Source organism: Calidris pugnax, unplaced genomic scaffold (genome assembly GCF_001431845.1).
Source record: "Calidris pugnax isolate Ruff unplaced genomic scaffold, ASM143184v1 scaffold70, whole genome shotgun sequence".
In the NCBI taxonomy this organism is placed as follows: Eukaryota; Metazoa; Chordata; class Aves; order Charadriiformes; family Scolopacidae; genus Calidris; species Calidris pugnax.
In genome coordinates, this window is record NW_015090862.1 from 15,380,472 (window position 1) to 15,452,345 (window position 71,874).

At 39.5% G+C, this 71,874-nt stretch overlaps 1 long non-coding RNA gene across 1 annotated transcript; it reads right to left on the reverse strand.

Annotated features, from left to right (window-relative positions):
• Positions 1-43,848: 43,848 nt before the first annotated feature.
• LOC106889414 lies at positions 43,849-60,715 on the reverse strand. Its single transcript, XR_001412304.1, has 3 exons — positions 60,545-60,715; positions 45,226-45,420; positions 43,849-44,253 (listed from the first exon to the last, which is right to left on the reverse strand). It is a non-coding gene; the product is annotated as an uncharacterized LOC106889414 (long non-coding RNA).
• Between the last annotated feature and the right edge of the window lie 11,159 nt (positions 60,716-71,874).

A 71,874-nucleotide genomic window follows, 5' to 3' on the forward strand; every position in this document is an offset into this window, starting at 1 on the left:
AGAAAACAAATCCTGGACGATACACAGCGTTTCTAGCTATGTATTTGTGATTTGCTGGGCTGGAAGGAATAGTTAAGGCAGATGTGTGTTACACGGATGTGAATATGACCCCACTAGTCCCCACTATTAAAACCCATCTAACCTCTAGGCGGGGAAGAGTGAGTCCAATTTGATACAATTCCTGCTAGAGTCAGTGGGGATGGGCCAGGTCTTTGGAGAATCTATACACTCCTGGATGCCCATGGCACACACAAGGACAGAGCCAGCAGAGGACAGAAGCAGCTCCATCACTTCAGAGAAATCCAGCATCGTGGTCACAAGGGCCATAATGTCGAGCACAAAGTGGAGTAACTCAGGATGGACAACTGCATAAGGCTGAGGCATCTGCAATCCAAGAGAGAAGCATCAGTGTGGATGAGGTAGGTCTCAACCTGCTGGTTTCCAAGTAAAGTTCTCCACTATCCAACTAAAGCAGCTGCAGTAAAATATGAAGTTTAGTACTTGCCACATTAATATTTGCAAAAAGCAGGTTTAAACTCCTTGGAAAACAGTACTAACAGCATTCCCACCTCTCACTTGTACATTCAGCATCTGAATCTGGAGACCAAGTCCAGAGAGAGTGACTGGGAGCAGGACAGAGTCCCTGCCAGGTCCTGGGTGCACATAGCCTTCTCTGTGCAAGCACGGCTGGGTCAGAAAGCATTGAGGCAGTCAGCATGAAGGAAACATCTCCTAGTTATCAGCTGCCAGCAGGACCTCAGCATGTTGGAGGAGGGTATAACAAAAAAAGGACCTGCACCCAGAGGAGCTCTTAATAAGCAAGTGCAAATCCAGATTAAATAGACTGATGGAGCTGCGTAGAGGTAGCACACTACCTTAACTCATTGGCTGTTTACTCAAAAGTTATTTTGCTGTGCAAACGAGCATCAGGAAGACCACCTATTGATCCACTTTCTTCCCTCTAGACACTTACAATCTATCAAGCATGGAGAGCAAGAGAGCAAGAGAGAGAGAATGAATCCACACTGTGGCACGGCAGAAGTTGCTTCATCTGCCTGCCAGAGAGAAAGTCTTCTTTCTGCCTGGCTCAGCAAGGGACTCTTCCCTGCATTTGGGCAACACATCTGAATAAATCCTCTTCTCCCTATTGAGTCATCAGAAGGGGTAAGAGCCTGCTCCAGCCTCCCTGCTTGGATTTAACCTCAACGGGTTAACTTCATAAAACTGCAGCTCTTTATTCCAGCCCGCGATTTCCCATCATACTTTAGGACCAGCGAACCGTCCCTTCATTGATGGCACCTTTTGGCTTCACAATAGAAGCCAATTTGTTAGAATTCTTCACAGGTCAGGGGCTGCGTGAAGATGTGGAGGGCGCAGCAGTGGCCGCTGGAAAATGAAGTTGTATTCGCTTGGCAAATTATACGTCTGCTGCACTTTATGGGCCTTGATTTCCTTTCCCCTCTCTCTCCCTCTCCCTTCCCACCCCCCTCCCTTCAGCCCCTCCCTTATCCTCTCTTTCTTTTTTTTAAATCGGAGAAGCGTGTATGTGAGCTATCGTCACATATCCAGTTAATGTAGGTTAATAGATTGATTCCAGTGACACGGATCATAATGAACAGTAAATTGTTTTATCTCTTAAGTCTTATTTGGTCAGCCAGGAAAACATATGAGGTAATATGGCTTGGACTAAATGGACCGTATAATAGATCTCCCTCTAAAGAATAAGGACAGGGGTGACAGCGCCTCTTATGATTAATGAAAATAATAATAGTCCTGAAATTGAAATTTTTCTAATTTTTTTTCCTTCTTCTCTCTTGGCTGCCACCAAAAACTTCAGCCAGCAGATGATTTGTGCACAATAACCACCTCTGACTTCTTCCTCAACTCCTAATACAAGTTTAGGGAGTGCTGGGGAGGGAGAGTGGAAGAGGGATGGATGGTTGCCTACGTTTCTCAGAGCTCGGCTCAGCTGTGGAGTAGCATATAAATACAAACTGTTTGCTTTTAACCCTGGGTTTCAAGCTTTCAGTTGCTTGCAGCTTGCCCAAATACAGGATTTCCAAATGGGTCCAAAGGATCTGAGGCTGGAACATCCATATCATTAAGGTGCTTTGGAAATACTGGAATAATGTCTTAAACCTTCAGACACATCTGCTTGTTTATTTATGCAGGAGCCCCTTCCTTTATTGCTTGTGTGCAGCATTCAGAACAATTTGTCATTATTAATGAATATTTACACTTGTTCAGTGTCAGTGCTGCTTGCCGTTATAAATGTATAAGAAGGTTAGTTCCCCAGCTGAAGGTCTGGGTGGAATAAGGCCTTTTACAGACCAGTTAAGTCAAGTTTTTTCTTAGGGGTTTCACCAAAGTGCTTCTATTTGGCTCAAGAGAGCTTTCAAATACGACTTATGAGCATTTATCTTGAACAGCATCAGATGACCTGGCAGACAACATGACATCTTTGTCACTTACGGATACATAATCTTTATCTAATGACTGTTAATAAGAATGGGAAGAACAAATCCAAATGAGATCAGTAAGGTATGTGCACAAGTACCAAACACTGCAACACAGCATGACCAGAAGAGTCATTCAATGGTAGTGGAGAACACTTGTGCATGTGTGTGTAATTCCCTTGTCTCTTCTAGTAAAGCCATAGATGAACACTAATACAGCACTGAATATAAATTTAATCCTCAGTCCTTTCTCCATCAAATTCATATAAAGTAAAACAAGAGTGAGGATCTAGAGAATTGTCCCATGGAGCACCTTCCTATATGAGCATGGCAATATGAATCAGTGTACATATGGCCAGTTACAGACCTGGATTTTGCACCCCTCACTACTTTTTATGGTGCTTATCTTTATTTCTTTCCCTTTTTTAAAAAACTTAATTCCTTTTAAGACCATAACAAACAAGAGTAAATGCCTTGTCCCTTTTATTCCTCTTTTATCTTTGTGCTTTATGACTTCTTTGTTGTATCTGCTTTCATTCTTATAGGATCAATAAAAGGTTTGTAACATTGCAAAGTTTTTTAAACCAGAAATTGCACTTCAGTAGTGGGATAATAGGGATTGTTTTCTTATGCTTCTGCAGAGAAGAAATATTTGCATCCTTCCCTCTCCCCCCTGCTTTTTTTTTTGTTCTTCCAATATCTAATCTCAATATCTGCAGTCATGCTTTTGAGTTTTACACTGGCTGTCAGCAGGCAATCAGTTCAGACGTTCAACTCCTTTGGATTAACATCAAGCTCTGCAGTTTGGGTATATTAGCAGCAGGGTCAATCACAGCAGCAGGAAGCAGCCTGTGCAATAAAAAAAAAAAAAAAAAAAAAAAAAAAAAAAAAAAGAAAACCCCTAAAATTTTAGGGTTATATAGAAACGAAGTCTGCAACATACTGCAACAAGGGGTGTACTAAATTCTTTGCATAGATACAATAGGAAAGACCACCCAAAGTGCTACACAGTAATCTGTGTGTGTTTGTGTGTATGATTCTCAACCTTTTTTACTCTGGAAATGGTCTATGAAAACAATCGATGTTGTTAGTTCCCCGTTCTCTGAGTGCTGGGGGTGTGTGTGGATGAGACTGCCAAATGCATGGATTGTTTTAGTGCTGGACAAGTACTCTTATTGCCCTCTTTCCTAAACACCTGCCATATGACCAAAGTGTGGGTACCACCATCAATGGCCCACGTGCAGTTACGTGACATGGTTTGCCATCTGAAGAAGGACACGGAGCTGGAGGTGAGGTGGAGGGAATGGGATGTAAAAACAAAATTCTGGTTACTTGGCAGAAAAAAAAAAAAAAAAAAAAAAAAAAAAAGAGAAGAATAAAAGGAACCCTCTGAACTTCAAGAGTCTGGAAAACCCAAACTGAGACTAAACTTCATAAATATCCCTAATCTCTGGTTTAGAAGCCAGGATTGTTTATGATTCATGGCATTTGATGACATTTAACAGCATGCAACCCATTACAGCCCTTAAGTCATTACACAACACGGCAGAAAATGTCATCAGGTGCCACAACAACAAGGCAGGTTATTGGAGGGGCAGGGTTCAGTTCAGATTAGTTCAGGCTTCTGACGGATGCTAGCCTAGTTCCAGACTGAACCCAAATTCTGCTTGTCAGGCTTATCTCTCTAACATATCATCCTTGCTTCTCTTTATGTTGTACAACTTACTACCTCACAGCTCAAATTCAAATTCCCAGCTTCTGGTGGAGCACTGAAAAAAATAACAATTATTCTTATCCATGGATTGTATTATTTGTTTTTCTAAGAAGAGATGGTGTTAGTCTGGACCACACCTGAATACACAGAGATTTACTTATACCTGACATTATGTCTTAGTGACTTGGCACATCAAGATGCTTCTGTTGGTCCCCACTGGCAAAGCAGGTCTAAGAAGATTACAGCATCCAGTGATGAAATCAAAGTGTTAGGTATTGGTAAGGGACCCCTAAGAGTTAGTGAGCTGCAGCAACATGTGTGAATAATGTGCTTCATAGCCATGTTTCAGGGCAGTACAATTAACCTTAATAAGGTTACCAGCATCTGGAAACAAATGGGGCATTAAAAATCTGTATTAAATATTTAGCTGGAGATCTTCTCATAGCGAGTGGAGTGTCACAGGCTAAGTCCTGATCTTCTGCTTCAGGGGAGAATTTCCTTCAAGGTAAGGAAAGTTTACACAGATTCCTAGGAATAAACTGCAATAGGTAGAAAAGGAAAGAATCTTCATGGTGCTGTGCTGACTTGAAGAACCAACTTCAGAAAAGATTTGTATTTCTTTAATTTGAACTTGAATGACAAGATGCGATGACTTCCAAGTGCAAAGTCCACACCACCCAGAAAGCTGAGAAGTTTCCATACCTTTCTCTGTACCTTTAATGCCTAAACCTTAGCAATCTTTCAAATCAGAACAGAAATTTCAGAAAGTGCAGTCTGAGGATCCTGGTTTCCAAATGTTGCTGGTAGCTTCATTGCTGATGTTAAAAGCAAGCGAAGCATCCACAGAAGGGCAGGAGCATGAATATTAAGGGTCAGTAGATGGTGACCACAGGAGACAATGAATCTTTGCAGCCTGAGAAAACTTTGGCTGTTAGATGTCATTTTGTGTTTCTATTTGATTTATCTGAACCAATTTAGACTCCTTGTAACTAATTACAACCTAGCTATCTTTTAGATGCTTTTAAGTGGCCTAAAGTTACATACAGTAAGACACAAAGGCAACATTTTAATCTGTTGACATTGTGTCTTGTCTGGTCAAAAATACAGCAGTACATACAATTAGCTTATTTTTCTTGGAGAAGTCATGGGGCATAGATATTTGATTCCATGTATATATCATGCATAATAATAATATATATGTATCGTGTGCATGTGAATATCCCTTCCATTTAATAGTGAGAAGAGGTGGGTATATATACACATTTACACATAACACAGCACTGCATTATTTTGTCTCTTATTGAAGAAAAAAGATATTAAAAAATCCAATGACTGATTTTGCTTCTTGGACCAAGTCAAATATTTTCTTGTCAGTATGCTCATAACTTCAGACTGCAGAGGTCATGGCCTTGACTTTCTCCTTCAGATGGTTTGTGAGTGGAATGTCCTTGAGATTAAGGTTCCCTTTGTTTTCCTTGGGAGGGGCTTTGCTTACACTGGCAAGCAGCTGAGACTTGCCAAGGTCCTCCAGACTCTGTTTATTAGATTTTTATCTTCTTATCAGAGTCTTCCTCCTTAAATCATGTCAGCATTTTACCACTCTTCAGGGATTCCTGGTGTTTTATTGTCTCTGAACTGCTTGGGGGGTGGGTGTGAAGGAAGATATCCTAGCAAAAATAACATTTATATAATGGCAGAGATGGGAAAGATTCAACTGTCTCCTTAAGATTCTCATCCCGACCAAAGTTACCAATAACTGGCCAGATTCTGTGGATTTAATTAAATCTATATTTAAACAAACTCCCATTGATTTTGTTGAGAGTTTTGTGCCTGGTGAAGGACTTTATAATTTGGTTTGGCATTCCTACCCAACTCTGACATGAGAAAAAGCCAACACAGTTGGTTACTGTCATTATATGTTTTTCATGGCAAAATAGATTTTTTTTGTTGTTATTATTTTCACATTAAAAGGTACACTGTGACTTAGTGTAATAATACTAATAAATATTCAATCTACTGGATTCATTTTCTACTAAAATCAGCCAAATATATCATTTAAAGGTGATACACATAAGTCTACATATAATTTGACTTTAATATGTCTGTACAGATATATACTCTAAAAGATATGGATCTCTATTTTATATTAAATTAAAAATCTTAAAGAATCTTATAAATCTTCATGTGTAGCTCCTCCCAGATCTGCTTTGGAGTAAACCAATTATGAAAAAATTCCTTTTCCCAAGGTCTCAGGTAGGGAGTGAATAAATCCTTATCATACACAAAGCAGGCATGGGCCATCTCGAGCCTGAGTGCTTTATATGGTGCAGGGGAACGTAAAGGATCCATGATAAAGACATAAGCAAATCACAGTTTGTGCCACATGTGCCTACAGATTAACAGTGGTTGAATCTCAAACGATCTGAAAGCACATGAGCCTATGGTGTGAAGCTGAAAGCCCACTTTGAGTTCTAACATGTTGGTGAAGAAGTTAACCCTTTCAAGAAGATGACCTGGAGTAGAAAACAAAGAGAAAATTCAGCTATTGGTTCAAAATATATGAACAGGTCTCCACACAGGGTAAAACAGCATATCATCATTAAAGATATCAGCCTGTTGGCATCGGTTAAATATGTGCTCAATCTGGTAATATAGCAATAGCCATATTATATGCATAGACAGACAGACCAAATTTGTACTAGTCTTTGAAATATATTCATCTTGGGATTGCTGTCACATTTTGTCAGGAGAATGAATCAGTGGAACTGTTCATACTTTCCTGCTTTAGGTAACTATCCTTTTGATAATGAATCTTTAATGATAATTGCTCTTCTAAGGAGAGCATTTTCCACCCTTGTTAAAGCAATACTTTCTTGTGGAAATGTGCTTAACATTAAAGCTTCAAGACTGGTGCACTTTTCCAATTGATAAACATCTCAGTGAAGGACAGAGACCTGAAAATTTGGGATAAGTGTCTAAGACGCAGAAGATAAAATATAATTATGAAGGAAGATATATGATATGTTATTTCTGATGCTCTCTACAACGTGAGAGTAACTTCTTTAGTCTTAATGCTAAACCCTACCTTAGCTAACCTACTAACCTTCATAAAATGAGTTAGAAAATATCCTTTTAACCATCTTTTATATGGACAATGTAAAGCTTCAAAATAGTTCACATTGCAGCCTGAGTTTGGTTTGGTAACAAATCTCAGTGACCACTTAAAAACAACGTCTTTAAAAACTTAACCCAGTTATGGCAAAGTTATATATGGTTGTTCTAATTTTACAAACAAAATTCAGCATCTCTTCAGCATTTGGTCTAGGAGAAAACTTTGTGCCAGCATAACCCAGGAAAGCTATGGTTAAAACAAACCCCATTTTGCAAAGCTCTTCAGTCACTATGAGAAGATCTAGACATACAAGCCCGCATGTTCAGCCAACCTTGCAGGAGCACACTCATGCTTACTGTGCTGTCTGGAGGAGTAACAAATGCCTGCCAGTGCTACATGAAGGAGGAACTCACATTTTTTAAGGAAGTAAACATCAGCTGCAAACCAATGAACACTAGTGGGATGAGGTTTCATCATTCCTGGAACAGAAGCAACGGGTGGAAGTTCTGAGCCATGCAAGGCTACAAAACCAGTGTTGCTTGTAACTACCTGCTTGTGATGGCTCCAGCTTATCACTTGAGCTAAAAATAGCTGTGCTGCAAAAGCACACTGGGTATGTATGCCAGGTCCAGTCCTCAGCTACATATTTGCTACAGAATCAGCAGGAGGTGGAAAGGAAAGGGGCGAGTGCAACCACGTATGTGGGCAGATCTCTATGCAAGTGCAAGCGCGAAAGACTGCATCACAAATTCAGAAACGTGATGCTACTAAAGTAATCTGGCAACTGAAAAGATGGTGTTATGGCTTTCGTTTACTATAAAGAGCTTAAATGATAGAGAGGAATTAGCATCCACTGGGTTCCCTCCCCTGCCGTTGCTTCACAAGAAGGTGTCCTTTGTATACAACTTGAGAAATTGTAAATATTTTACGAGCAAATAGTTTACTTTAGTTACCAACAAGACAGTTAGACCCATGTGCAGGAACTGTTGAAGCATGTGCCTGAGATGTGACTCTATCAGTGAAAGTCTATTTACAGGATGTAGCATGTGATTTTGATTGCAAGTATGTTCCTTCTTCCTTTTAAATTCTTCATGCTTTCACATATACCATTAAAAGATTGTCATATGAGCTTTCTGTGCACTCTTTGGCAAGTCTTCCAGAATAAGAGGAGAAAAAAATCCCTGTTACTGCCAACAAAATCACATGACAAAAATGAGAAACAGATAGGACAGCAGATTCAGCACGAAGCAGAGTGGGAGGAGTCAGACAAGAGGAGATCCAAACTCTCAGGCTTTCCACGCTCAACTCATTCTTTTACAGGCTTGATTTTGTTCCCTCTCTTCTCTCTGGGACTGTCATCATAATCTGACCTCATCTCCAAATGCTGGGTGCTTGGCTCCATTACCCAGGAAAGCTCAGGGAAGGACTGAGTGAAGGATAAAGGATTCAGGAAGGGTCTTGGTGGCTTTAGCACACACATTTGAGAGGGAAAATCTCCTTCTGGGGATTGTGGGCAGCTAAGCATTACCTTTGAAAGTGCAGAGGGAACAATAGTGCAGGTCTCAAGGCATCAGGCTTCATAACACTCAATAATTCAGGCTTTCAGATTTATGTGCACCATATAAGCAAACTTAAAATGATTTTACTATTAAAAAAATTGACTGTATTTTTAATGAGCTCACTGTATATTTCAGTGGGAAATATTCAGTCTCCTCATTCCTGCTTCAGTCTGGCAACATTTCACTAGTTCTCTCTTTAAAAAGAGACTCTTATGCTAGAACAAATTATTAAAAAAAGGCATTAAAGAATTGCTTAACTGCACTTTGGGTTTTGCCCGTAATTTATGGTAGTGCCTGCTAGTTTTGCTCTTCTTCTGCCTTTGAATATGGTTTATTTCTTAACCAAAATTGTTTCTTGACTTGATGAACCTCCTAACAAAGTTCTGGTTCGTGTAGGGCGATTTTATAGTCAGGAATCTGAAGAAAAAAATATATAAGGAATGTGATATTTGCCTCATAATAGATAAGCATTTCTCAAACAGTCCTGACATCATTATTTCTCCATGTCAGTGCCTACCCACATTATATATAATCTCTGCCATCACAATGTTGTACTGGATATAAGGAACATCAGAAGTGAACCTGACCCACAATGTCCTGCAGTGGAATCAGATCCAAACTCCCCTAAATGTTGAGAGGACTGGGGTGTTGAACTCAGCCACAAAGTTACTATTTAGATTCAGAACCACACAAATTTTCTGTTCAGGAGTGAGAAAAAATAATCTCATAGGTTGTTCTACTGAAAGAAAAAAAAAATTACATTAAAAAAAGTCATGGTGGTTTTATCCAGTGTGATGTACAAAAGAAATATTCGAGGGTCAGAGTCCTTTCCATAATGAATATGATGCTGCATTTTTGCCCAATTTGAATAGCACTTTCCTGCTTGGTTTTTATTGTACCTTTCCCACATGATAAGGCCATTTAAATTGTCAGAACTAACTGGAAAGTAAGGGACAGATCAACCTAGCTAGCATCAGCACAGTCTGGCCTTGACAAAACAACGAACAAACATTTCCAACTGGCAGGCTAGGTTTGAAGAATTGTCACATTTCATTTTTCTCAGTCTTCTTCTGTGCTCCAAGGTGAAGTAGGAAGGGTCTAGAGGTTTCCAGCCTAAAATAACTCCTCCATAAGCAGTTGTATAAGTAGAGTATCTTCATAAATATCAATAACTCCACACATACGTATTTTATGTAATTGCCTTTATGTGTGTTGTTGACATTGCTACAAAGCATGGCAAATGGCTTGACAGGAGACCTGACATCTTCCAGGTAAATGACAAGAGTGGGAAACCCTGTTGCATAATGGCTATATTGTCTGTATGACTAGAAATCATACATCATGTATGTTCCACCATGCGTACTAGCAAAGACGCAGATGTCTTCTTCAGTGCTTGTTAAGAGTGAGGAGCTTTCACTGGGTTTGAAGTGGAGCTTCATAGTCTCCCTGTAATGCATCTCTGCTTTAAATGGCTCTTGTTTCCAAAATCATGTGTGAGCAGAAAGTTTATAAAGCGACATTCACTGAGTGGTAGTAAATTGTTAGTCTGTTTGCTTAAACCTACTTGCTGGGATTAGCCCTGTCCTACTTTGTACGTTCTGGATTGAAGGTTAGACAAGGGTCAAGTAGGCGATTTCAACACTATCTGATACGGGCTTACTCCCTAAGTAAAAGGAGAGCTTTTCAGCCAATCCAGTCTAATGCTTCCATCTCAAACTCCGCTTTGTTTTGTTTGTATGTGTAAGGAGGTTTGAGGGCAGGAGGGCACAATTTTAAACCCCAATTCACAATTCCATAACATCCATCATTATCTGTCTATGTGAGGCTATTATTGCCTTGCTTACAAAGCCCACTGTTCAAATACACCCAATTGCCCAGAAAAGGCCATGTTCAACTGGACTGTTCCATTGTTGAAATCTTTCTGATTTATTCACCCATGGGCACACTTATGGTTACAGGAAAGAGCAATACTCTTACCTTAGGCTAGGATTATCTAAATTGCCTTCAAAATCAAGAACGCAAAACCCACTGAAATGTGGTAGGGAATAGATATGCAATGTCTTAACTAAATAACCTTCTCCAATTTTTTAAAGACCAAACCTCACTCTCGTATTTGAATGAAACTTTGATTTAGTGCCAATGAAGGAAAATTGACTATGAGCACCATGATCCACCCTGGAGCTGGAAGCCTTAAGAGTTGGATAGGCAGACAGGTAAGCAAACACTAACCTTTCCCCCTCACTCATTTAAGACTCAGATTTAAGTTTCACTAAAAAGAAACTATGCAAAATGAGGAGGTCATAAAGAATTAATCATTATGGCCTTAAATTTTATTATGAACTGAAAAAAATAATGGGTCAAAGTGTGCCTTTTAAAATATAAAAATTAACTTTTTTTTCAAGGGACAGAGATAAAACTTGCAGTGCTGAGGTATATTTTCCTACTGAGGTTCTTTTTTAGGTATGCTCAGGAAAACACAGACAAGGGACACAATGCACCTCTTTGAAGGTCAACCTGAAAAGACTGACTGGTCTTCAAAGGAATGTGGTGGCCCCTCGACACTTCTAGTATGAAGCTGCTGAGGGAGAGAATTGAATTCTGACATCCTAACTCAGCAACAAGGGTAAGAAGAAGTATCCAGCACATGAAATTAAAAAGCACATAAGGGAACTCCCCCTTCAACATTATTTATTTGGGTGAACTCTCTCTATATCACAGAAAAGGCTACAGTATGCTTATTTTGCAAAGGGATCATTTTGTTCAGTTCCAAAGCAAGCACATTAGAAGAATTCCACATAGCCTTCATAATAAATCTACCCAAGGCCCAGCACCCACTTGCTGTTGTGTATGGTTTTTTTTATTTATTTAACCACCAAAAAAAAAAATTGCACATATAATGAAACAATGTCCTTCTCCTACGAGAGGAGAGTTCAATAGTTTAATTTTTGTTAACCAAAATCCCTTGTACTAAGGTAAATTACATTGCATTTTCTATTACTAGCTCTGTTAATTGTCAAGCAATAAGAGTTTATGCACTCATCCAAAGCAGCAGAGAATTTCCCATAATGTTACAAAATAAAACCTGACAAAGCACAATAATCTTTAGTTTATTGACGTGCTACTAGGCTGTAGAAAGCATCAGATCTGTAATGCGTTTTTGGTTAGGAAATTGGGGCCTAGAAAGATATATTAGGAATGGCAGAGGAATGTCAGAACCCAAGAATCTATATACATATCCATGTGTGTGCATAAACTAGAGTGTTTTTTCTAAGGAAAATGATGATAAAAGACTTACAGCATCTACAGTAAAGGTTCTAAGGCTGCAAGAATAACAAAGAAAGAAAGTAGTAAGTGTGTGAATGCAAATAGGACTTCTTAGCTAATAGTGTTTCAGGTAATTACTATTTAAAGCCAATGTGAAAACCAAGCAAGGGCAAGATGTAGTACCTTGGATGGGATATTAGACGTTTCACTGTGTTCAGGTTGCCTCTAGCATCTGTAGTTAGTAGATATGTGTCTAATAGTCCTGAAAGAACATCTATCCATATCTACGTGTGTGTACCCAAAACCTGCTTGGCTTTAATTAGACAACCTCACTTCACTGAAGGCTAGAAAAACTCTTGGAAATGTTGCAAATCTGATTTAAAAGCTATTTTAAAAATGGATGGTGATTTGGGAAGTTCAGGTTTGAGAGAAATGCCAGAAGAAAACCAAACCAACAAATCCATGGTCTTTGAATTCCTTCTTTCTGTACTGTGCTGTGTACTTATGGGCATTAGGAAAAACAGATAAGTCAAGACCTAAACCAGAAACATACAGATATTCAGACAGGGGCTTGCTCAACCTGTAGTTTGACCATCAACAAGGTAGAAGACAAGTGTCTGTGACTGGCAGCATGCTCAGGCTTGGTTCTGTGCTATTGCAGTCCAACAGCCCCTAGTCATTTGGAGTCATACAGAGTCAGCTCACCTCTACCTGTTAAAGACCAAGTAAACATACCATTATGGGTGGTTCTGCCTTTCTTTTATGCCCTTTTTTAGGATCTTTCTCCAGTATGAGATGGCAAAGTGCAGGCTGCTTCTGACACTCAAATCTGGAGTCCATCAGACTGACACTTGTTTTTTCTAGTCTTGACAGAGCATATTTATGTCAAGGACAACAAAACAGGGTTTTTTCCATTTTCAAAGCAAAGAATTAAAGGGTACTTGTTTTCTGTGTCTGCCATGGTTTGGTGAATAACTGATAATGTATGAAGAGAAGGTTCTTAGTAATGCAGAAGTGGCTAGAATTTGGACTTTTCCTATATATTTTCAGTGAGAACCAGCATGGCTCTTGCCCTTTAACAGGCAATGATGGAGGATGATCATGTGCATTTCTGCTTCTCAGAGCATTTATTTTAATTACAAGGGCTTATAAACAAATAGGGGAAAGGAAGAGATGGAGGAAGAGGGGGGTTGTCTCTTTATTGTCCTGATTTTGCATTTAGAAAGTAGAAGAGAAACAGAGAGAGAGAGAGATTCTCTACCTTGCAATAAAAGATGGCAAGGTGATAAATTAGTGCTCTCAACTGAAATTGATTACTCTGTGTTCCTATCCAGTTCATATGGCAGCAACACAGATGCTCTGAAACACAGTAATGACACATTGGAGAAAACCTATCAGGTTGGCCTGGTGGAACATTTTTCCCTTTCCCTCCTCCCATCGGCTCAAAGGATAAACCACTGTGTGCTCTGCCTACACTGGGGAAAGTTACACACACTCAACACCCCCAAGACTCCTGCTTGGAAACTTTTCAGCCAACCTAAGGAGCATAAATGCTAAAATGACGAATGTCAGTGATTTTTTCTCTTCTGTGCTTGGATATAGCTCTAATACTCAGAGGAAGCAGCTTATGTAGCAAAAGGTTGAAGTAACATCTAGTCACCTTAAGGCAATTATACCTGAGATAGTGCAAAGAAAATAAGCAATGGGGCACGTTTTATCAGCATTTTCATTTGAATTTAGCCATACAGGATTTCAGCTGACAAATTCAGGAGTACTGCAATGAGTACTGCATTTTAAAATAATCATTTGGACTTCTGCAATGACTATTCTAAGCTGCTATTTCAGTTTTGCTAAACTAGGGAATTGACTACTTGCATGGTACGATGTGTGCTTCAGTAGAAGGAATCTTACTCACATACAACACAATTGTACTTTAGTAGAAGAAAATATCTTGACAAAAAATGCTGAACAATTTACTTTTCTCATCTGTCAGGTCCCCACGTATGGAATGCATAAATAAGGAGAGTAAGGAAAGAAGCCAACATGATGGACCAATCAAGATAACCAGGCTCTAGAACCAGTGAGAACAGCTGGAATGAAGGAAGTCCCATGTGAAAAGATGAGATTTAGACAACCTTATAAATGTAATTAATTTCCAAAGTGATCCCTTTGGTAGAAACTTTCTTTGGTGTGAACATACTGTCTCTTTTGTTCACTTGACTTCAATAGAGATGATCAAAGTCAAGAGCCTTTCTTAGAGAGAGAAAGTCAGCCAAAGGACTGAGTCCTCTTTACCCATATATATTGCTGTATGTGCCTTGATATCCCAGTATTTCTACTCATTTAAATCAGCTCAGGCCTTGACTCCAAACCCTTTACCCTGGCAAAGGAAGGGCAGAAAGCCTTAGACACCTTTGATCGCATATGAAAAATGCCTAGTACTCACTGCAACTTATCCGATCAAGTGGCCTCAAACCAAAGCTGTTCATAAACTTCAAGCAAAGGAGAACTAGAGTTGTCCTTTAAAAGGAAGTCTTTCATTTACCAGTGACTGTATAATTTAGATAAATGGGGGGAGCCACATAAAATTATACTTACAAAAATTTAAGCAGACTCTTGTTGAGGTAGTTTTCTTACATTTCCCTATATTGTATAAAATAATAAATTATTTGAATAGTTCTATTATCTGTCCTTAACTGAAACGTACAGTGCCTGTCCTAGTTCCTCAAAAAGCTTGTTAATATGCAATCACCTAGTACAACTGCTAAGTTTTTAAAGGTCACCTATGTTTTATTCATAAAGGGTGGTTTTCTGGAGGGAAAAAGGTTACAGTGTCATGTAATATCATATTCTGATAGAGGCTCAGCTTCAAAAATGTATTTCCTAGCAGTTTGTAGTGAAGAAAGGTAGATTTGTTTGGGGGCTCTTAGTTTGACTGAGACCTGCCATGTTCCACAAAATGTTCGCTGGATGGGAGCAGCATATCATTTTTTAGACATATTTTAAATATTTAGACATTACTGGTGTCTCTCTTGTTTCCTTCCTACCCCAGTTTCAGGTCAAGAGTTATAATGGCCCAATTGCATTTGTTTATTTCCATTTAAAATACTATTTTAAATGATAATAGGGGCAGAATATGAACACATTTTGGGACTGGAATTCAGCATTTAGTATAGTGAAAAAAGCACAAGCCCCAAAATGATGGGTGACTGTCCAAGCTTTGACATCAGAGTCTGACCTATGTGGTAGGGTTTCTTATACCTGCTCTATGACAATGGAATATAGGGTGTGCATAGGTACCTTCATGTTTCATAGGGCCAATAGTCAATATTCAACTTTCATCTAAGAATAAATTCCCATATTGATGCTACCTCCAACTTATGCCTTAGATGACAACTGTTGTCTTTGTGCTAGAAAGCTCAGTTCTGTCTCTCAAGAACAGAGGAGAAAACTACTCTGTAATTCATGACAGACTCAGGCTATAAATTAGTTTCCACACTTCCCATGCTGTAGAGGAGTTTCTATCTGGATAAAATTCAAGCCTCTGCACCAAGGCTACCTGACTCAGAAGACCAAAACCATATTTTGTAGAAACACTTATCCATAAGATGTAGGAATAAGTGTTATGGTTTCCACAAAGCAGACACAATAACTTTCGGGGAGGTGTGTGATGGAGGGACATTTTATTTATTTGTCCAAGTGTCCCATATTTGGTTAAGCAGCTGATATGTGCTTTCCCCTGCAAAGCACTCACAGAAAGGAATTAATTTGTTTTTCTTTATGGATTTTTGTTTGCCACAAAATGGGTGGTACAGCTCACCATTAAAAGCAGTTCATATAGGGAACGTGACCCTAGTGAGTTAATTGGCCTGTTTCAATGAAAAGCTCCCAATTTGAAAGTTCCAGCAGTACTGGCAAGGGTGCCAAATTCAGTGAGGTTACGAAAATAAATGTGAACCCTTCAAAACACTTGAAACACAGGCAATTGATGGAATAAAACCATTTTGCTTAGGACAGAGTAAGCTGACTGTTGTTATTCACTCTGTCTCCAGCTGAACTCAGAGCTAAAAGCCACTTTACTTGCTGATCTGTGGATCTGCTGTATTATTAGCATTTTATTCAATTTTGGGAAACGTGACTTTGCATTTGTAAGTGGATGGTGAGGCTCTGCCTTTTCCAAATGGACGAGGTCTTTGGAGTTATTAAATTATTGAGGAAACAGTTTGTCCCAATTTTCAGACCTAACTTGGCTTACTAAACAAATTTCAATGTAAATAAGGTTCTAAATCTATGCATTCATTAGTACTGTTTAACAGCAATGACATTTCTTTGGCAAGAAAGCTTTCTTTGAGAGCCTATTTAGCCTCAGGTCACTTTAGCTGAGGCCCCAATGGCAAAGAGAGAGAGGGGGGGGAAAAAAAAAGTGTTCATGTCAATAAAAGTTTTGTTTTCACTTTTTCTTTAATGGCCCGCTACAAAACTTTAGTTTGGCAACTGATGGAAAGAAGAGGGCCAGAGTAAAGAATGTGTAAGGCAAAATTGTATGGAATCTGGAGAGCAAATAAAGCCTTTTTATTCTATGCTTTTATTTGCCATACCAGAACATCATCTTAACCATGACGAAATTGTGTCAGCGTGAAGATCCAGGCCAAGAAGTGGTAGCTTTGATCAGAATCACCCTCTGAGAGTACATGCAGGCAGACATACGTACACACCCAGACTTGCCAACCTTGGAGCAGGGGATTGTTTTATAAAATAATAAACTAGTCAGAATTCACTGCTCTTTCCCATTTTGTGCCATCTGAGTCTCATGTCTAGCAAAGAGTCTAATTCTTTAGAAATCAAGGGATGCAAGACTGCAAGAGAAGCTGTCTGTCACAGGGCTGTGGTCAATGGGGAGTAGAGTGGCTTCATGAAGACCAGTGAAGGAAACTTTTCAAGGGGTAGGAAGGATCTGGCTGATAAGCAGCCTACAGGCATAGATATCTACTATGCAGACAGTCTCCTCATGCTCCACTTGAAGTCTGCATATACTCCAGGTTCTATGTTTGGAGGTTTGCTGTAAGGTCTAGGAGCTCTTTCCAATCTCAAAAGATCACCTACAGAAAATACATTTATTCTAGGTCTCCAATGAATGAGAGAATGTTAGTACATTTCCTCCTTCCCAAACTTTTGCAGGGTGTCTGTGATATCCCTATAATCCTTGCCATTCTGTCAGGTAGCACACATTCCGTGCTTTGCAAAACTTCTCTGCCTCTCCAGGTGACTGTAGAAGTTGAAATACTGTACAAATGGCCACATATCAGCTCCTTGACTATGGACCATGATAGCACAGAAAAGTAATCTGCTATATATTTCAGAAATATACATAGATATGAGGTTTTGAGTAATGGGAGACTAAGTCTTTCTAATATGTGACCTGGCACTCAGAAATGCTGAACTTCTATCTCTTACACTGTAATACTTGTGTAATCTTTAAAATATTTTTCTTTAAAGCGCTGCTTTCGTATGGAAAAGGGCTATTTGCACTCAGACAAGTAACAAGAGACTAGAGGCCAGGCCCACACTGAAAATCAGGAGTGCACATTCCATCCCTTAACAAAACCCCATCATATTTGTAAAATATGTAAATCTGGGTTCATAAGTACCTTTGTGCATCCGGTCTCAAACAGCCAACTTCATGGTGTGATTTACGAATGACAAGAACAAAAACAAGAGTTTGAATTCGCGTTTATCAAGTTCAGACTAGCACGTTAATTGCTGGACTAGCCTTAATTTTCATTTTTAGCTAACCTGTTTGAGGGATAGTATTGCTGAATATTAGGGCACTGAGACCCACAGAGTACACGTAGTGTTTGTATCCAGTCCAGTTCTAGGTTGATGTCTTCTGCCTCTCACCAATGAAAGCTAAAATATTTCAAGCATGAGGTGCAGAAAGTTTTTTTGTCCCTTTATCTTTTCTTTTCTCTTCCTGCTTGAGAAGCCAAGTGCAGAGCTTGCAGTTGGCAAATGATGAAGGAAAAAAAAAAAGAATGGAAAGATCTCTCCAGGAATGTTTGCTTCCACTGTATTTTCTTTCCTATAACTAATTATTCTGGCTGGACAAAAAATAAAATAAAACACAATAAAGCACAATAAAAACCTGGATGCATATTGGATTCCCAATTTTGCTAGGAGCCAAAATTTTAGGTGCATGAAGAGGAAGAAGAAACGGTCCTCTTCATCCCTCAGCCAAAATATCAACATCACACTTGCCAGTTATTCTCCACCGTGATTATCTGATTGGCGTATAAACTGATAATTCCCATTCCTGCTCAGAATGGAGCACGCACACACTTCAAACAAACTGTTCCCTGGTGCTTGGCTTTATCAGTGACTCAAAACAACAACCGTAAAACACGTCAGCTAAATTTCCCCCCTAGGCATCACAGTGACTCAGGTTTTATGTACCAGCCTCTCACAGGTCTGAAGGGGTGGAAGAAGGGAGCACTGTTTCCAAGTGTTACTACCAGGCTACTACAGCTCCTCTAGCTTCCCATCACCATTCCTTCCTCTCCTCTTCCAGAGCTTCTCCTTAGCTACTGCAATTGGTTAAACCCTGGAAATTATTAGGCGTTTCATGCTTTTCCACAAATCCAATATTTTTACCTTTGCCATCCTGGCAGGAAGCTCTGCACTCTCTGTTTGACAACAGATTTCTTTTTTCCTTTGAAGGACAGCAAATTTCTCCAGGTGAGGGACTGGTGCAAGCAGAATTCATTGCAGCTACATATAGCCTTCAGTTTCAGGAGAAAGTTTAAGAATTATGAAAGTGGTGAAAATTTTTATTTTTTTTTATTACAGCTATCTGGGACTTTTAAAAAACTTCAACAGGGAAGAGGGGAGGAAATCCAATAAAAAACCTCTGTTATTATATCCTTCAGATATTCCTCTGCTCTGTGAAACATGTGTCCAAATATCACAAGAAACATACTCGGATGATATCTTAGCTTAAGACGTCGTGCCTATAGGAGAGTTAAAGATGAGATATCTCAGGAGAACTCTGACTTTGTCTCACCTCGTGCCTTTGAGCAGGGAACCTCCATCTGGGCTCAGCCTTCAGATTTACCACAACTTTTAGCAAAAAAATAAAAACACAACCCAAGATTCAAGTGTGGATATGTATTAGCCAATCTGAGAGAGAAATACAAATGTAAAAATGGATGAGGGCTTATCTGTGTGCTCCTACATTTCTGAATGTACTGGAAACCCTGTACCAGCATTATTCCAGCTTCTCCTCATTTATCTGACTGCAGAAAACTTCAGTCTTTGAGAAATGCTTTCTTTCAGATGTGCTCCAGGTTTTCATAGATGCTGAGCTCAATTATATCTGCCGTACCTTAAATGAGCTGTCTGATATCCTATAATGTAGGGGCCACATGTGAGGCACAGCCACACAAAACTCACAAAGTGCATCTTACCTAAATATCACCTACTGCTCTATATTTCTGGACTGTTTTCCAGGATAAAAAAAAAAAAAAATCAGATAAAAATGAATTATCTATTCAGATAAAAATGGATATATATGTAGATGGTTATCTCATTCTTACAAATAAATCTAAAACCATTCATGACTGCTTTCTGCTAATTTCCACATAGCTTTAGGTATTTCCATGTTACTGCATACATGATTTTCTGTTCTCTGTGTATTATTAAAATAACCCAAAAAATCTAAAACAGCCCATACTTTTAAAAAATGGGCTTCTGTAATATGGCAGAAAACCATTCCAATGAAGATGCTGTTTTAAAATCTTTATTAATTATTATCGTGATAGACATTTCCAAGGAATTTCAATTTCAGAAGCCTCTACGGTCAACTAATAACTTATTAAATATTACTCAGTCATTAAATATCTTCAGTTTAAAAATGAATATTTGGGGGATAGACATCTGGTAATATGTCTTAATCCTATTTTTAGATTAGATCCTCTTAAGAAATTCCCATATGCTTTTAGATAAAGCTTGAACCTTGCTAATCTTCCTGAATATTCTCTGCCAGCTGCTGCATACGACATGTCCCCTAAAAGCTGTACTTAGGGGTCGTGTTTAGGTTCAGATTTCACAAGGTAATTGCACTCCCTCATTTTCATGTGTTTTAACGCTAGAGCCACAATAAGAGGAGGTGGAAGGAAAAAGCAGGGGGAGTCTAACAATAATGCTTGCCTATTAATGAAATTACTACAAACGGAATAAAAGTCAGAATCCAAAATAACCCTGACATTAATGGAATGCTTATTTGAATCAATTGCATAGAAAACTGCTCAGTGTGTCGGGACTAACTAACAAATATATGATTAAAGTAGTTCCCAGCATTTAAAAAATTCTTAAACTGATCTCTAGTATAAACCCATGGTGGGTGGTGAGTGTCTTTAGCAATGTTCCTGGATTTTAACAGCATTGCTTTATCTAAATATATTTCTTAGAGTCACAAACCCTAAAAGGTATAAAATAAAGTAGATTGAGATGGATTAGGTTAATTAATGGGTATGAACTGGCCTTTCACCTCAACAATTGTAGACAAGTTCAACCTAAGAGCTTAAATCAGAGTTTGCTGTTCTAAGCTCGAGTAGACATTAATTCACATCATATAATTTGGCAGAGTTGGCCCAGAAATGAACTTGCCATGGATTTGACCCTCCAAGTCAGAGATGGGGCAGCAAACAAAGAAAAAAATGGGAGGGAAAAAAAAAAAAAAAAGAGAAAACTACAATGTCTCCCAGCTGCTCCCTTGACTTGTGGATAAAATAAGAGCATGTTTTGAAGGTTTACCCACACGGGTAGTACATGTTTTTGTGTGGAGATGAACACTGCAGACCCAAAAGCCAAAGGACAGCAGTGTGGGGAGCTGTGGGGCATGTGGTGGAGTTTCACCTTGATTTTCGGGCTCCCTGAAAATTTTTGGGTGCCACGGCAAATGTGTGCCTTGAGCTCATACTGATGGACTTTGCATGTTTGCACAATTTCTCTGCACTTCGTAGCAATAGAGCAACCACAGCTTTACAAAGATCAGCACACTGCATGCACAGCCACACAGGGCTTACGGGATCAGCCCAATTTCTCTGCTCGTATTTGCATGCCTGCAGCTCTGCAGGGGGTCTCACACGTAGAAATGGAGGAGTAATAGATAAAATTCATTAATCCTTTTGTTTTGTTTTTTATTATCTACCTGGAATTCAGGCATGAAACCGCCAGATCATTATTCACTGATAACTGCACAGGCAATAGCAAACTGTTCCACGAATAAATCTTTCGCCTGAATAAAGCAACGGCAGTAGTAATACGCCTTTAATGGATTTATCAGTTTTACATTAAATGCCTTTTATTTGAAAGCACCAATTAATTTCATAGATGTTCCCTTTAAGTCGAGGCAGCACGGTTTATGGTGGTCTCCTGCTGCAGCCAGGTTCACCAGGGGAACACCGCATGTGTTTTTGTGTATACCTGTGCATCCATCACGTTTATTTGACTATAATAAGCAAACTGTGCCACGGCAAATGTGTGCTTTGAGCTCATACTGATGGACTTTGCATGTTTGCACAATTTCTCTGCACTTCGTAGCAATAGAGCAACCACAGCTTTACAAAGATCAGCACACTGCATGCACAGCCACACAGGGCTTACGGGATCAGACCAATTTCTCTGCTCGTATTTGCATGCCTGCAGCTCTGCAGGGGGTCTCACACGTAGAAATGGAGGAGTAATAGATAAAATTCATTAATCCTTTTGTTTTGTTTTTTATTATCTACCTGGAATTCAGGCATGAAACCGCCAGATCATTATTCACTGATAACTGCACAGGCAATAGCAAACTGTTCCACGAATAAATCTTTCGCCTGAATAAAGCAACGGCAGTAGTAATACGCCTTTAATGGATTTATCAGTTTTACATTAAATGCCTTTTATTTGAAAGCACCAATTAATTTCATAGATGTTCCCTTTAAGTCGAGGCAGCACGGTTTATGGTGGTCTCCTGCTGCAGCCAGGTTCACCAGGGGAACACCGCATGTGTTTTTGTGTATACCTGTGCATCCATCACGTTTATTTGACTATAATAAGCAAATATAGCTAGCACCAGCTCAGTAAAAGCAAATGTGAGAGCTTGTCCATCTTTCTCTTTCCTTCCTGGTGCCTGACTTGACCTCCTCTGATGAAGACCAGCAGCAGCACCAAGCCCGGAGCACCTCATGGTGTGCAACATCACCTTGGCCATGGGACCCCGTGCAAAGTCCCTGGCGCCGGCAGAGCGGGTTGGTATGAATCAGGGAGCTTTGAACAGCTGAGTGGTGGACGGATTTAAGGGAAGCCCTCTGTCAAAAACCAGGCCAGAAGAATAAGATGAAGCACTCCTCCGGGTCTGCAGGACCGCGGCAGTTATTAGCGAATATTTGTACATTTGGCAGCAGGATTATTGTTTTGCTGCTAATGCGGTATTATTATATATTTTTTTTTTCAGCCCTGTGTGGCTGCGATGTACATCACAGCCTTTTCACAAAGGTTATGGTTTAAAAAGCAAAAAATATATGAGAAGGAATGTAGTGTTCTAAAAATAGGTTTGCGCATTTGGAATTGCGTTCAGAGACCAGCAACCACCGATACTGTCACAGCCTGGCTGCTTTTAACTTTTCACATGCTGTAGGCTCTGTGTGTAAGCCAGCTGAAGCAAATATCCTCTATTTATATGGATTTAGGATACACAATAACAACACAAGGAAAATATGCAGGGGACTGACAATGTCTGGATCATTACTGCAGTTAAATCTGTCAAAAATACGTTGCTTAAATAAATTTTGTCAGAAAATGGCACTGGGCAAGGAACGAAAACATGGACAAATTAGTTATTTCCTAGTCTCACTTTTCTATCCAGCTCTACTAAAGAGTTTATGCATTAATAAGGTGCTTGAGTCCTTTCAGTACTTTCGATGGGACCTGCACCTTAGAGGGAATTTCAGTATGAAATTCTGTTAAATTGCCAGTCTTTAACCAACTTGAATTTAATTCAGCCACCAACTATTTCACAGTTCAGTTGATACTTCTTTAGCTCACTTGTATTTATTTACTATAATTCTGTACACAACTAAGTCTATTTTTTTTTTTCTGTCTCGCTGCATCTTCTCTACATCTTTTCCACTCAAGATGGGGTTCACAGATGGCTGTGAACCTCATGCTGTCCTTAAAAGGAAGGTTTCCCCAAAGTCAGTCTTTGCGTGGGGGAAGATGAAGTCTGCAAAAGCAGAAGAGGTTGTGGGATCAGGAGACCAAATATGCAGAGGTTTCATGCTGTCACCAACTCTGAATAAATGCATTCCCAGAGAGAAGACATTCCCCTGCCTCATTACACAGTGCTCCTGCTGATCAAAAGAAAAGTAGGAAGATATTATCAATGTATGAAGCCACTCTGCCCTTTCCCCTCCCCCTTTTTTTTTATTTAGTACGGCTCTTTTCCAGTTTGTTGAAATTCTCTAATTGACCCGGGTTTCTATTTACTAGTTTTGCAAAACACAAGCTAAATTTCTACTAGTAGGATTTTGCATTCCTTGCCTCAGGAGCAAAAAAAAAAAAGGTGAAAAGAAATCATAGACCAACACTGACGAACCATCATAACCCAAGTTCAGCTCAGGTGAATGCAGAAATCTAGGTCAAAATCTTGTCCCACTAGGCTTTACAGTATAATCAGAGTAGAAAGGTCCTAAAATACTCAGATTACTCCATTTTATATTCCAAGTGAGTGAGCAATTAGAGAAAGCTCCGTAATTGCATTAAGCAAGCACAAATTTCTCACTAAAGCTTTTCACTGGGGACTCTTGGCATTCAGTTGCAGTTGCACTAAGGCTTAGTGGAAGTATTTCCCTTTGCAAAGTTAGATTCCTGCCTGGATGAGGTTTTGTACTTACCTGACGTACACTCTGGGATCTATTTGCCACAATGTGCTATACACAAGGCTTCTTAAAGTTGTGACCCAGCTGCTTTTTAAACAAATACTGTATTTGGCATCTATAACAAATTTCACAAAGAATTAATAATCTACACAAGCAGGAATGAGGAACAGGAAAAACATTGGCTACTGATAGGGGGCTGCACGGCATGCAAAATTGGGTCATTGACTTCTGGCCTTTGACAGTCTTGAGGTTAGATCTGGCTTACATCACAAGTTAAATGATCATAGGGCTTTTGCTTCGAAAATTAACACTCAGTTTGATTGAGTTTGACAGAAATAGCACACAGATGCCAAGAACCAAGTCAGACAGAACTGGGTTGTTTGGTGGTGCATCTGTTGATGGCAATGCTGCATTCCTTCATTAGCCCTGAGCCAACAAAATAAAAATACCTGTGACATAAGAAACCATTTTAAAAAAATAACATTTTTTGCAACATCTGCAGCACATAGAACACCGATTGTGAATAAGTTGGTGGGACGTAGAAGTCAATATACCATTTTTACAAATTAAAGCAAGATTTACTTTCAGATTAGACCAGCCTAAAATCCGTCCAGTAGAAAAGTCACTTAATCTCATCCTGACATTCTAGTTGTTAGATACTATCTAACTCCAAACATCAAAATCCAGTTAGGAGCCAAACTTTCAATATTTGTGTGGTCTAAAAATCAGAAAATATATGGTCTAGCAGTCAGAATACATCTTTTGTCTGTAAATCAGGGGAGAACTTGGATTAAAAAAAAAAAAAGACTTCTGTGAGGATTTTAAGTGCATCCTCCTTTTAGCCAGATCTAAATTGCCATCAGGATAAGAGGTTTTTCTCATGGTATTTCAGCCTCCACGTCTGCTTCCAAACAGGAAGTGCCGAAATGTGTACAAATAACTTCATAAAAAATAATTTGAGATACCACAAATAAAGAGAAAAACATTACACTAACTTTCTCATCCTTTAAAACGACTTGAGATCCATGAGAATGAAATACAAGGAGCTCCCACAGAACAGCCTCCTGTTCCTTCTCATAGAAGTCCTCAAACGTGACCTTGTGGAGGGTTGAGGACATTGTTAATGCTGAGAGGAGGAGTTCAGATCTACTCTACAGATTTAGTGAAAAAGGGTGGTGGGGTTTTGGTAAAATATTTTTTTGCTCTCTGGGCCTGGTCTTGAACTCCCGAGTCAAAGGAATACCCATTAGATGGGGAAAGCTAGCAGGGGAAAAAACTGATCCTGGCCTCAGCTGTACTTTGAGGAGATCTGAAAGAGTTTACAAGATTGGCACTGACTTCTTGAGGAGCTGGGAAAAGCGATCTGCTTATTCCCAGCAAGACTGAAACATTTCATCCAAACAGCAAAAAATACAGCCTGTTGCTGTAACTGCCATACTTTTGTGTTTTTTTTAAATGCAGAATACTTTCCATTATGCCAGAACTAGTAAAACTCTAGCAAATGTATCATACTAAGCCTTCAGAGATGGAACCAATTCTGTTTGGTTTTGGTTTTTTTTATTGCCGGATCACTGTTATAATGGGGGATTTCATATATCATAATTCCAAGGAAAGATCTGGCTTGTTTTTCAGGGTTTCTCACCAGACAGTAGGTAGGAGCATGATGCCAAAAGGAGCCCTATGACTTATCCTGTATAGAACCCTGACTATGAATTTAATGGTACATTTCAGATGCAGAGGTGGTGGTCAATTGGCTGCTTCTAAACAGGTACATTTCCTCATGTGTTTTTGCTGATGTTCTTCTGGAATCAATTCCAAAAGGTGTCCTGCAATAGAGAAGGGAAGGCTGAACTATCGTATATTCATTTTGCCACATAGACTCTGAAGTAAAACACAAAAGCACTTAGCTGAAACGTGTTATGGGTCCCTCAAAGATTTTCAGAATATCTTGAGAGTCTAAATGAAGGGCTCCACCAAAGAAAAACCAAATCCAAAAGAGTTTCTCTCATGCAAGACAAAGGAAATTACTTTGATGCCTAGAGACGCAAAGACAGAACACATGGAATAAACACACAGACCCTGTTTTCTCTTCCCTCTGCAGAAAGTGGAGCCAGAAATCTTCAGGCCCTGGATGGTTTTGGGGATGCCCTCTTGTCTCCAGTCACTGTAGATGCTCTAATTTTGACCTGTGCTTTGTGGCCCATAGTTTCAGACGTGGCCAGGAAAGCTGGAGGATTTGGCCTGCTTGGGAATAATTCTGGTCTGTGGCACTGTCAATGTTCAACCTTACTCGCCCTCCCTACCTAAGTCAGCACTAAGCAGAAAGCATGACTGGGAATGTGTAAGTGAAAATGCTCTTCTGACCAGATAATTCCCTTCTTTAAGAAGTATTTTCCCAAGAAAAGTGTCCACTTTACCAGCAAACAAAGAAACCACAACCCACTGAGTAAATCTAGCCTGATGGAAGAGGCTTGTTAAAGGCTCTTGTTAATGATAATGGTGTTTTGTGGACAGGCTCAACAGCTGAAATCAGGTCTACACATAAAATATTGGGCAAACACACCTAATTTCACTTGCAGGGAGTGTGAGTTCAACAAAGCCTTCCAAGAGGAAAGCAGTTCCAAGCCAGTGTGTTTTCTTTCGATTCTTTAAAAACCCTATGTTTTCTAGAAATCCCTTCTGGAAAGAAATCACAGCTTTGCCTTTTCACACTCTTTTGGGATGGGAAAAAGTCAGAAACATGGAAAAGTCTGCACATCACCCAAATCCAGCCATATGATTTAGGATTACAGTATTATAATTACAGTACAACAAATTTCAGTGTTTTAGAAGGCATTTTGCTCATTCTTCTTGGTTTTTGTTTGTTTTTTTTTCTGTAGGGAAACTGAGGCATATCTAGGAGAACAGATTTGAGCAGGATTGTTGCAGAACTGTGAATAGAGCGCAGAGCTCCCAATTTCTGTCCAGTTTTCAAAATGCAGGGCCAATTACAACCGTATGATCCTACTGGAAACATCTACACTGCCGGCTCCCATTTTCTGTCCAGCTTTCAAAATGCTGGGCCAATTACAACCGTGAGTATGATCCTACTGGAAACATCTACACTGCCTTTGATGGCCATGCTTGAAAAGGGAATCAGGTCCCCCAGGCATTTGCAGTCAACCTAATAGTATCTATTTGGTCCATCCCACTCAGCACCCACACTTCAGCCACAGGCAAACCTGAGTTTGATGGCCCTCTCACACCCCACTGTCACTGCCCTGTACAAGGGCTGCCTGATATTTTTAGGCTGTTAAATAGCCTGAAATAGACCATATCTATTTTTAGATGTTTTCAACTTTTTTAGCTACCTAGGCAGAATTCATTTCTATGGTGGGACACAGCGTGGGCAGGACTTCAAAAGTTACCACAATTTGGCCTTCATACTCCAAAAGAGACTTAGTTTAGATAGATACTTGCTAACATCAGTAAGTCCCAAAAAGTGGTGATCACTTGGGGATGTTTTGAAATCATTGGATATTTAATACATCTGCAAAACTGCCTGAAATTTCTGCTTGCCCAAGAGCACAGGTTCCTAAATGCTCAGAAGTTCAGGAAGTAACTACTCAACAGAGTTATCCACCACCCAAAGTAGTAGGACCACAGGTATGATGGAGTTATATTTCATCAACATGACATAAAGCATGGCTCAGTGACTTTATTTTAAATACTGCTCTTTCTAAAGCTTTCCCTTATAAAACTACAGGCATGGAGCTGTCAACTGGGGGAAAAGGATACCTTTAAATCCAGCCTGGCATGCATGTGTATATTTATTTTTATAAGTGAAATATAAACGGACATGCTGAGTTCCAAGTGCTTGATGGATAAAGGAATTAAATGATTTCATATATCTCTCTATATAAATATACAAAAAACTTTCCCCGATGGGTCACAGAGGATTTCATGTGGATGTGAACTCTGTTTACTGTTAGTATTAGGGAAATAGTGGCTTTTTAACAAGTTACTCATGCCTGGAAAAAATCCCAGTATTGCAAGTTGTCCTAGATTCTCTGCCAATTGTCCGTGGGAATCGTCAGGATGGGAAAAGTTCAGATGTGTTTTAAAGAACCAGCTTAATGGAAAATGGGAAGGAGAAAAAAAAGCTACTGTGTCAATCTCCTGGGTAAGAAGAAGTAAAATGTGATTTGACTGTTTTATTTCTTCCTTTTTCTTTTTCTTTTTTTCTTCTTTCCTCAATGCTTTTGGATTTTATTCTCACCCATGCAAAGAGTTTTGTTCAGGCCATTTGCCCTAATGAAGAATAGCTTTGCTTCAGTTCTTTGAGCAAAATCAACTCCAGAGTCCCTCTCTATATCATTGGCGTGTAATTATAAACTCTGAGGATTCATTCTTTCGAGCCCACCAGAGTGTTTAGGGCTGTGCAGATGCCCGGGGAGCCTTGGGCTCTGCCTTCAGGGATTTTACAGTTCAGAAGTTGGTCTCACATGCTTTTCCTTACCCCACCAGCCTGCAAGGAGTGTGCTGGGGTGAAGGTTAGTGAAAAGGCCGAGGACTGGCATCCCCCGTGGGGCTCTCTGGGGACAAAGAGTCCCCAGAAACTCCTGCAGGATCCCCCCCCCCCCAAAAAAAAAAGAAAAAATTCTCCAATAATCACTTGTTCCCTATTGCAACCAAGACTTTTAAAACTCAGGGCATTGATCCTGTCACTCTGGAGACCACCAAGTGACTAACAGTACTGGAGCGAGAATCCCTCATGGATGTCACATTTCGAGAAGCATTAACCCACTGATTTAGCTTTAAATAGCAATGGTGTTACAGAACATGTCACTAATTATTTGCTTTCCAGCAACAGTGTGGTGCCTTCTGGTACGTGCACACACAAAAAGATGAAGGTTAAGTAGGGGGCTTTCTTTGGTTTCCAATAGACACATTGTGTCATCGTGACACCCAATAAATCCACCCGCCATAGGGGGGAAGGACCGTGCTCTTCCACTTAAAATCTCAGGTCCAGATTTTGCAAACCCTCTTTTTTTCCTTTTTCTTTTCCTCCCCACTCCCTCCCCTCCCCCTGCCCCCCGCCAGCAGCTTGTGCACGCTCTGGCTAGCAGATAATTGGGAAAAATTAGTAGTCCCATCTGTTTTACCTGTGACCTTGATGCCTGCGGTCTATATGTGGTTAAGACGTAGGCCCTGCAGGAACCCCCCCCCCCCAAAAAAAAAAGAAAAAATTCTCCAATAATCACTTGTTCCCTATTGCAACCAAGACTTTTAAAACTCAGGGCATTGATCCTGTCACTCTGGAGACCACCAAGTGACTAACAGTACTGGAGCGAGAATCCCTCATGGATGTCACATTTCGAGAAGCATTAACCCACTGATTTAGCTTTAAATAGCAATGGTGTTACAGAACATGTCACTAATTATTTGCTTTCCAGCAACAGTGTGGTGCCTTCTGGTACGTGCACACACAAAAAGATGAAGGTTAAGTAGGGGGCTTTCTTTGGTTTCCAATAGACACATTGTGTCATCGTGACACCCAATAAATCCACCCGCCATAGGGGGGAAGGACCGTGCTCTTCCACTTAAAATCTCAGGTCCAGATTTTGCAAACCCTCTTTTTTTCCTTTTTCTTTTCCTCCCCACTCCCTCCCCTCCCCCTGCCCCCCGCCAGCAGCTTGTGTGGATAACCCAGCCTGAACCTTGCAAGGTGGAGGGGGTAAAAACCTAGAACCCGTACCCAATCTCCATGTCACACAAGTAGATTCAAAAACCCTATTTGGGAAACTAAAAGGAGCATCCAATATCATCTGGAAACAAGCTGTTAGTCTGGATGCATTTTTAAGATACAGTGTGGGGGGAAAATATGGATTTTGTTGCGGATCCAATATTTTTTTCTTCTCGAGACCTAGCCAAAAATTAGCTTCATTTAAAATAAGATTAGTCATTTATGGGAACTGGTTGTACAGTTTGGAATTTTTAAGGGAGTAGAGAAAGCAGCTTTTCAGTATCTTAAATATTTATGTTTGAATATAAAATTATTGAATACATCTAGCAGCTATAGGACTTGACATCATTATTTTTCTTACATAAAGTTTTGCTAGACAATAGCACTGCATGTTCTAATCTCCCCCCTCTCGCTCCCTCACACCCCGGCACTGGTATTCCCTGATTTGGGGGGGTTTAATTGTCTTGGTATATTTTGACTCACATTTTGGCCTTCCAACAGGAGATGCTGCCAGTCCCGCTCAGCTTATTTTCACAGGTATAAAACTGAGCTGAATTCTTTGGGGCTACTTTTTATTTATAGGCTTAAGAGGGGGGAAAAAATGCTTAGATGATGCTGGAATGCAAAAAGCATTTGTTTGATTTTAGGGGATTTTTATTATGATTATTATGATGATTACTATTACTATTATTAGAACAGGAAACTAATTCATCGTGTGAGATAAAACCTGTTACCATTTTCACACACACACACACAAAAAAAAGAAAAAAAAAAAAAAAAAGCCTGGTGTCAAGCAGCCCCAGAGCCTGTGTCATTCTCATTGCGCAGATTTTATTTCCTTTTCTGGCCCTGGCTATGCAGGATTACCGTGTGAGGTTTCTCCTCTGCAGCATGCCACTGAAATGAATAAGATGCTGTTTACGACGCCGCTCGCAAAGGGACATGAGAGAGTAAGAAAATGATGCAGGCGGGTTGCGCAACATCCTCCCCAAAGGGGCTGAGCAGAGGGCTGGGATTGCTACTGCTTCTCTGGAAAGGGATGGACTCCCCAAAAACTGATTCCTGCCCATGTGATGCTCAGAGCATCCTCCTGCCCGAAGCTCAACACTGCACTGAGGTGGGACCAGGGGGGCTCTGAGCTTTCGGAGGAAGGTGAAATCTCTGCAGTGGCTTCAACTAAGTCTAACATGAAAGGCTGGGAGCGTTTATTCTCTGACTACACACAGCAGCAGGCTTGGAAGTTCCCAGTGGCTGTCACAGGGTGAAACCTCCCTTGGTGGGAGGTTTTAGTGATGTTTTTAGTGATGATGCTCCTTGTTTGTTGTGCGGGTGTCTATTTTTGTCAGTTAAGTTGACGGTTGGACAAGATGATCTTTAAGGTCCCTTCCAACCTAGAAGATTCTGTGATTCTGTGATTGGAAAAGGGGCTGTTGATGCTGTGGTATCACCTTGCCTATTTATGCCGTATCGGGGATGGCATAATTCATGATGCAATTTGTAGGGCAATTTTACCAAAGGTGGTTTCTGCTGCTTAAAAGCCAACAGTAAAAAACAGACCTAGGCAGATAGGATGGTTGGTGATAAATCTCACAGGAATTAAAACCCTGAGAAGCAGATTTCCAGCTAACTGAGTCCCTCTTTTTCCACTGAAATTGTTATTATTATTATTTCAGGGCTGATAACCTCTTTATTTGTTATTTTTAATGTATTAGTGAAGAGGAGCAGAGCCACAAATAGTTCTCCAGTTCCAGGGAAGTTCTGTGACTTCTTTTTTATTTGGTTTTGGTAGGAAATTAAAAAGTTGTTATTCTGCAAAAAACACGCTTTCAACCAGAAAATATGTGCAGCTGGATGAAAAAGTTGTATTGTGAAAGATCAAAATATTTTCTTTTGATTTTGCTTTGTCATTTTTAAAATTACACTTAGCTTACATCTTGAAATTTTCCAACTCTCTTGTCTATAAAATGTGGAACTTTTCTACCTGAGAACATCAAAGTGGATTATTTCTTTTTTTCACATAAATAAGATGTTTAGACACAAACACTTTCCTTTTCCCACTAATCCTTTCCCACTAATAATTTGGCAGCTTGGAACAATGAAAAAATTGTTCAGTGAAAATTATTGCTGGACATTTTGAAGCCTTTTATCTGGATGAGGGACCTGCTGTGTGGGGTGTGACTCTGAGAGCCTTGTCTTGAAAACAAAGTGACTTGTTCATCAGCTGGTGTTTATACAGAAAATTTTCAACCCAGGGGTCAAAATCAGAAGTACATTAGAGTCAGCGTTTGTTTACTGGCATAAGATGAGTCTGTAAAATAGTGGTTGTGTAGATTTCCAACAGGTTCAACTATTCTTTTGACTTCTATCCAGACAAATAATGGCCGTTCAGGCTTCCAGCTGAGTGTTCGGTGCTGGAAATACTTTTGCCCTCCAGCATCGCTGTCTTGCCTGCCCTGGCCAAGGCATGCAGAGCACAACTGCTCCAAGGCATCTCTTCCAGGAGGAGTTCCCAGCTCAGGACAACCTCTGTCAACAAACTGCAATTTCCAATGGTACAAAATTAATAATCTTCCCTTAAAACACCGTGCAACGTGAGCACTCAAACACTTTACGGAGGATACCCAAACCCCCTTTTCACTTTGGAGCTGACAGGGGTGTTCCCTTCATAACCTGCCTAATAAAAACCCCTACCAAAGGCTTTTGTAAGGCTCTAAGATTAATATTGATATAATGTCTCTATATTTCTACTTGGCACCTGTTGAATTGTTGTACTTGCCCATTAGCACTCCATTTAACATCAGAAGTCAGTTAATAAATTCTTCCTTCCTGCATAGGAAATTGACTAAAAGACACAAAATTAGCTTTTAAATTTTAAAGAATTAAGATCTCTACAACTCACTTTTTTCCTTTATTACATTACCTTGAAAATGAGTGTCAAGCTGCATTCTCAGCACTGCTATAACCTGGTAAGATCCTTTTGCCTTTCAGCCCTCGCATTTAATGGATGGTGCGGGGGAACAATGTGCATCTTTTCTCAGCCTTTGGCCTCGGGCAGTTCTCAGGAAAAAGCCCAGCTTGGCCAATTGTCCAGGCCTGAGGCCTGAGAGGTCAAAGAGTTCAGGCTTTTGTGCTGGGATGCTCTTCTTGGATTTCTTTACAGTCTTTGTCTGGTAACAGATAAATAACTGTTGGTTTGGGGTTTTTTTCCTTCCCTTCTGCAAACAAAGAAAGGAGTATCCGCCCCCAGAAGGGTAACAGAGTAGAGAGGGAGATACTTTCCTTCTTGGACAGTTTTTATCATAATTATTTTCAGATTTGAAAAAAAACCCCAAAAGCTCATTAGAATCACCAGTTAGCTATTTTGACTTATTAGCATCTAATCTTGACTTTGTTTGTAAAGTCTTTCTGAGAGATGGACTATATACTGGGACCCCAAACCACCAGGTATGAATGTTCAGATCTGGACCTTGGTCCTAATGAGAGCAGCTCCCTCCCTGCAGCATGGACACAGCCTGAAACTCCAAACTTTGGGCTTGGTGCCCAAGCCGCCTCCGAGCTTCCCAACTTCTGCCCATTCCTGTTTCCACTATGGAACAGCTATTTCAGAAATATTATTACAGTCAGTCAGCATATATCTGATAAGGTGTTGCATATTCAAACTTCAAAACAAATTGCTTTAAACTGTATCTATTTATATGGACAGGAAAGTTTGCAAAGTCAGATATTGAGTGTTTGGGTGGGACATGGAGGTTGAGGAGAGGCTACAGATGCAATTCAATACAGTGCCAGTGTAGCACAGAGAGACACACAAAATTACTGCTGGTGGACATCATTCTTTCAATTTTTATTTTTTTTCTAATGTTCTGCCTGTCTTGTTGATGATGTCTCTTTTATCAAGCACTCTTTGAGGATATAGGTGAATCCCACTTGTCTCGCTCTTGGGAATAATCCTATTTACCAGGCGCTCTCAGCTCACGCTTCTCTTTAGTCCAGCCAAAGGTTTGGGTTAAAAGGAGAAGGTTTGGCAAACTCCCGTTACTCCACGGCCTTGTTGTTGAAATCATAGAAGTCCAGAACCAGGGTGTGGAAAGCCGCATTGTATAAACACCCTAATGCATGACACATGACTAAGTGATAAATCCTGACACGTTTACAAAACAAAATGAAAATCTTCATTTGTCTTTAGGAAAGGGAAGTGCTCCCACGTGTTTAGACATCTGCACACTCAACATGTGGCAATTATTGCGCTGAGGAATTGGAGCACTTAACTGCTGCGGCAAATTAAGGCTCGAGTGATCAGTACCTTCTCGACACCACAAACAAAGCAATTGGTGGTTTTAGGGCTATTCAAACCGGGGGATGCTTCTGAATGGCTTAATCCCATCAATATAGATTTACCTCCAACCCAAGCAGTATCAGTTGTTTCCGATTCGTTTCTGTTTCATTTGACTGTACATAACCATCGTATCCTAAAGCAGTTTGTAAGCCCTACTTTTGTATGTTTGCTTAAGTACTGAAATTAAATACACATAATGAAGCCATCTGCAATGAGCAGAATTAATAACCGGCATACCATATTGCTCTGAGATTGTTGACTATACAAACACATAGTACACACACACACACCGATCTCCAAAGAACTTGGCATTTCTCAAAACTTTACAGTGTTTGTTTGAATGTATCCCAAATTCTTCATTCCCGTGGGATTCATTTTTACTTAGACTGGAAAACTCACCACTAAGTTTATCTCATAAAATAATCTTTTAGGCATCCTGTAAAAGGTCTTCTATTTAAAACAAAATTTAAAAAATGTAATGCAATATACACTTTAAATAATTTGTTTGGGAAATTGGTCAAATGGGGATTGTAAAATGCCAAAAGTGATTTATTGCAGCAATGATTCCTCTTGTATATCCGGATACATCAGTCCCACACACATGAACCATCACGAGCTACGCATTTCAGAGTTGCCAATATTTGTTTGTGGGTGCACAATGCTCCAGTGCACGGTTATGATGACCTGGTATTATCTGCCAGGATTTTCTGTGAAAGCAAAGAGAAGCTAAGAAGCAATCAACACTGGATTGTACCTGTCTTCTATACAAACATGTAAGGATCGGATTATTAATGCCTTCTCAGGCGAACCTGTGTTTGTCTTTATTTCACAAGCAATTTTCATATCAGCCTGAAAAATCAGAAGAAAAAGCTCTGCTGAGCCAAGGTTAAACTGAACTTAGCCTTTGAACTTTTATGAAGAATGTAAAATTAAGTTTAAATTCACTTTTATGGAGTGACCTCGTTTGACAAATTATGGCATATATGCACACACACACATGCACATGCAAACACAAATATACTTACATAATCCAATCAAAACATCCATTTAAATTACCATGAATGGATTGCACATTCCCACATTTCCTTAGAAACTGAATGTCACAAAGTGATAGTGCTTTGGTAGCAATTGCATTATATCAAGTCTCTTTTCAGGTTACTAAGTACCAGAGGAAATCTAGGGTCTTTCAGTACATTTTAAAGGAAGAACACAGAAGAAAATTAGTCTAAAATTAGCCTCAAATTGACATTTGTGTATTTTTTCATGCTTACTATTACAGTGGCAAAGGGGCAAGTGAAAATGGGCCATATTGTATTAAGAACTCTACAAACAGAGAATTTGAGTCTGTTCCCTAAAAAGCTCAGAATCTAACAGAAGGGGATATGTAACTCCAACTAAATAAATATCCATTCAGGTCCTTTTGTTTTGTGGGGTTGCTTGATTACTATCATAATTTAAATCTTTCTCGGTTAAGGGGGAGTTGTTTGTCTATTTTTTATTTTTATTTTCAAGTTAAAAAATATCTTGTGAGAAAGATTACCTGGCTTACCGAGGAGGTTAAAAAAAACCAAACAAAAAACCCCAAAACAAACAAACAAAAACCCCTGGCTTTGTACGTTTGGAGCAAGTAAATTGAAAAGTAGAATAGGGAAATAAAAAGCAAATATGGCCTTGAAAGCATCGAAGTAGTGGTAAGTGAGAGGCACAGACATGGTTTTGAGCTTTCTGTTCTTCATTCAACCATTTCAGACTCTCCATTTCCTTTTGTTTAAGGGAATTATCAAACCCTGGACATACATGGGGCACCTCTCGCCTTATCAGATTGGCAGCAACATCTGACTCCCTGGTTTGTCACCGACACCACTTCTTCGCATGACCAGGAGGAGGTGTGCTGAGATCAGCATCACCCTACGCCAGTCACAGCAAGGTGTCCTGAACCCACCCAAGAGGAGCTTCAGCTTCTTTCCCGGCAGATTCAACATTGCTTTTGATGTGTGGGAGAAGAGCAGCTCTTGACCACTGCAAGTCTGTTAAAAGCCAGACCTACTTTTTGCCAAAGTGGTTGGGAAGGCTTATTCTTTCTCACAGCAATTGAGCCAAATTCTAGGGTTTAATTTTTTATATATATATATAAATATAATGCTTTGGGGATGTTACTAACTGCCCAGAAATAAATCACTTTTTGTAAATCTACTTAAGATGTTGGCTGGGGAACAATTTTCTGTTTGTCACGGTTAATGATGTTCGCGGGCCTGAGAAAGCCCTCTTTGGGCCTGCTAAATTATCTGTCGCGGCAGAGCTGTGTCACCACTGGTACAACCGTGCCGTTTTGCCCGCAAACATCTGTGTTTCTGTTGCTCTTCCTGCAGCTGAGAACATCTCCACGGCCCTCGCATGCATTAACACCGTGCCAAGGAGGCAGTGATGCAGCCAGCCGGGCCAATGCACGCTCAAGCAAAGCTCTTAAAGAGCAACCAGGAGGCCTTTGTACAGGGGCCACAAAGGCTCTTTTTATTTGTAGCCCTTCTCAACACAACCAGCTCATTGCTGATGCTGAAGCAATTGCAGCCTTTCCTTCAGGCGGCATGGGGTTGAGCATTGCCCTGGTGGGGTGCAGAGCCCCAGAGCTGCCAGCTCCTTTATCCCCTTGCCCCAGCAAAAGCCCCTGGAGGAGCTGCATCAAGGGAAATGTCTTGCTGGGAACCCTGCTAAGGGTGGTTTGTATCCAAAAGTCCTGGAAAGGGAAGACAAGAGAAGGAATCTCAATGTCCCAGGTCACCCCTAGGCTAGCTACCATATGGGAGTCCCATCATAGAATCAAAGAAACATTAGAGACCCAGAGAGGGACTCTTTGTCAGGAAGCATGGCGAAAGGACAAGGGGTAACAGTTTTTTAAATTAGAAGAGAGGAGATTTAGATTAGATACTAGAAAGAAATTCTGTACTGTGAGGGTGGTGAGGCACTGGAACAGGTTGCCCAGGGAAGTCGTGGAGGCCCCATCCCTGGAGGTGTTCAAGGCCAGGCTGGATAGGGCTTTGAGCAACCTGCTATAGTAGGAGTTGTCCCTGCCTAGGGAAGGGGGGTTGGAACTCGATGATCTTAAGGTCCCTTCCAACCCAAACCATTCTATGATTCTAAGATTCTATGATTCTATGATTCTAGAGGTGGAAGGGACATTAAAGATCATCTAGTTCCATCCCCCTGCCCTGGGCAGGGACACTTCTCACTAGTCCCAAAGTTGCTCAAAGCCCCATCCAACCTGGCCTTGAATACCTTCTCACACTGCCCTATGAGCAGGATTTTGGGAATCCCTCCTCTAAGGGACACGGTTTGGTGGAGCAGTTACTGCTAACGGCTAAAGGAGGTGATTGACACTGGTTATTTAGCATGAGGGCATCCTGCACAGGTTAACATGAGGAGATTCCTGTCTTTATTTGAAATGAACCGTGGTAGGCAAGCACTTTCCAAAGGGAAAAAAAAAAAAAAAGAGAGAAAATATAAAATCAAACACCTAAACTAAGAAAGGAAATAAAATCAGGGCCTTCCATTTTCCTGACATAACCAGAATATTGACAGAATTTCCCAACAGTGGAGCCTTTACAAACATATATAGCAGCAAGTGAATTGGGATGCATTTGCAGTACTGCGTGTTCACTGTGCCTGTGCACTGGGTCCCCTGCCTCCCTCCATGCTCGATTTTTCCTTAGGGGAGAGATGGAAAATGCCAAAGAGCTTGCCTGGAGCATGGCTACAGGAAAATAAAACCTGCGGCTGTAAAAATGAGTACTGCTTTTTCACCTGAGGTTTGCACGGCCGGGCAAAACCACCACGTGCGATTTGCACATTCGTTATGTTGTGCCCAGAGCGAGGACACGCAAGAGGTGCAAGCCAAACAGGGAGGATGTGCTTGAGTTTCACCAATGTTAGGGAGTTTCACTGAGTTTAAGTAGCCCAGGTTGACAAGAAGAGTTTTAGCAAAACCACTAATTTTCTTAAGAACAAAGGGAGAAAGACTTGCATCACCCTTTTGCTAACCCTGGAAAAAACAGGTTTCTCTAAACTGAGTGGCATAGATTTAAAATCAATGTGAGGAGAATCAGGCCCAATGGGTTTTAAATTTTCTATTAAAATGCTTACTTGCATTTCCTCAATAAATACAGTTTATTTTAACACATGGGAATTAACCTCTTTAATGGTGCATGCTTCCTTCTGGTTGATGTGGGAGCTGGGTATTGATGTGTGGGTAAAGATTATGTACTCGCTTCCATGGGACTGGAGCTGAGTGCGGTCTGGGGGGACTGCTGGGAGCTTTATGGCAAGCAAAGAAATTCCTCAACCACTCTTCACTATATTGAGGAAAACCCAATTAAATCTGACCAGGGACAGCTATAATTTGCTGTCCTGTTCTTTTGATATTATTACTGTGCTATATTTTTTCACTAACTTCCTCTACCTCCCACCCTCGAGGGCAGCATGTCTATATATTTCTGTTTTCTACAGTTACACTATGTTTGGGATGTGCTCACCCCTTCTTCCTGGAATAACTGTGCATCTTGGACAAAATATTTTTATATATAGATATATAAAGAAATAATTATAATATACCCCTAATGTTTTGCAAAGCTTTGTGAGTCTCAGTTTTCTGTACACATCACTGCAATTTTCCTTCATTCAATGAGGAGAAGACTGCAGGATTTAAGAAGGATGTTACAGGTCTCAGTTTCATTCATGTAAATTTGGAGTAACTTCTGCCATTTATCCTTGCCACTTTTTGTAATGATAGAAAGCACACCTGGATGGCCAAACACACAGCTTCAGATAAAATCATACATAAACCCTAGAGAAAACTGGATTGGCAGCTAAATTTTATATATGGTCTTTATCTCCATCTTGCCTCATGTTCGTAGGAAATTGGTGACACTTAGAACCAGATGTGAGTTGAGTGAATTGGCCTTATTTCCAGTAATAAGAAGGAAATGTGTGAAAATGAGAGCTAAAAATCTCCCCTCCGTAATCCCAACAAAAATTTGACTCTCTCTGGCCAAAAAAACAGAAGACAACATACACAGGACAGATGTTGATTAAATTTTTAGCCACATCACTTAATGCAACACCAGGAGGAAGTCAGAAACTATGGAGGCAAGCACAGCAAAGGATCAGCAGAAAAGTGCACAGAGTGGCTCAATTACCAAAACATTTGAAGACCCAGGACCATATTTCACTGAACTTAGTTAACATAAAGATTAATACCTTGTGAAAAAGCAAGTTTTCATTATTTATCCTGAAGTTTGCTCTGAAACCTTGGGTTAATTCAAACCCCAGCTCTACAGCCAAACTCCAGAAGTGGAGGTCCACACCTAAAAAAGCCAACAAGGAAAAAAAAAAAGTTGTATTGTGCACCACCTTCTGAAAAGTACAAATGAAAGACGGGAGATGTTTCCATCTCCAGCCACATATTGTAATTCTTCCCTTTTTCTTAGTTGTTTTAGAAAAATGGACTTTAACTTGCAGAAAAAACGTAACTTCTTTTTTTCTGTTGAAAGATAAATTCAGATGGTGGCACCCTGCCTGGCCTAGCACAGTCCACCCATGGCACTAGAGCTGAAATGTTTTGCAGGGCAGTTGAGGTATCACATAAAGGGTTTGCTAAAGAAGACCTTCACACGCTCTCTCAGGAAGAAAGCCAAAGGTCCTATTTGCCTAGAGTGGATCGATCAGATCTTTGTATATCTAGTTTAAAGCATATTATCCTGATAACTTTGCCAGACTTTGCATTTCCCATATTAAAAGTGACCCAGAGCCCAGAATTTAATTCACCAATAAAAAGATGTAAACAATCAGTTAAGCAATTTCGGGGAGAGAAAAAAAAAAAAAAAAGAGAAAAAAAGATGGAGAGAAAAAAAAAAAAAAGAGAAAAAAAGAAAAAACAACAACCTGCACATATGGCTATTAGCCCAATTGAAATAAAAATTATTGTTTTCTTCCTTCAATTCAGGAAATCTCATTATATTTATAGCTGATGTCACAGCAAAAACTTTCACTGAGAGCAGCATCAATTAAAAAAAAAAGCAGCCACACCAGTAGTTCAGGTGAATGGAGCAATAATAAAATATCCTCCCTTAAATATTACCAAATTCTCAGCACATACCCCAGGATTAAGCTGTGTGAATGGGCAACAGGAAAAACCCAGGAGTCTCCGATTACAGGAAAGAGCTACTATTTATTTATTTAATTCCCCCCCCTTCTCACTCTGGAAGGGGGAAAAAAAAAAGAAAAAGCCCTTGTAACCGACTCCAAGAGCTGCCCCTGCTTGGGAGTTTGAACACAGGAGGAACAAGATAAATTCCTTAAAATTCTAATTGGGGAACAGTTGACTTAATTGGTGGCCATTTGGCAGACAATGGGAAAGGAGCCCTGGCTGGCGCTGATGGCACCCCAGGGGGATATAACCTTGCAACAGGCCAGAAAGCTCTCAGGGACAGATTGTTTCCTGAGAAGAAACCATGAGACCAAGGGTTGGATTAACCCTCCAACTGTCAAGCTTTATTAGGAGTAATCAGGCTAGATATAGCAAGGGTTAAACACAGGAAACTGAACTGGCAATGATGACATATGTCTCTTTAAAAACAAGGAAAGCGAGGGAGGGAGAAAGAGTAGGATCTGGGGAAGAAAATACATCTAAATGAACCACAGACTAATTCTTTCTGGTTCAGATGAGGTATCCGCTGGCTGTTGGGTTTGCTCCCTCCGCGGTGTTCCATGTCACCTCCTCAGAGTTTCTGGCTATCCCTGGGTTTATGGGCTGTGCTGAATTCCTGATGGCTTCTTTTGCACAAGCTGGGGTTAGCACTGAAAATAAAATGTTGCTGGTTTCTCAGGGCCTGATCCTGCCTTTTGCTGAGCAGACGGTGCTAAGAGACAAGAAAAGATCAGTATTTAATGGCGCACAAAGAGTTTTCAAAAGTGGCTTTGTGTCTTACTCCTGGGATGCTCAGAATTGCAGAGAGCTGTTTTATTAAGTCGTCTTATTTTTAATCAAAATTAAATCACCTTCCAAGATTTGGGGATTGGTGAATCAGAGGCAGCCCAAACAACTTTAGAAACACCACTGAGAATTTCTGTTCCTTGCACACCCCAGCCCAGAGCCTTTTCCAGTCTGTCCCTTCTGGCTGGGCTGTGGGTCACGTTTTCTGGATGGAAAGAGCAGATTGCCATGAGAATATTTTAGGTACCTGAACTCTGTATCACATCGAGAGCATCCCAACAGCGCAGTTTTGATCTTTTTCAATGCATAAAATGGCAGCGTGTTTATATTTGTAACGCACGTGTACAGCAGAAAAGAAGGAACGGAGGGGGTGTCTGTGTATGTGTATATTATTTTCATGATTTAAAATAGAAACAATTAACCTCAGGGTCAGGCATTCCCAGGCAGTTAATGACCACCTGGATTAAAAGCCCTCAGCTTTGCCTCAGGCCCTCAACTCCTGCAGTCAGTCATTAACTGCTGGAGATTCCCCTCCTGTCAAAAATCATTGTTTAATTATAAAGATGGGACTGAACCCAAATTGTCACTCTCTTTTGCCCCTGAATTTTGGAAAAAGTCAGAATTTGAATTCAGATCCAAGCGTTGCTGTTCAGGGGCATCTCCGCTTAATTATAAACCTATCAGTTAATTACTGGCTATAAATTTCTGACACCCAATTGGTTATTCGACAGCTTGCTAACACTGCAGCAGAGCCCGTATTTTGGTCAGAAGAGAGTGTCCATGGCAACCCACTGGCCAACATGGGTAAAAGGTAATTACTGGAGCTATTTCTCTACTTTCCTCATCAAAGTAGCTGCCAGCTCCTGTTCAAAGTAAGCAATGTTGTCCTCTAGTTGGGGAGTTTCTTGCCTGTTTGCATGTCTGACTTGAAGATCCTCCGTTCCCCTCAAATGTTGCAACAGGTGGTCACTTCCAGGAATTTTTCTCGGTCACTATTGCTCAGATCTGAGCGGATTCAGGATGCCAAGGGAAGCAAAGGACCATTTTCTGGTCCTATCTCCCACCATATCTGGTCTGCCAACTGCGAGCCTTCAGCAAAACCGACAGCATCATTTATTTTTTTTCTCTATTAAACATTCCAAGAAAGAAAAGACCAAATTAATAATAATTAAAAAAAAAATAATCAAAAGAGAAGAATAAAAGGGTACCTGGGCATGTGAAGTATTTCATCTGTGTTTGAAACCAAGAGAGGAACCGCCAGCTAAAAATCCACTGCGGAGGGTTGACCTTTACGATGGAAGGTTGCAGAAATCCAATTTGATCTGTAGTCACCTGTCTGCCTCTGCCCCTTTCCTGAAATGTCAATCTTGCGGGGAAATTTGGTTATATAAGAGAAGAAAAATCCTTGTAGGCAAAAAAAGGAAACTGCTCTTAAATATAGTCCTTTCAATTCGTATTCATTTTCGGTTAGTGTGGCAAAGCAGGCCCCAAGTCGTCTCCATCTAGGAAATTTGAATGGAAGTTGCTCATACAGACATAGTCAGCAACTGCCTAGTTCAGTGGAGATTTTTAATTTAGGACTAAGAGAGAGAGATTGCCAGCAACAGACCCAATGCAGCGTGCAACGGGGAATTTAAAGGGGGAAAAAATGTGTGAATCGCACTGGATATCATTTGAAAAAAGCAAATAATGTGTTTGATTCTCACTCTTTTTCAGCAATGTAATTGAGCAGACATATGTTCAAAAAGGGTTTGGGTACCAAAATAGTACCTCAGCACTCTGTAGGCACCAAAGCCTGAAATCCAAACCCGTGAGCTGGGAACTCCTGCCGGAGCAGAAATGATGTTGTCCTCAAAATCCCCCAGGAGCTCTGCCCAGCCCCAACCCCAGCAGGTGGGACTCCTGATCCCAGGAGAATCAAGGCACCAGTTTGCTGCCCAGACTCAGACCATCTCACGATACACCTATTCTTTACCTTCCTAATTACTATTTCACTAATCAGCAAATTATTTGATCAGAAAATAGAGGTTGGAATTAACCCTATGAGGAGCCTGAATTTCCCTAGGGCTTTACCCAGGTGCCAAAACCTGTCTGAAACCCTGCCCCTTCCCCTCTCCCTTCTGCAGCTAGCAGCTAAAACAGACCTAAAAGACCTGGAATTGCACCCAAACTGAAACATTGCCTTTGTTTTCCCATTGCCTGACAGCCCAAGGAAAGTTGGGTCCCTGAGAGTCGGGTCCTTCCAATTTGCATTCTCGGTGCACAATCCTGGCTGGCACTTCCCATCTAATAACTGCGCCTTTTGTTTATCTATAATCCACCCCTGTCACTGTATACCTGTAGAGCACCTTTATCTCTAGGCCTCCTATCTCCCGTACAGAGACCATTCAGCCCTGGGGCTTGTCAGTTTTATGATTCATGGGTATATATTGTACCTAAGATCCTACAAAGAAGGTCTTGAAGTAATTTAAAAAAAAGAAAAGAAAAAAAAAGAAGAAAAAGAAAAAGGAAAAGGAAAGAAAACAGGTATTTCAGATGGCATGCTGTGTGAAAGAAATCCCTTATTGACTAGTCTAATCTTGTATAATGTAATCTAATAATAAAGCCAGTTCCCAGAGGTACTGCTCAATAGATGTTATAGTGTTAAAACATGTTTTATGCTGTGTTCTGAAACATATTAAGTGTAACAAAATTGTCCAGCTACTTCTTACATACCAGCTACTAAATATGGCATGAATGCTGTCAATAAAGTAAGCAGTTACTATATTTCAGATTTCTCCGAGGCATAGGATTCAGTTATACTTTCAGTAATCAATTAGTTGGCTGCTCATTACTGGCACAGATTGCTTGCAGCCTCTCAGGCTACATTCCCTGTATGCCCTGGGTGAGGAACTGTGCAGGGCATCCCATCCCACACACTGGGGCCATTGGTCCAGAGGATGCCAGGCCACTGCCTGCTGCTTTAGGTGCACCTCATCCCTCCTGAGCTGGGAACCACCTCACAGCAGAGCTGGATAGAAAAAGCCTCCTTCAAATGTGCAACGCAGTCCTGGAAGGCTTGAGTGGCTAAATTTTACTCACCATACTGGGGCAGGTTGAATGGGATGAATGCTTCAGGCTCTCCTTATCTCCCCATCTTTTGGAGCAGCCTTTGCCTCAAGCATCATATCAGGTTCTTGTCTTGGACCTAAGAACATAAAAACCTCATCCCAGTGATTGTTTCCCAAAAAAAAAAAAAAAGGGAAGAAAACCTCTGTGTTCCTGAGTCACACTGTTGCCGTGATGTAGTGTACAGAGATGATAGACAAAGAATTGTCCAACTAAAGGGATATACATCTCTGGGGCAGGATGCTCTGCAGGGATGGGAATGACACGCAGGGGGAAAAAGAGCAGGAACTGCTTCAGCTGGGCTTGGTGCCACTGGAAATCGCTGTGGAAAAACACCCCAACAACCTAAAAGGCACCAAAAAGCATTGAAACAGCCAGGATCACCTGCACGAAGAGGGACTCAGTGCACACATCCCAGACAGAATTGTCCAAGTGACCTCAATGACAAACAGATCTGTTTCCTGAGATGCTTTTCAAACTCCAGACCCCATCTTCTTTCTCAGGGCATGAATTTTCTTTGAACGGTGCTAGTTTTTTCAGTGTAGTCATAGATTAGAAATTATATGTCTGGGGTCCCTTAGGATTATTTTTTATTGGGTGTGTGAATCACAGAGTTGTTTCCGTTCCTTGATTAAATGAGTATGACTCTTAGAACCAAGGTTTTAATAATAAATGTTGTATTTACAAATTCATAATTTGCAAATACTCTTCAGGCTTCTTTTAAATTGCTGTTTTCATGGAGACTTCTCTCAGCAAACTGACTTGTACAAGTTTGGTTTTATTTGTAGAGAGCAGACACATCACGGGAATGAAGGCAAGAAAAGATAATGCTGTTGAGGCTTTTTCCCTTGAATGAAAATTCTTGGAAAATTAGTTGTTAATCCTGTTACAGGTGTGGAGAAGATTCAAAAATAATTTTATTGTTGTCATATAAAATGGCAAATTAAATCTAATATATTTGGGCAATAGCAATACTACTGACACTAATATTATACTATTGATAGATTCTAATAGCAATAATTAGTACAAATATTATTAGTGACATAATTACCTGATCTGTAGATATATTGTACACACAGTAGAAATTAGCAAAACAGAGCGCAGAATTACTTGCTGACATCTATATTTTCCATATAATCATCATAAAAGCAGGCATGGACTCTACGTGAAAAGATATACATGTTCTCCTGAAAATTATGCCAACAGTTGTTGTGAAGTGCCAAGATATGTATTGTTCCTTCCAGACCTGAGAAACAGAAAAGTACTGGCCATGAACAAATATAAATAATTAAAACAGATTTGCAGCATATTTTATATATGCAGTTGCTACTAGCATATGAGAAATATTGCCTTAAAAGATGTGATGCATCATGACACAATCACCAATTATTTATCACAGTAACAATCCAAATTGTGTCCTCAATATGCTTAATTGTATATTTAAATTAAATACAGGCAGTCCACGTAAAGTAGAAATCAATCAATATATTGTAATTAATATAATCATATCTCTCTAGAGATCTAGCAGGTATGTTAGATATAGACAGATATGCAGATTGTATTGCTTCTTAACACAACAGGACATTCATGTGGTAGGAGGGCCTGAAATACAAACAGTAAATACAGGTACATACTAGGTAATATTAAACATAGGTACATCGTTACAGACCACGAAATTGTTAGCCTTTATGTAGTCCCAGCATCTTTTCAGAGAACAGCAGAATTATCACTCTAGAAAGCATTATGTGTTGACATCCAATTGGTACTTAACAATAAAACAATGGCCTTATTAAATCTAAATTAAATCCTGTTTAAGATAAATTTAATTTAAAGTGTGGCTTAAATGGCTCACGAGAGTGACAAATGCCCTGAATGAAGCAGTCCCAAATCGTTTGTACTGCTTTATTATTTCAGCCAGATAGCTGTTTATTATTTTTATATTATTATTTTAATTTACTGATATTCCGTCTGCTTGCATAGAGCTATTTGAACAACCAGAACTATGGATCTGTCAGATGCTTTCTAATTCTAGCTCAGAGCTGCTAACATTCCTCAGAAACTTTTGCAAGCAGACAGAGTCATTAACATCATTTGACCATTTCATTTCAGGATTCATTTTACACAGCTGGAGCTGAGCTGTTCTGCGAATGAGACATGCCTATAATTGACAAAACACAGGACTGACCCTGAGCCAGCAAAAAAAAAATAATAATCTGTTACTTACATAAGCTAAAGGTGCTTACACTTTCGTAGTTTCTTGCAACAAATTTTGTTTTCTGTGAGTTGCATTTGCTTTGTGATTTTTTTCTGAAAAAGAGCATCTGCAAAATAATCCTCGTCCACTGTGTACTTTAAATAGTATCAAATAATAATCTATAACTGATGCAAACTCTCTGGGCATGGTTACCATCACAATTAGCTTCTTTCTAAAAAAGTGATTTTTCCTCCTTAAGCAAAAAGTGAGACAGGTACGGTGTGCATTTTATACTCTAGTGAATGGAACCCCTCAGCACTCCAATTCCCTGAAAATTTTCCACATTGATTTGTAACCTTTGGGGGAAAAATTCTTAATTCTCCATGGTTTCTGATCACTTAGGCTTTTCTGGGCTTGGGTAACACAGCATGCCACATGTTTTCCTAACAAATTGCATTCGGACACTTTCCGACACTTTCATTATTTTAACTCAGGTAATAATTAGTCACTGTCAGAGCTAAGACTTAGGTTGTGCAAATCAGAATAAATTTACCTTGCTGTAGCAGCAGTCACAAATGAAGCAATAAATTAGAAATAGCAAATTGTTACGGACTTAAGAGATCACAACTCAGAATCGCTACCTGAAATCCAGGAAATGTTACAGCGCTGCCAAGATTTCCTTGAGAGCTTAATTTTTCCAGATAACTTTGTGTTTCAAGAATGTTATTGCAAAAAGCCCTGGAGATATTATACTCGTGACATTCCCTAAGAAAACACAACGGGACTCTGCTATTGCAAAAAAAAATCAAATGACCAAAGACTGTTTCTTATTAGTATGAAACGCATGTCTTTTGAAGGTCTTCAGGGTTCAGAGTCTCTCCCCCTCCCCAGCTTCTCTCTCCCTTATCCTTACAGTTTGTATAGATTAAATGCATAGTGCAACCCCATGGGTTCTCTGTTGTAAAGCTATGTCTAATATGAGGCCACTAGACACTGTCACATAAAATCCATTAAAGTCCATCAGATCCACTGTCTTGGTAACATTCAGCTCATTGTCATTGGGCTGCTGCAATGAAGCATAGAGTGCCTGCTTTGAAACTTGATTAAAACAATTCATTAAAAGTAAGGCAACTAATCAGAACACAAGGGTTGTCTTCATGGGACTTGAAAAGTTCATTAGTGCCCCCACCATGAAAAACAGGGGCGGGAAAAAGAAAGAGGCAGGAGAGAGAAAGGGAGAGCCCTCCTCCTCCTCCCCTCCTTTTCGAGCTGTTTTCTAGGGGCTGCGGAGCCAGTGTCCTTCCCCTGGGCTTTAATTGGTTTGATCTGATCCTCCAACACCGTCCCAAAGCCTTCATTTGAAATTGTTGGTCATTATGGTGTGGTGCCTCTTTTTTCCATTTTCTTAAATAGCTACAGAAATGCTACTGGCCAAAGTTTTTCTTCTAATTTCACTTCTCTCACCAAAAAACCACAGATTTCATTATACAAATGCTCTTCTGTATAAAAGAACAAGAAACAAGAAGAAACAGCATCTCAGTCTCTTTTACAGTGAATGCTTGGCTTGTTTTCTTTCAAAATCTTCTCCAATTTAATTTTTAGCCCCTCAAAATAAAAACACTTGAAAATGAAAATTGTTTTGAATTTGTCAGAAGAGCACCACTCTAGAAAACATAATTTATGCTTTTGAATTGCCAGAAAAAATTCATTTTTTTCATTTGCTTTCTGAACAAATTTCTTTTTGATTTCACAATGAAAACAGCTCCGATAAATCAGTGTGTTTTGGTCAAGCTCTGTTTTTTACTCTGAAATTCTGACTGACCTGGTCAAAAGGCATCAACATGGGTACCTGAGCATAAATAGGCTATTTCTGCAAAGTTTTATTAAAAAGAAAAAAAAAAAACAGAACAAACAACAAACCCTTGCACAAATGATATCAGTGTGCAGAGGTTTCTTTCTAGCATTCCCACATACTGTTTGAGGATGTAAGGGGCTGCTGCGGGTCTGGCATATCTTGTCAGCTGTTTGCAGAGGTGTGTTAGCTCCTAATCTGAACAGGTAAATAGCAGTAAATTCACAGAGCCTATTTCACCGGTGTTAATGTTCTTGTGAATAGTAATAGCGGAGCGCTGCTCCAGACACCCTTCAGGAAGGCTGTGATTTACGTGATGTGGGAAAGGTCTATTCTCTTTGTTCAATATAAGCCATAAACAAAATTCATCCAAATGACTATTATGAAAAGTAGCTTCACAATATTGCATGAATCTTTCCACATCTTATATCCTATCTAAAGCTGATGCTTGTAAGATGGACTACTTGTATTGCAGGAACTCTATAGATTATCTCCATTACCGATTAAAGAGACTGCCTTTTTTCCGTGCCTCCTGCCTACTCATTTGTTACCTCCTTAAATGAGTGAAGGGTCTTTTGATTACAGGGTTCTTTGCTCAGGAAACCACCATATTTGCAAACACAAATGCATATATACACTCTAATGAATAATGAAGGTTATTTATTGCTTGTGCTTGAAATAATGGTTGATTTTGGAGTGCCTTTCATAAAACCCACATCAGAAAGTGTGTTATGTCCTGACATTTTCATTGCAGTTCAAGTAAAATAGTCCTCGGAAATTGTCTTGCTACCAAATTGCAATCATAAAGGCATGGCTTCAGACTCTGAGAATCACTTCAGATTGTGAACTTCTGGATAATATATAACATAAAGAGTTTAATTGAATCAGCCAGTTGGGTTTTTGCCCAGAAAAGTAGAAATTTAAATGCTGATGCAGCTTCCAATGACACCAGTCAGCACTCCTTAGATTGGATTGTAAATAATCTTATTTGAGGATATGCAGTATGATAGGGATATACTTGTCTGTAAACTTGCTAGCAAAAGTAATTAAATAATTCCATTGTGTACTAAGACATATGAAAAATCACTGACCCCAAAGAGATTTGATAAGTGTTTACCAGCAGCTAGAAGAAAATACTGACTTTTTAGCAACTCTTGTCTTATTTTTGAGTTGCTAGGACAAAACAGAATAATAAATCAAAACGCAGCAACAGTGAAATCTGTTTCTGACCCATGTTTGAAGACATTTGTGGCAAATGCCTTTCAGCCCACTTGGATGGCAACACGAATCCACTGTCTGAATGCAGCCTGGTTCACATCCCAGTGTTTAAAAGTTCATCTGGATTGGTGTCCTGAACATCTCAAGTGAGGTTTTTCAAGCTTCAGCTATGACTGATAGAAACAGAAAAATAAATACAAAAAGATCTCCCACCTGATCCAACATAAGGTATTGTATCCATTCAAGGCCAAAAAAAAGGGGAATCTGGTCAGTACTTTTAACTGAAAATAATATTTACTCCCAACTCATAAATATCTCAATTTTTTTCCAGAAGTTTCACACTTGTTTAATGAGAAATGTTAAAAGTGAAAAATGAAACAATTTAAAACCCTGCCTTCATACACCTTTAATACTTTCTTTTGCTTTTTTTTTTTTTTTTCAGATATAATGTTATAATGGACAATTGAAATAATTAAGGGGGTAAATAGAAGACAGTGGAGCAAAAGTTCAAACAAGTGAAAATATTGGTTTTGTTTAAAAACCCCAGGGGCTGGGTTTTTTTTACAATTTAAAATGAATTTTAAACATTCATCTACAATTTTTCAAGAAAGCAAAAACCTGAGTGAAGGGTTTTCCTTAAATATTACTGATGTTTTCCAATGTCCAAGTTGTGAGGTGCAGTTACTCAATGTAAGAGGCATCTGATCCGAAGTACAAAGTTGCCTTAGTCAGAGACAGCTTGGTTAGGATGAGAGAGGGTGGTCCTTTCTACTGTAGCTGTTAGTGTGTGTAGGAAAGCTAAAGAATTTGTATTAAGTGTGAATTAAGAATTCACACTTCAGATGTTCTTGTTTCCCTATCCATACTACTCGCAAAGCTTAAAGGCTACAGCTGCCTTCATCCATTCTGCTTAATGTTGTAGCATCATTAGTCCATGCAAACTCAGTCATGTGTGCTAGACCGGTCACTAATTTAGTTCCTCTGGATTTCCAAGAAAAGAATTTGAGAAAATCTCAAGCATTTCACAAAATGATGCAGAGCTCCTCTAAGAAATTGAATCTGTATCCTGCATGGCTACTTTGCTGCCAAAATTATTGTTTATGGAAAAGTTGTGACATCAGAGACTGTTGACTTGTAATTTTTAAGATTGTGTTTCACCTAGAAGTATAAAAATGGCAACCTTATGGATCTAGTCAGATTCCAGTTAGAGTCATCTTCCCTTCCCAGTGTAGTTAGCCACAGTTACTGTTACAAAACAGAACCTTCATTCTGCTTGGGAAATGGGTCTCTGTTGTAATAGACAAGAATATGCATCTTTGGCAACTTTTACTCTTTTTTCCTTAGGTTTATTTTCATTAAAAGTAACAAAATAGCTGTTTGTAACTACTTAAACTTTTCGTTTCTGCAAACTGCAGTGAGAGCTCTCAAGATATCTCATCAAGCTTCATTTTATGATACCTCTATTTTATTTCCCTGCACAGTCTGTCCATTTCTTTTCCCTTTTCCTGTTTCCTCATGATGATTAGCACAATGTCTACAAGGAAATCATCTGTAGCTGGTGTAAACATAAATGCACGTTTCATCCCACTGAAGATACGACCAACCGTATCTTTCACCAGAAACAATCAAGATTAAATTTGCTAAATAAAATATCTCTATTTTTCCTGTTACCATCTTATCAAGAATGTCTGAGGGCTAAAAATGTGGTAGACCAGAATATATGGATAATGTGGCTAGGTCACCTTGGGCACCACGCAAGGTAAAGGCTTATTGTCTTCACTGTTGTAAAGGCTGTATGGATGTGTTGTGTTTATTTTCTTAGTAGGATGCCAGTAGGGACTACAGAGTTAGGGGAAAATGAGTGTGCAGAATTAAGCATATCTTCACCTGCCTCTGTAAAGTAATACTGACCCTCATTTTGCCACAGGTCTGTATCAAAAGTAGCTCAGTCAGGATGGAGAGCCAGCACCCCTGTTTCTCCCCAAAACTTATTAGCCACCAGACCTACTTCAGCTCCAAAAAATGTGAATATGCATCCAAAATCAACTTTGCAGATGGATTTTGCTTCCATTAAATTCCATGGTGAAAAAAAAAGCCATATATAGGGTTTAATTTAATTATGGGCATACAGCACTTGCAAGAAAAAATAGGTTCATATTTGGATTTATGGAATTATTTTACTGAAAAAGAATTACGTTACATATTTAAATCCCTAGTGGCTACTAATGTTTTATTAAATACAGTGTAAATCCAGCTGCGACCATGCAATAAAACCTCCAAGGGGCAAAAAAAGAGTGTGTTTTATATTTGATTTTTGCATGCAACAACTCAGTCTCCTGAATGCTGCCCATATGCCATTATGCTCTCCTTGACATTGATCTTTAATAGGGGCTCAATATGCTGAACCCCTGCTTAAATGTACAGAAGGAATACAGTAAGATTACGCACCACCTCTAAAATTTCATATATCTGGCCCAGTCACAAAACAAAACCTTGTGCAAAGCTATTGTATAAACGTATTTAACATCGGTTAGTAAAATACACAGAAATTCGGTTTGTAGTGAGAGAAGTTTGATTTCGTTACAGAACTTCAGGAAATAATGATATGACTCTGTGGACAGTCACCCATAGTAATTAGCTGGAGAGTAAATCCATTTGTTTTTTGCTTTTTTTTCATCAGGACATGCATTTTCACTCTCATGTGCCCAGGGTTTGAAAGGTTTACATTACATAAAATTAGGACTATATAAACTATGAGCTTCATCTGTTTTCTAATATGATTGCCCCTTCCCTTGAACAGAGTAGCCTAATTGATAGCCTCCATTGTATGCGATGCACGTCAATAAATACTGAACATGAATGTGAATCAATATTGTGTTAGTACTGGGATTAAGCAAGCTATTTTCTCCCTTTTTTTTTTTTTTCTCCAGAAGAGATGAATATAAGTAAATAAAATGACTGTTTGTCTGAAATTCTGCCTAGGGATTTAGTTTTGCATTTCCCTGTAGAAACGCAACATCAGAAGTCACTCTGGTCCCTAATACTTTGGCCCAGAGTATGTACAATAGAAGCAAACACCTCAGCAGACAGTCCTCTTCACTAAAAAAACAGGTGCTGTTGCAGAGGCAAAGAGATTTGACTTCTGATATCTTCTCTTTTTTTTTCTTTTTTTCCAAGCCACAAATTAGAGGAAAATTTATGAGAGCCTAGACAGTAATTTATAGGACCAATATTGACTGCTCTTGACCCTGTGTGTTATTTCGCAGTCTAAACAATGCCAAATCGCTTAGATGACCCAATACCATGCCAAAATCCATAGACACCTGATATATATTACACAAATTTTTAAAGCGTGGCAAAAACACAACGTAGTGATAAATGACCACAGTATTTTAGATCAGTTCTTGCAAATGCAGAGCACAAGAGCTTCGGCAAGTTTCTTTTGGGAAATGAGGATTGGAAAAGGAGGTGTATAATGTTAGGACCTGTTAACTATTAGATCAAAGTTTGGACCTAAGCCCATAAAGACAAGAGCTTACAAAAAGGCTGTGGACCAGTCATTGCCCATAAACACTCAAGTGCTTCAGATGTAGAGTAGTCTACTTGTTAAAGTGCTTGACATTGTGTTATGTGCCCTCAAGGGAATCACCTCTGCTTTCCAAGAAGTCAGAACTCCTTATCCCGACGGAGACAGGTTGATGCAGAAACCCCATGGATCCTCCTGCCTCCGTCCCAACAGGCACCACCAAGTCCTGCCTTGCAATTATTGTCTGCTTCAAGACCAAGGGTGATTGGGTTTGGGTTTGGTTTTCCAAAGCACTTAAGTGAAAATAAGTGGACCTTAGATGTTTAAGAGACTTAGGAAATTTAAACTAATTTTTTCTAGAAAAGTTGAATTATACAATCACGTCCAAAGACCTGATCTTCTGATGGGCTCAATATTAATGTACATACCAAGGTTAATGGCCAAATTTTCTAAGGAACTAAACATTTTAAGGTAGTGGCAATGTTTGGCTTTGTGATGGCTAACTTTTAGTCCTGAGTAACATGCTCTAGCTCTAGGCAATCCTGCTTCAGCAGGGGAGTTGGACTAGATGATCTCTATGGTCCCTTCCAACTCTAGAAATTCAGTGAAATTCAGTGAAATTATCAGTATATTCACTTAGGAGGTAGAAACACTTCAGTATAAATCCTTTCTGCCCCAATTTTTTTACAGAAGCAAAATCTATGTCAACCACATCTGAAATGACTGCCCTAACCACAGGTCTTGGTAGGAAATAAGTCTTTTTCAGTATTGCCATTGTAACTACTATTTTATACAGAATGTTTCCATTAAAGGAGAGGCTGATCCCCCATCGCATGGTTAGAGAATCATTCCCGTACTTCCTTCAGTTGAGGTTTTGTGTTGATTTTTTTTCCATTGCACAGAAATAAAATACTTTTCATTTATTCCCAAAGTAGATGTATGGGCATTTCTATATTGAAAGTTAGCAAAAACTTTTAAATTATACATACTTGAACATACATATGTATGCACATTTATACATGCAAATCTGCTGAGACTACTTGTTGCATATGCACAAATGCAGATAAAAAACCTTTGCAGTGACCTCTTAATGTGCTGCATTTCTTGCAACTGATTTTTTTTACTTTTATACATAGAAAGGGAAAAGTAACATATTTTAGGGATGTATTTTGCAGATTATTTTTCCAGTAGCAGCAAACCGTTTCTGTACAGCTACTCACACTAGATGAATTACCCTTTTCCTAGCTTGCATCTACAACAGTTAATTTAAATGGTGACTTGTGGGGAATGTATGGCTAAATCAAGACTTCAGTTGGAGGGCTCAGCTTAATTTTCTGTGGCACCTTGTGTCACAATATGTCACATCAGTGTGGCTGCATGGGTAGATGGGTTAGTCTTAAAGAAGGCATCACTCTTAAAAGGGCTTTTCTGAAAAGCCAAAAAAACAGCCAAGCAAAAAATGTTAATGAACTGGATCTCCATGCATCAATCTGTTCTTATGGTTAATTACTGTACCATTGGAGGAGTTTGGGGAGGAAAGAGGACTCAGGTTTGCACTGCAGAGTCATTTCACATGAAGGTTTTGAATTTCACTTTGTGCTGACAGCATCTCTTAACCTGGAGTACCGTCCCAAAGTACCTGAGACATTAACAAGCCTGCAAATTCCAACTCCTTTTTTTATTTGCCTCCCACCCCTTTCCCCTTTGTTGCTATAGTAAAAATGTTTCTACTTTTCTACATCTGTCTGCTGTTGCCAACAAAACACTGGAGAACAGGAGGTGATCTTTCTGTTTTCGTTCCAGCAGCCTGGCCCTGAATGAGTTTAATCGGCTGAGAAACGCGACTGAAAAGGGCTTTGCTACCCTTTCTAACTTCACTGCGCTCAGGCTTTCTGTAGCCTAGAGAGTGACACCCTATGCCTTATTTCACTGTGGATTATTTAGAATGCTTCAATTGTGACTTGTCAATGTGGTCCGGGGTAGATCAAGGCAAAACCTCTGACAAGAAAACAGCAATGCGAATATGATGTGACTGACTGCCGCACAATGGACTAATACCTCTTAATTTGGACTTTTAGCAATCGTTTACCATCCTTATGCCCTTGAAGACTCCAAATCCACTCGTACAGAGAAGAAAAAAGTCCTTTTCTTTTTTCTTCCCTCTCCCTCCTTCCCTCCCCATAACTCGAGTGTATCGATCAATGTCTCCGTATGCATTTAATAGCTTTATTTCAAAGCACTTTACTCTTAAAAGCCCCTCTCACCAAGGCATACTATTGAAATACTGTGCAGGTGTAATTAAATGAGGCAATTTTTCGCCCTGGACTATATCCCTGTTCTCTCTTTGGCTTTAGAACTACAAGACGAGTCTTGGTCACTTCTTATCTCTGGGCAGCACTGATTTTTAGTTTGTCTCTTTTTTTTTTTAATTAAAAAAAATAATTAAAGTGAAATTAATTGGTTAAAGGTTAATAGACGTAGAGATTGACGTCCTTAGTAAAAGTACTCCACCTGAAATGACAGTGCACGAGCCTTAATATATTACCAGCAAGTTATGCTTGTACTGCACCCAGGAGTAATATGGCCAGGGCATCACTGAATGCCAAGTATCCTGTGACTTTGCTGTGGAGACTGCTTCAAAGTTATTCAGTTACTGCTGGATGCTGTGACTGTATTTGTGATGCTCACTAAGAAATGGAGGGAAACTATTCATTTATTTCACGTGGGAAGTTTTCACACAACAGTTTTTTGCTCACTACAAGATCTAGGGAAGCAGTTCAAAAATAGCATTTCAGAACATCAGTGTGAATAGATTTCATACGTCTCTTTTGATATTTTTTCTGTTCCTTATCTTTAGGCACTTTTCACTAACACTTGTCTGCATGAAATTTCACCCACAAAAAAAAGCTGCAGGAGAGCCTTGTGGGCACTCGTGCACATATATTTTCACCAAAAGGGTTAGAAGGTCAGTTGAAGGCTCTTTGAAATATGTGTGTCATCCAATGAAGACAGAGAAACGTAGCTATGCATCTTAATCAGGCATCGTGAATAGGAAATACTCAAAGCAACAGTCATGGTGAATAGTCTGTGATTAGTCCACAAGCTGAAATCAGACCACATAAACCCCATGCCAAATTATTTTGAATTCTGAACATAATTGTAAAAATCTAAATTTGTCAATAGATAAGTCACCAGCAGAATAAAGGTATAAATTTCTCAGATAGATTGTTCACAAAGGATAGAGTGCAGAGCTACAACCTGGAATAGTATTGAACCCGATGACCTAGAGGTGAAGGGCTGGAGAGCCCATAACCAATCACCTTTGAATTCAGTGTACTGGACTGTCTATTTGAAAATTAAACAAAGACCCAACTGTAGTAATTGTGTCACCTTATGTACTTAAAGTAATTTCCCCAGCTCAGCTCAATATCTGGAGGAGCAAACGGAGAAATTGCCTGTTGTGTCACTTCTCTTCTCTAAGGCTTTATATCTACTCAATTTTTTCCTCAGTGCTTTCCTACTGCTCTTCACAAAAACATTGCAAAGTTCCTCAGAAGAGGCAATAAAATGCACAGATGGCTGAGCCAACAGAAATAAAACTAAAATAAGACCTTCACGCAGATGTGAAAAGGTGAGACAAAAAAAAAAACACCTTTGCATAGCTGTTTTCTTTAAACACTGGTCCATTTTAGCTACACTGAAGTTACAGAGAAAATATATTTATTTGCCAAATCACTGTTGTAATAGAATTACTTTATGTTTTTTAATTAAAAAATCTGAAAACAAAACTTGCTATGACAGGTGTCAGTCATCAGGGTGTGGCATAAACATGACCCGCTAATTCTATGTGGTTATTGACTGACCAAAGCCCCAATATGCCCCAGCATGGTCTAAGAGCAGAGTTACCCTCACCTGTAGCTACTGTTGGCTTCTTGAAGAAGAGGTTTCATTCAGACTTCACAGGCTTAGTGCCTTCTTAGGGCACTAAAAAGGGTTTTCTAGTCCATGGAGAAAGTCAGACTTGAAAGCCCCTTCTTGCCCCAAACCACTAAGAGAAGCCTAAGCTGCTCTTGGATGTGAAGTCATTAGCATTGCAGCCGCCTCCCTAAAGCAAATATGTGAGATGCCTTGAGGACCCTGAACCCAGCAAGGCAGCAGAGTTAGAGAAAACACTTAGACTGATTTGCAAGCCATGGTAAAATGAAGTCTTCTCTGATGCATCTTTCTTCACCCCAACAGTTTGGCTTTGAGATCATTTCCATGTCTGGCAACCTCTCACCCTGATGGAACAGATGAATAATGAGGGCCAAATTCTGCTAAAAAAACATTACCTTCTTGGAGCAGAACTGTTTCCTTCACTTTGCCTCTATGAAACTATGGGCCCTTTCTACCTTGGCTGAGCCATGTTCTCAGCCAGGGTAAGTCAGAGTAGATCCACTGAACTTCAATGGATGTATATTGCTTTACAACACCTGAAACACTGCCAGAAGCCATAATTATGATAATAGTAGCAATAAAAAAAAAAATAATCTTCTTATTAGCATGAAGATGAACTTAGATTCTGATTTTTCAGACGCTTCTTTTTCCAGCACATTCCAAGCTAACAAGTGACTTAAACCAGAACAGGACTGGCTTTAAAGACTCCTTCAAGACTGAAAATAACCCTTTCAACTAATTGTGCTTATGTTACCTCCTTCAGCAGCAATTATTTGGTTTCATCCCAACCTTCCTACTTACCCATAATTACCATCTCCTTTGACACAGTTAACTAAAAGTGAGTATTAATATGGATTTAATGTTGTTTCAGAAAATGGTAGAGCACCAAGGGTGCCAATGACCCTACTTTCACTTTGTACTAAAAATGTGTTGATCTGTGGTTTCTGGCTGCTGCTTGAATTTGACTTGAAGGTTGAAAGTAAACACATCACTCAAGCACATGGTGCATGAATTAAGGTCTTTCTGTCACCAGCCTCTGCTTTTTTTTCCCTACTCCCTGGGTCAGGCACCCCAGAGTCCCCCCCTTTCCCCTTTCCTCTCATGGGACCCTGGGGAAATATTTCTCTTGACATGAACTCCTGCGTGGCTAACACCTGCGTTTCTTTCAGTGCACATGTCCATGGGAGAAGTTTTGCATTTTTCTTCTTTTTTTTTCCCTCCCCCAGAAAATACTTCTCTAAGAATGATCAGATTTTCCTAGCCACTCCAAACACAGAGACTTGTTGCCTTTCCAATGGTGGAAAGCACACTGCTTGACTTTGAATTCCCTTTGGCCAGGAGTTCATCTTCCAAAAACATGTGCTTTAAATGAACACAGTCCACATTTTAATCTGCAGTATTAGGGGTTATGATGGAAGTGGAGACATAGCAAAGCCAGGTTTTTCTACCTCTCAGAATAATAATAAAACCTAATGTGGCAAATTTCTCTTGGCTTCCAGATATTAGAATGCATTCAACATACCTTTGGCAAGTTTACACCTACAAGGGTTTGCTGTGTCAGAAACCGCCCTCTTAGAGGATGAATTTTTTAACAGAGAAAAAGATCATTGTTATAGCTTGAAGCAGTTCCTTGACCAAAATAAAGCTATGCTGTAAAATAACTTTTCTCGGCATAACTGTCTTTACCAGGGCTTTTGCTGGTATAAATATGTTGGTTGGGGTTTATGAAGGGGGGATTGTTCTTTTTCTTATTTTTACACACTAACTGACATCTTTATTCTGGGGAACAAAATTAAGTGTAAACCAAGCATTACTGTCTACAGCATTTTCTTGGGGTCAGGGTTTCCAGGGAATAATAGAAGGAGAAAGCTTCCTAAAGACATATCTTTGTGGAGTAGGGATGGGGGTTCCAATTTACTAGTCTTCATCTTATTGAGGGCAATAATTTCCCTGAAGACTTTATTGGCAGGGTATCACTGCAGAAAACGTTTGCTGCCGGCAACCCTATTATTTTCCATGAGAAATACAGTCCCGTGAGAAAGCACGTTCTCACTCTATTTCTGTGGGAAACACCAGGAGAAGAAGAATTCCAAATCCCGCGAGACCCAGCAACTGGAAACAACACCAGAAGCCCTCTTGTTTGTGTAACTTATTGCAAAAATATCAAAGGAGGGGGAAGAACATGTTTTCATAAAATTTTCACTTTGCAAGAGCTCAGTTTTTTAAAAAAAAGGATTTATATTTGACAGCCCAAAATCCCAAGGATGTTCAGTCTATTTCAGTTGTCAATTTATGATCTTTAAAACATTTTTAAAATTGACTGAACCTTAACTACATCCTACCTCATCTTGTACTAGCCAAGTTTTACAGATGCCATCTTAAAAATCAATTCAAAGAACAGCCATAAACTTGAAAGCTTCCTATTTGAAGTGTATATGGCAGAATGCAATTTTGTTTAATTTTAATTGACAGAGATGTCAGCCTAAGAGAATATTTTAGAATATTAGTAGGAACAGTAAACTCATGCCTTGACACTTTTATGATATAATGGTATAATTCTCGGGAAAAAAATCACCACTGTCAGGATTTACACAAAAGCGGTACATGTTTTACTTTTTCCTCAGTAAAGGAGTGACAAATGTATTACTAATTACACAATTACTTTATTATGTAGAACCGGTAATAAAACCCTTGACGTATACTGAAAAAGTCTTAGTTTCATTAAAAAAGACAGGATTTTTTTTTTTTTAATTAGTATTACAAATTTTCTGGTGAGGTTTCAGCCAGTGGGATGTAGTTCAGTTCACTGCCCTCTACATTTTCCTACACAAAAAGCATGTTTGTAAGGCCTTTTTGTTCCTGAGGAGGCAAATCCTCAAGTGATGTAAAACTTCTATCGCTACCTATTTGAGCAAGCAGAGAATTAGGCTAGAAGAAACATGATCAGTTACTGCAAAAGTTCCAAACACAGTGATTTCTGTTGGTTTTCTTGGGTACCGGTTATTATATGTCTTAATATTTTTTTGATATGACAAAGCAACTTCACATTAAGAAAGAAACGCCTGACTTGACTTAACATAATTTACTCATGCTCTGAGTCCAGATGGAAAGTAGGAAACTTCCCTAATTTTGAAAGTGGCCAGATTCTGAATTTACCTCTTTTTGCAGAAGTCCACAGAACTAAAAAACTGAGTCCTCAGTCCTCGACTTTGTGAGTGGATGAAGTCCTGCTGTACCTAACTATACCCCATTGTCCCTTGCACTGCTGCTGTAAAGAAAATTCCCAGGCAACACAAAGTGATGCAAAGGCAAACTGAGGAATTTGGTGCTGCTGTACAATAAGTAGAAATAATACTCCCTAACTCCTTAAGGCCTGATCTAGAAAACTACTTAAATATGCAGCTAACTTTAAGCACGTGAGTAATCCCTTTGACTTTAAAGAATTAGTTTTGTGCTTAAAGTATAGTGCCCTGCTGTATGGAGACCTAGCCTCCAAAACAAAGTATGGCAGCGATTTAGTGATTAATTACAGGCTATAGATGGACAAGCCAGTTGGGTTAAACAAGAAGTGGCCCAACCCTTTGCCCTTCTCCTAAAACAAATCTGAATAAAGGTCAAAAGAGTTTGGTTAAGGATGTACTTACCAAACTTTCAAATCTTTTGAGGACCATCCACCACTAGTAAAGGCTCTCACATTGTATCCCTCCGGGAGTCCCATAGGCGTAGTCGGTTGTAAACTCATTTTCCTATATGGTCAGGCACGCGTGTTGGGGGGGAGGAATGAATGACAATGTAGAACGGCCAAAGCTGGTGTCCTGTGACCATGGAGCTTTTAATATGGAGGCAACGGAATCGGGATTAAGAATTGCAGCTGCTAAAATGCTAAACCCCACATACAGCGCCTATGGCTCAGATGTTATCAAGCGTAAAATCTTTTGAATAAAGCCTTACATGGGGGCACCATTGTAAACTGCTTTCCCAGTTAAAGCCTTTAGGTAGCAGTAAGAAGGAAAAGGTTGTATTTTGCCGTATTGTTTTCAGTAATATGTCAAAGGCCGCTGAAATCAATTCCCATTAATTTTAAAGGACTTTCCATAGTAAAAATAATGCCCAGTAAAAACACTATAATGAAACTGCTGTTTAAACTATTCTACTCTTTTAAGGATGGCCAGCAACTAATTTTCTTCCATGAGAAAATATTGTACAAATTCCAGTGTTCATTTCCACTACAGAAGCTAAAGTCAGACAGGTAATGAATAGGCTCTGAAGGAGTGAGTGTGATTTTGGAGTAGGTTTTGCTATGGTCACTGTTTATATTTGCTTATATCTAATCCAAATTCCCTCTCTTTGGTACTTACATCACTCGCAGTATGGCATTGGCATCAAATTCTAATCCCAGAACTGCTGCTAACTGGAGTTGTGGCTATAAGTTCTCATCTCAGAAGTAGCATGAGACAAAAATGACACAGTTAATATTGTACATTATTTAGGAAAAAACAATAGAAGTTAAATTTTTTTAGAAAATTGACACAGGATTTCTGTGTCCCACTGCCAAATGGGACAGTGGGTAAATCAAGGTGAAGGCTCACCATCAGGTATGTAAGAATAATCCCTTTTTTTAGAATTCTCTTCAATTTACTGCTCTAGTTCTGTCCATGTGTGCCTTCCCAAAATCTCGGGATTGGTCCCTACACCAAGGAGCTTCCAATTTAATGAAACATTTCCATTGAAACAACTTCAGCTTCGTGGAACCCAAAAGTCCTTATCACACTAAGTCCTAAACTATTGCCTGAAATGACTTAAATAGTGCCAGGTAAGTCCAACATTCAGTTCGTGTTTTCCAGGATACTTGTAACCCAGATGAAAGCTGATTGCACATGCTGGAAGAGAACACCATGGTGAAACAACCAAACCATTTTCCAAGGTTAACAGCTACTGCCTAAAGAACAAATGCTGGTCATTGACCCAACATACACAGTCTAGATTAACTACATACCTTGTATTAATTCACAACCTGTGGTCACCCTCACCTATGTGTATTTAGCAGATACAAAAGATAAACAAAAGATGCTGAGCTGACTAAATTTTTCTCTAGCTAACAGAGAATAAAAAGTCCATAATAGAAAACTTCCTCTATACAGAAGAGCATAATAGAGATTATGTATCATGGAAACTCAAAAGACAACAGAGCCTTCCACATTTTTTCCTTAAATATTTGTGCTGATTTTGATGTTCACTTTCCTGGCAGAAATGCATAGAGTTTCACCCTGTGCACAAATAGTAATAGTGTTTTTAATGGATTTCCACAGTTTTGTTGGTCAAGTAAAAATAACCAAAAAAACAAGGCCATAGATTTCCAAGACAGAGACCACAGTGTATAAGGAACCTCTGTAACAAACAGCATAACACAAACAGCAGTTGCTGACTTCTTGAAAATTAAACCAGCAGCAACCACATGGGTGGAAACACCATCAACAAGAGAAGACATTAGGAAAGAGAAGAAATGGACTGGCAAGAGTAATTGAAAGGCTGGAGATGAAGAGTTTTAAGAAGTGAGAAGAGGAAACAGGGAACCGATGGAGTTTTTCTTTATTTGTTTTGTGAAAGAAATGGGTGGGAAAATAAAACCTCTATCAAGTTTGTCCCTCCTTATTGCAGCAGGCACCTGGCCCATGTGAAGGATTAAGTGCCTGCTTGTAAACTGTCGTGTTTTGATATTAAGCCATTTTTAGCTGCCAAGTGACGTGTGCGCATCCGCCACCCTATAACTCAGCCATGACTTCTATTGTGCTTTGAAGAGACCACTACACCTGGATTGGCATCTCCCATGCCAGTTTTCAGCCCTCTGAGATTTGCATCGAGTTTAGGGGATTATCACACTTTAAAATGCAGGCTTTGTAAACAAGGAGTAAAAATAGTCATCACTAAATCAGTATAGTAATGTTTTGTGGAGTTGAAAAACAGCAGTGGAAATGGTAGGTGGCAGACCTTTCTCAGGAGCTATTTTTAAATGTATCTAGTATTTTTTTGGACAGTATAAAATGTTTCAGTTCATGTTATTGACTAACAGGCCATAAAACCTCAGGTTTGAACAAAAAATTGAGCTCATTTTTTGTGATCCTTAAAAGAGCTTCAAAGGCACTACAAATAACCACACAAATGCCCTTTCCTTGATTTTCAAGGCCTTTATATAGCTTACTAGATAAAGACACCTGAATCAAAATCTGTTGAAGTCAATGAAAATATTTCCATTTACTTCAATGAAAGCTGTATTTGGCCTAAAAATAATTCATTACATGAGTCAAATTTGCCCACTGACTTCTAGCCAGATCTAATTTTAAAAGGCTTCAATTGGAAACCATCACTCATTCTTCCAGATGCTGTGAAGAATAAGGCTTCTTTATTCTTTAGCTCAGACTCATTAGTTTTAAGATCCACCACAGGACTTACCACATCTGCCTACCCACTATTAAGCAGCCTTCCCTTTTCATTACTTTTTTCCTCTGCACTGCATAAAACCGAGCCCTTTGCATTTGGAGGTGGGTTGGTAGTAGATTTTTCTAACGTTAGTATCTTACTGGACTTTATTGGCTTCAAATTTTTTCATAAGATGCTGCCAGTATGGACACTTGACAGCCAAACCCTTCCTAAGTAATATCAACATTACAATGTATTCTAGTAACACAAAAGAAGGAAAAAAAACCCAAACAGCTGATTTTTAGTAATATCTAGCATGATATTTTAAGGTAAGCAATAACAAGAATGTGTCATATAAACATATAAAAGAATGCAATTCTGAAATCCGTAGGAAAATCTGATTTGGCCAAGAGTTTTTACACAGATTATCTGTTAGCTTCCATTTCTAACAAACCATGTTATGAGATCATGCCTCTCTGTCTCATCTATCAGCCAGTTTCAATTTTGATGACAGGAGGAGGAGGAAAAAAGTCTCGAAAGACAATAAAATCTCTCACAAGTCTCACAGATGCTTAAGTTCATGGAAATAGGGGCTGGTTAGCAAAAAGGGACTTAGATTGGAGCCCCCACCACAGAAAAGAGTGAGGTAATCTATCTGAGGAAGCTACAAAGGACAAAGCTGTGAAATGTCTGTACAGTTCCTTGCATTTTAATTTTTACTTCCAAGCAATGTTTTGGGAGGCTCACATTATACAGATAAAACAAGTTCACTCTTGAGACAGTACACATAAGCTGAGATACATGTATTTTCCCATGATGATCACATCACAATGGATGCAGAGGCTTGTTTAGGAAAGCAAAGTTTAGGAAATAGCAAAGTAATCTGAAAAGGCCAATCTCCTAGCCTTCTTCCCTTGAAATGCTGAGAAACTCAAGTGGTTCATAGGCTTCATTGCTTGAGGCAAATCTCCCCTCACAATGACCTTAAAGTATATTTTTATACCCCCATGGGCTTTCACATTCAACATCTACTGCAAATATTGTGAGTCAAAAGGGATTTGCAATGGAGCTAAAATGCAATCTGCCTCCTGTGATCCTTGTTCACCCTAAATAACAGTTTGCTCCACAAAGAGTTCTGCTGACTCCTCCAAGGGCATATGGCTCTACCAAATCTGTCCCAAAGCCTAGATTGAAACCCAAGTCATGGTTCAGCTCACCCTTTTAAAAGAGTACTGTTTTGCCTAAAGAAAGTGTTAAAAATGAGGAGGCTAACAGATTTATTTCAGGTGACCTAGGGTCTATCACTAGTCTTCTCGCTGACTGGGCAGGTCACTTGGTTTCCCATTCCCTAGTTTCCTCAGAAATAAATTGTATCAACTTCAACCATGGATCAGTACTGGGTTTGAAGATGAAAGTCACTAAACAATACACAGGCATTATTAGTTGGTTTTGGGTTTTCGTAGGATCCCAAAAGTGTTCCATACACCACAGTGACAGGAAGCATATGGGAGGCCAGAAAACTAGATAAATTGGATCACTTAAACAATCGAAATAGAAAATGTTTCTTTCATTTTTATGTGATACAGAAGCTTCATTATGTGCTGTATCGACAATATAGTATTTTTCAGTGTCACCTCTTCATTAAAGAGTCATTTTAAAGGCAGTTGATGGGTTCCAGTATTATACTATTCATCTAATAAAAGTATTCATTAGTTTGTATATTATATTTCTTTTCCTACTGCTCTGGTAATCCTTAAATAAGATGTCCCAAAGGTACTGATTCTGATCTCACATCAGTGTATATTAGTAAATCTATTAAAGTTAATAGGTTATTGTCCATTGATGTAAGAAAATCAAGGCTAATGAGGCTACTTGAGTATGCAAGAATTACAGGATTGGAACCTACTGTCATTTAATATTTTGGAAGGTTATGTGCCTTTTCAAGATAGGACATAATTTTCCTTAACATAGCTTTCAATTGAGGTGCATTAGCCTCTAGTGGCAGTAGAGGTGATATATTGTATTGCTAATTTAAAGGATTATGCATGAAAAGTGAATATATTGCAATAATTATGAAGTCTTGTTTGACTTCACTTTTCCACAAGCGTACTTTGTCATGCTTTAAATACTTCACGGATTTGAAAAGCAAAATCAAGATGCTGTAAATTGGGGTGAAATGAAAAGCTTATTAGCACATTCGTAGAGCCGGTTTAGGTTTGGAATATTTTCTGTGCGATTGCCATCATTACTGCATTTATTTCCGAGCAATGCCTCTACCTATTTGATTGCGAGCATGTGTGAGTTCGTGTGTGCACGCGCGTGCAGAAGGGGTCATGACATTTATTAAAGCAGTCAATAAGGCACGCATAGGACAGGCGTCTAACCCTGGAATATATTTATATTTATACTCATTTCTGATATGGAAACTAAAGAGGAAAAATCAATTGGAATCTAACGTTTCATTGTCCTTCACCTTGACTCTTTGGTTTAAAGTAAGCAGTTAAATAATAAACATTGCTGTGGATAAATAAATAAATAAATAGATGAAAAAGCCAGTCGCTAACATTATTAGGACTTCCAAAGTAAATAAAAAGTGGTAGAGCTGAGAGCAAATTGCTGCACTGGTGCCAGGGAGAATCCTGATTTTAGCACCGCTGTACCAAATTTGTCATTTAGGAAAGCTCTTGTTCCCTTTATTGAGTTCCACTGTAGTGAACAATTTCAGCCTGCATCCCTCGTGTGTCCTTTTGGTTTATTATCTTTCACTGTGAATTGAGCATCCACAATCAGTTTCACAGGAAGCCTAATTTCACACACTGCTTATACATATGATGAGGACTTCCCTCTCCCTCCCCCCCTTCCCCATCCCTTCTCCCAATGTTCTTATCAAATGAAGAATTGTGGATAAGGGTTAGGTGCAGATAAACATGAGTGTAGCACTTCCAGAAAGGTCATGATCCCCCCATAAGGTGCTTCTTGTTATGCCTGACCTTCAGATTTTCATCATCAGCCCGCCTGACAACTTAATAATGCAGAGGTGCAGGATTCATTTCTCCCCTCTGAGAGAGCCAGTACGGGACGCCCTTTTCCCTGATTATTTCCCTGCACTCCCGGCTGCCCTTTATAAGCCAACCAGAACTCCATCAATCATGCTCTTCTCTCCTTTCCTCCTCAGCCCCCAGTCCTGAAAGCTTGAAAGCTGCAACGTCCCCTTTTGTCTTGCGCTGCTACACAGCTACAACAACAACAGAAAAGCCTCACCGCCTGAAAACACCCTGAGCAGGCAGCAATCCACCTTTCCATTTAAAAGAGAGAGTCTTTCAGCTTTCCTCTACGTTCACTGAGTTATCCTACAGAATAACTCTTCATGGGCTCTGCTAACTGTCAAAGGAGGGAAAAAAATTAAGCTGAAATCAGAAGTTTTGATCCTATTTTATTTGTTCCTTATTTATAGAATCATAGAATAGTTTGGGTTGGAAGAGACTTTTAAAGGTCATCTGGTCCAACGCCCCTACAATAAGCAGGGACATCCTCAAATAGATCAGGTTGGTTAAAGGCTCAACCTGACCTTGAATGTTTCCAGAGATGGGGCATCTACCACCTCTCTGGGCAACCTGTACCAAAGTCCCACCATCTTTATTGTAAAAATTTTTCTTACTTTTTATTTTTTCTGTACTTAATAATAATTAAATGAAGGAGAAAAAAAAAAAAAAAAACTTTCCAGAATTATTGCCTGCCTTTCTCTTTTTTCTTTCTAAAGATAAGGGAGAAGCAATGACTTGATACATTCAGGGTATTAAACAAGTCATTTTACTGGAATGAAATAATACAGAAAAGTTCAGAAGAAAGTCTTCTTAGGATATTGATTCAGATCAGATTTTAAAGGCTGCAATAAACGCATGTTATAAAATATGTATTCACTTCACCCCAAGCCTTACTAGAGATTTTTCAGCCAATGATTCCTAGAGTGAAAACGGGATGATAACGCACCGTGAGCATCTGGTGAGAGCGAAGTACAGTATGTTCCCTGACAGAGCAGGGATATGCCAAGGCCATCTCCTATTGCCTAAAGCAGCTGCCATTTGTATCTCCAAGAGGGGAAGTATCCCCTGGTAAGCTACAGCTCAGCTGGGTGTGAGAGCTACACTGCACCCAGCAAGCAAGCTTAGATCCTACCCTGCCCAGTGGCAGCAGGATGCAAATCTGTGCCCAGCTGGATAGAGAAGATAATGTGATAGCCCAGCTCACCCATTAAGTCACTGTGCCGGATCTGTAAGAATAAATAAATAAATAACAGAGCTGCATGAAGCACCGTAAAACCACTCGTTTGCCAAATATCAGCATTGTGGCTGAAATTAAGCTTTCCTCACTCCTCCTGTGCCTGGATGCCCTCAGATAGTGCCGGTGCATGACAAAGCCTAAACTCGTGGCTGTGCTTTTTTTAACTGAACCACCACCTCCCCATGGAAAGTAAAAACCTGCTTAAAAGCAATGAAAACAGCCTCAGTACTATTCACTCTCCCAAACAGGTATTGTGGGAATAATTGGGAAGCCCCTGAATAATGTTTTACCATCTGAATTATTTCATACATCATAGATTTGGAAAATCCCAACACAGATTTGGAGCCTGTAGTGAAATATGGAATTGCATTTACTGGTTGTGAAAGCTAAATATCTCTTCAGAGTCTTCTTTTTCTTAATAGAAAAAATAAAAATATTTCTATGAAGATCTTCCCTCAAACTAATAACATGTCAAAGACTGCAAAGTGTCATCAGAAGAGAGCTGGAAAGACTAACAAATGTTCAGGAGGTGCAAGAGCAGGGAGTTTACCCTAAAACCCATCGAATCCCATAGTGTTGCTTCTAACTCCAGTATGCTTTGGCCAAAATCCCAAATGATCTAAGTCTAAAGAACATCTTAGAAAGACCAGAAAACATGAGGCAAAACTAAAGAGTTGGAAAAAAAAGCTTAAGAAACAGATGAAAGAAGAAGGAAGGAAGGATAGAAAGGATGAGGCACAATAGAAAAAGGGAAAGACCACTCCAAGATGCTGGAGAAGAAAAATAGATGAGTGATAAAGATCTACAGGAGGGGGAGAACCTGTCTGAGAGAGGCAGGTTTGGACAGCAAAGGGAAGCACAAACAAATGAAACAAAAAAACAGGAAGGAAAGCAAAGCAAACTTGTAGATACAGAGGAAAAGCAACAGGAAATCTGCAGTGCCCAGTATCCTTTCTTGACCACGAGATGCAGGAAATAGCACTTCAAAAGGACAGCCAAGAACATGGGACCTGATAACAGTGATAAAGATGCCATTGCCACCACATCAAAGTGTTGGAAGGAGGGAGGAGATAGAAGGAGGAAAAGAAAAGGAATAAAGCACAAGTTAATCTTAAAAGAGGCTGGAGTTCCTTTTTTTTTCTTTAAAAAAGTTTCCATCCCCAGACAAGTCCAGTTTGTGTTTCTAAGTGGGGATGGGGACTCCCTGGGATATTAAAACCACTCCCAAGCCAAGCTCCATTTAAGCTGCACAACCTACAGCAAACACAAATCCTTTGCTTGGCACCACTTCTTCATTTCAGTCTTCATCAGCTGCAGCAGCAGTGCCAGTGGCTGTCCACAGCCTCTTGGCAAGGCTTTCCTGGCGGTCCCTCACCGGGGACCCAGGCTGCTCCACTCCCCTCCAGCCCCCACACTCACACAAGGAGCTGCCACGGTCTCCAGGTGACATCTTCATAGACCCCCAAACGTATGAGGTACAGAAGGACACACCAGGTCAGGCTGTTCTTTGGATTTGAGTTTCCCCCCATGAAACACCGATTTTGTAGGGAGGAGGGAGGTTGTCCTCTATTGACATTTGCCAAGGGAAAATGAGGAGTAGTTTGGATCCCGACCAGAGGGCCATGGCTACATCCAAGCCCTTGCAAATTGACTTGGCAAGAGGGGATTCTCTCGAGGAGTGAGGAAAACCAGAGAGATGTCAGTCAGAGAAGTAAACACCATATGCTTGTCTCACAGCATCTGACGGTAGTGAAGTGGACAGAGCAGAGAGGCTGGCAGATCCGAGAAATAGGGCAGTGTAAATCAAGACACATTCTCCTTTCTTTGCTTCCCAGAGGAGTTCCACAGACATGAGCACTGTATTCCTCCTAAATCCAGGGGCTCTTCAAAGCCGATTGGTGTTTTCCATACTGATTATTTACGCTAAGCCTTGATTGAATGAACTGTAGGTTACAGAGAGGTGACTTTTTTTGAAATGTATGAGATAAATCCTTCTTCGTCTAGAGGGCAAAGAGTTAGTGAGAGAAAGGGAGAGACAGCACCATTTAATATGGTATACTTGGTTTTAAATAAAGAAATCTTCTCCAGGTTTTTTTTTTATTATTATTTACTTAGTGCCTACTTATTTTGTAGGCAGTTTCTTTAATTTTAATAGTTTAAATGTTGCCATTTGACTCACTTGAGGGTAGTGAAGGTGGGAGGCAGCTGCTCGCTGGTGCTCCTTCGCTCTGCTTTTCCACTTATTGCCTCCTTTGGTTGAAATTTGTATCATGGCCACAACTCTCTAGACTTCTCCAGAAATGCTATTAAACAGCAGAGACAGGCTGCAGAGATGTCTGCAAGATTCCAGTCCATAAGCAAAACTCATTCTTTAAGTCCATCAGTAATTATCCACGTGGCATTCAGCCCATCAGGTTGCTATTGTTTTAAGAATTGGGTTTAAGTCTTTTGAAAGCTTCTTGAAAACCCAGAGCAAAGATTATAGCTATGCAAATAAACAGTTGAGAAGCCAGCCTGCGGACAAAAAGGTAGGCTGTTGATAAGACAAGTTTGTGAGGAAGGAAAAAACTTGCTAGAACATGAACTTCAGGTTAGAGCAAAAGCTTCTGAAAAGTGTAATATTGTATTAACTTATCCCAGACATATTTTGACAGCTATAAGAGGAAATAGCTGAATTAGAAGTTTTACAAGTGCAATCTCTGACAGGTTTTACACCAAATATTTACTTTTTTATTCATCAGGTTAATAAACTCGTAACCTTCTCTTGCACTGGTCATTTCCTGATGGGATCCAATTTTCTCCTATCTGGCTGCAGCATGCCCATGTGTTGGAAGCAAGTTTTAAACACAGGTATATCTTCAAAGCTCGGAGGAAGTAGCTCTGAAGCCACCAGCTCTGAGCTATTTCAGCTGAAATCAATGGGAGATTTACTCATGGGATGATCATAAATTTAAGTTATTCAGGGGTGTCATTCTGCTCAGCAAAGCTTTCTATTCCTCTTGTTAGCTCAACCCATTTTAGCTTACAATTAGAAAGCTTTCTGAGCCTTGACTGTTCTGCCTCAATTCTTAGCACTAGAAAACTGAGTACAAAATTCTTCTTTTTCCTCTGATTTTTCCCTTTTTATTTAACATGTTTCTAATGCACACAGTAAGTCGAACTGTTTGAGTAGCTAATATCAGCATAATTTAGAAATTACACCCTAGGACACGGATTTTACTTTGACAATTCACGCTCTCTCAGAGTATCTAAGATGAACAGCCATTAAAAATCTCAGGAATGGTATCTGTGAGCAAGTGGACAATAACTAAATACAGAATATGCTGAACTGGAGAATTATCTAAAAAACAACCAAAACTAAATTGTCTTTACACCTAATGACTAGTTTAAAAATGAAAATTTTTGTTGGAGAAAGTTAATAAAAAATAAAAACAAAAGAAAATTATAACAAAAAGAGCTATAACCAACACACAGAAAACTTTTTTTGTTTAAATATGCTAAATGTTCTAATATAATCAAGTTCTTTCATATAAACTCTAATCCAATGGCTCTTCTTTACTGCATTCTATTTTTGATTTACTATTTTAATGTTAAAAATTCCTCCTGACCAAAGACATATGAAAAATCCATATTTTGTCATTGTATTATTTTAATATTCTTTTTTAATGATATGGTATAAAAATCCTATTCTAATAAAGACATATGTAGCATAAATACACTAAGACACTTTTATATCAATGGCAAAAATCTGTAGGCATTTAATACCCTGGTATGATGGATAAGAGCTCAAAAATATCTTCATAGGGGTAACCTTTGTGCTAAATTCACAAAAATAAATATTAACTTCTGAAATATGTGATAGAAAATCTTTAATGCAAAACCCCCAAAGTATTCATTCAAAAAGATGTATCAGTTCCTAACCCAACTCAAATGAAAATGGTCATTTTCATCTGCTAAATATTTTGCCAGGAATAATCATTTTATTTGGTGAAAAGTTGAACAAAAGATCGTGTCAGAACCAGGATTTGTGTGAAAAGAGCATATCCTACATGAAACTGAATTATCAATTTCATTAAGACCCCTTTATGTCTTTGTGCTAAAGCCCTTCCTCCTCTATTCTGTCTAAAAACCTGCATCCTGCTTCTTCATGCCCCAGTTGAGTGATCGGTACCATTGCATGGTCAGAATTTTACTTTTTTTTTTTTTTTTTTTTTTTGGGAAGCACTTTTTTTTTTTGCCTTTTTTTTGCCATATTCTCCCAGTTGGATCTTTTTCC